Raw genomic sequence first — 72089 nt, forward strand, 5'->3', positions numbered from 1 at the left:
CCAAGCCCTTCCCCAGATGAATGGTACTGATAGCAAGAAGCACTGCCTCGTGATCACCTCCCTAACTGCAGCCACAGTAGCATACCTCTGTAAGGTGTCCATATTAGGACACCCCCTAATATGGACACCCTACCTGTGCTAAGCTATGATGGATAGGCCACGCACTGGATGTCAAAACATGAGAAAAGTGGTTGTTTTCTGTTGGATTGTAATAAACCAATAATGACTATGCTTCATGGTTTGTCAGCCTTCAGCAGAGCTTGCTCCTGTCAGACACGTCAAACAGACCAGTAATCCTACACTTATAACAGCACTCACGTGTGGTCTTCGTGCTGACGATAATGTCAAATAATAAATCCTCTTTCCGAGTATGGCCAAACAAGCATAAACGAGTCATGTAACACTTTCAATAAACATGCTATGGTTATTAACCCTGAATTGCAGTGTGTTTGCGTTCAACAAAGGCAATCAGGAAGACTTCTTGCAATAAAAACTGTTGCTCAGAAGTTCACGCGCTGTGTGCACTCTCTTCTGTTTGGTACCTGTGCTGTGTGTACTCTCTTCTGTTTGGGACCTTGCTTGTATGGACTGGTCCCTTGAATCTGCTTTAGGCGATCCACCCTTGGGGGGAAAAAATGCACAGAGAACATTTATTCCAAATCAGGCTTTGGCAGTGCAGACTGTTTTCCATCTGCTTGCTCTGAGACTTGCTCTGCTCTTCTTTATGGCGAGTGGCTTTCCCTGCCGTCTTTACACCACAAAGAGCAACGCTTGTTTGTGGAGACTAATGAACTAGCATTTTCAGCTGCTTACATTTTTGGTCACCAACTCTTTAAATATATGACTGGTGAAACAGTTCATGGTTTTTAATTCAGAGCATGTAGGTTCTATGCCCCAAGGTCAGACATCGGGCAGCAGTGTTTTCTGACATTTAAAAACACTGATTAAAATGCAAATGGAAGGTTTTTCTGCTATTTCATGGGACTGGGCTGGAAAAGGGTGTGCTATTGGATAATGAGTGCGTGCAACGATAAGTATTTGTTCAATGTAGGTCCAAGTGTGTCCTCGTGTAATTATTGCAGCATTTGAATGTTTGTTTTTGTATAAAGAGGTTTATACCACACCTGCCAGCTCATGCAACAGGATTAAACATCTCATTCTCAATCACCAACCTAATGTTAGGTACTTTAAGAGCCACTGAACATTTCGCTTGGCACGTGTTTTGTCTGTTACTCATTAGAAAAAATGAGATTTCAGTCTTGGAGTTGTGTTTCCTAACCGATTCTGTGGCTGGTTGATGGTGTCTGTCCCCCGTGGGACACCGTAGACATGGCAGCCTATTTCACTTCCTCAAAATCCCCGGAATGAATCGAAGATAACTCAAGAAATCTGTCATTCCTTTTGACGTTTTTGCAGAGGACGTTTTAGTTAACTAAGGTTATTTGGTGGAGTATTTCTCAAGTTAAAGAAAATGTCTTATGTAAACAAAGTCGGAGCTGCTGAGCAGGTCTGTCTCACTGTCTATGGTATTGGATGGAGAGCAATCACCGCAGCTGTTCACCCCATGTTACCGGGCAAATGGACCATCCTCCAATCAAAACCCAACTTTCATTTACCTGTTACGACCCACGGATGTTCCAAACTTATTTTTTAGGCGAGACTGACTTTCTGACCAAAATTATCCTAAATACACTTCGTTGTCAACTTTGACACTAGAATCACTGTTTCTGACTCATATACAGAAGACGCCACATCAAAGGAATTTGTTTATTTTTTTAAAGGCAGTCACTCTTTACGTTTAGAATAACTTTGGGACATACTCTCAAGATCAATAAGAGATACTATTCAAATGAACTAAAAGTCCAGACAGGGATGCATGCACCAGTGATGGCCAACAATTGATTGCTTTCTTTTTAAAGTATTCATCTGGGTGATTATACCTATTCATGATTCAAATGGAAATTCCTCCTTTTTTTGAAAGACAGAAGGAATTATCAAAGGGAAGCGCTTAAAAATCATCTTACGCAAGTACTGTTTGTTCATTTCTGGTACTGCCTGTTTATATAAGGCAAAAATGATCAACTCGCTGCAATTTGGCTGCTGATGAAGCTCACTGTCGGCTGACAGAAGGCCTGGGGACATCTCAGTGCGGATTGCAAACGCTACATGTCAACCTAGGGTTTGAGGCACGACATGTTCTCACAGTTCAAGCAGCTCTTACCAAGGCAAAAATGAGCCAAACTAATACTGGATGCCAAGCTACTATTATAAGACAGTAAAGAGGGAGAGCTTCTTTTTTTTCTCAGCTTGTGTGTTTAGATAAGAATAGGTCTGTATGACTTTTCCACATTAATAGTGCACATCTATTGACTTTGAAAGCATATCTCTCACATTCTTACACTTGACTTGGTCACTTCATCCTACACTAGGGAACTGAGAATGCATCACTAAGCCAGGATGCCCCGGTGCTGTTATCTGCAGCTGCACGCAAACAACAACATCTATGGGAAGGCAAAAGAGTCGGAATGATGTGCATCACCAGTAAAGTTGCTGACTCGTGACCAGATCCATTGTTGCACTTTATTTTTAAATATTTTTTAAACGTACTCTTCTCATTTGTCTTCACATTAAAGTCCCTTTAAAAAAAAAAAACTTTAGTTCTTTATTGTTTTACAAATATTAAGTCGTCCACAAAAATAAAATAACTTAGAAAATAACCAGGACCAACGAAGATGAAAAATAATACATTTATAACAAAATGAATATTGCTATATTATATCCCCAAAATACACATTCTCCAGAACAAAATTAATGTGCAAACTACTAAATCTGCATCAAAATAATCTAACATTTTACCAGTAACATATCATGTGGTTTTTTTAAAACACAGACCCAATGTATTTGCTATTAATAAATTACCCTAACTGACCGGTTCTTTGATAAAATGCATTTTGATATATTCTATGCAGAAATTCGATTTTCATAATAAAACACACATCCAGGCAAACAATGGACCTATTAGCAAACAATGGACCTATTAGCAAACAAGGATGCACTGTAAAAAACACCCACAAATCTAGTTGTTTCAACAACTTATTATTCAGTAACTGGTTCCAAAGACATTTTTCTGTTTACTCAACTTTTCATTCCAAGTGTTACCTGAACAAAAAATGTATATATAAGGCCCAAACTTAAGCTCCAACTTGAGGAAACTTTGACAAAAATGCTGTCCATTTTTAAAATGACGTGTTTGCTCAACTTGTCTCATATGTTCATACAACTAGACATTACTTAGGCATCTTAACTAAAAGAAAAGTCTGTGCAACTGACAGTGATTTGAACACACATATTTGACACACATAATTACATTGTGCATGTTTATTTACAGGTAGATTATATATTCACCTGGGATTTGAACTCACAAACTCTTGGTTGATGGCATTCCGATCCTCCTGCTTCACCACCATGTCTTGGTGGATTATCACTTAACCTGACTATTCTCTCATCGTTGATTTGATTGACTTAGTTAAGTGATTCTTGTTTTTTCTGTATAGTTGTCTAATGTTGGCGGAGCATATTACTCTGTTTTAATGTTACTCCTGAATCACTATGACGAACATAATAGCTTTTCTTGAGTGTACTTTTAACAGAGTTGAGATTTACTCTGAAGTGCAACGGGTAGCAGTACAGGTGAAATCAGTCGTTGACACAGACATGATGATGTAGCAGGAAGATTAACGTGCCGTAAACCAAGAGGTTGTGAGTTCAGAGGACAAGTTGAATATGACACACAAAGAAATGCTGTGGAACCAGTTACATAATAATATTTAGTTGAAACAACAATTATTATTATTTTTTACAGAATATAGACAACCATATATTTGCATTGAGTTTTAGGTTTGGAAGAACTTACATCGACCATTCATCTGTACAAAATGGTGGTTTACAGCTAACTTAATTGGGGACAGTTAGAAATGTACTGGGGGTGGGGGTCTGGTCCAACTTGAGGTGTCATAGAAAGAAAAGAATCGCCCACCTCCGCAACATTTGAAATATTTTCACCCAAACCTCGCCTTGTACTGTAAAATAAAATGCACTCCCCCGGCACAGAATTAACAAATAAATGATGTTTATGACCAAAATCACAATATCTGTGATTATAAACGTGGATATCGACTTTGCCACTTCTGCATGCTTTTGTGGCACAGTCGGTGCCACGCAGGGCTAAGGGCCAGAATGTTGAGGGTTTGACGAACACCTCGGACAGCTAACTCTCCCTGCCTGTTCCATTAGACCTGCACTACGATCAGAGCCGGCTGCAGACAATGATCAGCTAGGGGGAAATCCGATTTTCAAGATTTTGATGCTATATTTATAATTCTCTCTCTCTCTCTCTCTCTATATATATATTTTTCACAAACAGGTTTTTGTACCAATGCACCACAACCAATAAGCAAAGTAGACCAACTTCTTGGTTTGCAATTTTAACACCACAATCTGCAGTTTGGATGCTGGAATTATATTTTGGACGAATATGCGAAAGTAGCCTAAAGGAGGCTTTTTGAAGTAGCCTAACCGGATTAAAACATTGTGACCGGTTGTGTTTACGCCACACATAAAATTTTAACAGTGAAATGACAAATATTTTGGCTATATTGAAGCGTTAGGTTCTAGGAGCGCGAGGAATAGTCGTTCAGATCGGAGAGAAGGCAGAGCCGTGTTAAAGGGACACATTGGGATTTTGGCAATGAGGCCCATTATATACTTCACCAGAGTCAGAGGAACCACTTGTATGTCTCTGTGTCCAGTTTGAAGGAAGTTAAAGGTAGTTTTGCGACCCAAAGCTAACTAGCGTTAGCACAATGACTGGAAGTCTATCCCGAAGTATCCTTTTCAGCTTTCCTGAATAACTGGGCCTGTTGGGAGGATATGTGGCCCCAATATTATAAGACAACTTGGGAGAATGATGATATGCAACAGACAGCGCATTGAGAGTAAACCCACAAATGATCCAATGGAATTAATGGAATGAAATGTTCAAAGAACAAGGCTTTTTCAAGTTACATTTTCATTGCAGTTTAAAGCCTAGAGCATGAATTTTGTACTCACTTGAAATTGTGGTGTTGTAGGCTAGTTTAGGTAGGATAATAGTATTGTCCCTAAAAAAGATAAATGCGGGAGCTTTTAGAGTTGCGTGTCTCATGTCTTCACTGTTCTTTCATGCACTTGGCATCTCCGCTTATATTGAAAATTGGTGCCAATTTGAATGATTTTATGTGTGGTATGATTGCGACTTAGCATGTATCAGATCTGGATAAAATAGCCGCAGGTTAACATTTTCTGTCATGAATCTTGTTCTGGACTTAGCTCTGCACTAGCAGAGCCTAACCTAACCTAAACCTAACCTAAAACTAAACTTAACCCTAACCTTAACTACACTGCTATACCTAATACCTAACTCTAACCTAAAATGAAGACCAAAAAGCATTTTCTGTTCATACATTTTTACAATATAGCCAATTTTGAATTTGCCAGCTGGCCAATCTAAGGGGACATCACTCAGTTCTGCCTTCAGGACGAGACAATATACGTCAACATGCAAACGATCCACCTTCCACTATTGTCACTATGAATGGTGGATAGATAGCAGTATAGACAGTTAGACTGGTAGACTATATTGACCTGTGGTATAATTAAGGTGCGGAAAAGCGCAGTGCATCAGGGAAGTACCAAAACACCTTGATAGGGGAAGCACAAGAAGATGATGACATTTGGCTAGGATGGAAGAAATCACATATTAAAATCTGCAAAATGGCGAATGTAAACCAGAGAATAAACGCACTATACCCACCCCTGTGCCCAATAGAAAAACACCCCTCCCCTTTTTTGGACCACCACCACAACCCAGTCAATTTCTAACTGTCCATTGAGTCAAACCTATGAGATAACGGTAGTGCTTTATAACATTGACTACATGTCAACAGTTAGTCGTGTGAAGGCAGGGCTATAGATGACCCTATTTTGCATAGACCAACCAACGGGCCCAGTCTTTTCATCGTTTCAGCCTTCCAGACATGAATCAGCTCCACCATTTGCCCTCGGGCTGTTTCTCATGTCCGTTCTGTGTACTGTAACTACTCATGTCTCTATCGCTTGATCATCTGATCCTCTGTCTTCCCAACTCCATCCTTGCAAGAGAACACCCGCAACAGTCAACACTCTAGTCCACATTTCCTGTTATTTATTTTTTTTGCCAGTATGGACAAATGTACTGTTGTGAGGGACAAGGTAGCCATTTTGCAGAGTGACATCTAGAATTGCCACATTTTGTAACCTGAAACATTACAAAACTTTCGAAATGAGTTGACATGGTTAACCTGTCGCTCTGAGTATAGCAAGAGTAGATGTAACATTCTGGAACAATCTCTAGCTTTTACCCAACTGCTGCTTGTCTTCTTCTTCTTCTTCTTAAATTACAGGGATCCCATGCAGTTGTTTTAGTCTAGAGATAACAAAATCCGCCATTTGTCATTTTCGGGACACCTTGTTTAAATAAATGAGTGCTCAGTTATCAATACCATCCATAGTATCTCACTATCTTTAATCTAATGTATCCTAAAAACACTTTCCGAGATGAAAGGCAGTGCAGATCCAGAGTCTCGGAACTGTGGCGGTTGGACACATGCTGTGCACACATTTGTTGTGCACCTCTTTGAACTGGCTATATTCCAGTCTTGTTTTCGTGCGATCCATTCTATTAATGGAAATGGCAGTCCATTGCAAAGGGAAGGGGTGCATTGCAGTCTTTCTCTGTTAAAAAAAGGTAGATTATTACATTTCGGCATTTCTTCATTTGCAGACACTGACCCACTCTGTTATTCGACACTCTTCGCAGACCACGTAACAGCACCAGTGGAACTTGCAGTTGCATCGTTCACTGCGGGTCTGCTGTAAAATGTTACGGCCTCGCCCGCAGCAGAGGCTTTCACAGTTGTCCATTTCGTGACTCGTCTTGTTACAGATCCTCCCTTGCGTTCCGGCCGAGTCGGACCGCAGATCCCTCTCGCAGAAGTCCGGGGACTTCTCAAAGTAGACCAGCTCGTTGAGCCGTCTGTGTGTGGGGTGGTGTGCGTGCTCCAGCTGGCCCGTGTTCCTGTTGTGCGCTTTGATGAGGGTGGCCATGTGGAAACGCTCCTTGAGCAGCGAGCCTACCACCCTGAACTCCGGTGTGACTTGCCAGCAGGTCTTCAGCTGGCAGCTTCCTGATGTCCCATGGCATTTGCATTTTCGTCTCATGTGGTTCATCACCACCTGCACAGAGGGGAACAGGGAACTGCACGTTAACATCCTCCTTCATCCCATCCCTGCAGCAGGACACACATTCAGTCAATCAAATGAGGCAAATGAACTAGACTGTGATTAGATTCCTCTTTCACTCTACAACTGGCAACACTTTGGACGAATTATTGTCACTAAAATAATTGGCTTGACTTTTCTGCAATAATGTTCAACAGAAAACAAACTTTATGTACACCATTTCTCACTCTAAGGTGGTGGAACTCCCTTCCACTTGATCCTGGCCCCCTCTCCCAAAATGAGGTGTGTGTGTGTGCTTCACATTGCTGAGTAACCAATTAGGCATCAACAAAAAATGACAGGCATCACAAACATGTCGGTACAGTAGCACTAGCCTAATATTGAGTGGTTTTGCGTGGAATAACTGACTCGCCGGCGCTGAACTGTAGTAACGTTTTTCATGACAATGTCAAGTTCACATCCCGACTGAGGATGTCCCTCCGACACTCCCAGACCTCCCATTCTCTCAACAACGCACTCATCTGTCAGCCTGAGTTATAAACTTTTAGATCCAATTACCAACAGGAAAAGGGGCCACCCTCAGCACTGACAGATGCTCCTTACACCCACCCCTATCAACAGCACAAGCACAAACACACACCTTCAGCACTCACACATTCTACTCTCTCCTAGGCTTCTAACCAGCTGCCCTGGGACACACACACACATGAAGACGATTGGAAACAAGTTTAGTCTGCTGAAAGCCAAAGGATTTAGGTTTCTACTAGTACAGTATGTGAGTCACAGATGAAACGAGCTGGGGTGAAACTGGACTATTTCATGTGCTGGCTTCTCTTTCTTTGTTTTGAGATAGAATCCGCTGAAGACCGAGGAGATCCCGAAACGTGTTTTCCCTTTGGTTAGAAACGAGTTGAAACCCAACTTTATTATTCCGCTGTGTTCTGATCCATTAAACAGAGCGTTCTGACGGTTTGAGCCGAGGACATGGTCATAACCACTCTAAGACTAAAGGTCATTTTGAACAGTTGCCAAAAGCAGATTTACTTTGTGGAGAAGCAGGACAATCTTTTTTTGAAGACTTGGGTTTGTGTGCTGTGGGTTTCCATTTCAGGGCCTCTTGTAGGTGTTTCCATTGAATAGAGAGAAAGTGCTATTCTGTGTGAATGAGAGTTGGAGAGTGATAAATTGACCCACTTGAATCATCCATTAGGAATGATACGGAAAGAGAAACAACACCTGATCTCACTGGGGCCAAAGCTAACAACTATTGATCACAGCCCATTCAGACCAAATATCACAAACCTGGCTAAATACTTTTATGCTTCGTTTTTACATCATCGCATTGGGTCCCTGAACTGCATCCTTCTGGCTTTACATACACCCTGTAATTACACAACAGTTATCCACTTAACCCTTTAGATACACACTGAAGGGGCCGGTCTAATTGTATCCCTACTGTAGTTTTTTCCCCCAGGTATTCTCACAATCAACTGTCTATCTAGGAGATTTGTTAACTACAACAAACAAAAAAACATCTGGATGAAGTGATATCTTGGAACCTGTAAGCGAAGAACGCAAAAAAAGGCACACGAAAAAGAGAGACGACTGAAACCAAAACGGGTGTAAAACCTCAGCGCTGTTCACAGTTTAGGGAATGGGACCTGCCAGCTTGTTCCCTTTACTCCACGCCGTGTCCAACCGTGCACCTGGGAGCATGAGCTGAGTCCACGTGCCTGTGGCACCGGGAGGAAGCATGTGTGAGGTGCCTGCCGAGCTCTCCGACAGGTGACTGACTGACGAGAGACGCTGACAGTGATTTAAGGAGCCCTTTTGGATACGGAACTGACTGACTGGGTTTTAGAATCTCACTCATAGGACAAGCGGCTAGACAAGCCTGGAGAGGAGAACATAGATCAGAGTACAGGAACTGTCTGATGCTCATGCCTGTGTCTGCCATCCACTGATTAGCAACTCCTAATCTGAGTCCCAAATGGCACCCTACTCCCTATATGGTGCGCTACTTTTGACCAAAGCAGTATGGCCTATGGCAGGTATACTAAAGTACGATTTGAAAAAGTGAGGTCACAAATATTTCCTAGATGGCAAAGGTCTGGATGGATATTGTCATTTATCGGCGTTGTAACAAACCCCCTCCTTGCGACCCTGCGACGCATGCAATCCCAAACTGTTCCCACCCCCTCTTTTTGGCAGAAAGAACATTTTGCAGTTTTAAAGTACATTTTCTGCAATTCTCAAGAGGCTCAGAGACAGTTTCTATCTACAAGCCATCGCAGTGCTGAACACTTGAACTGGACTGACCACCTGCACTGACCCTCCACACTTTAGTACACATGCACTCAATCACGCACACACCCACACAGATATACACTCATCCACACACACACACACACACACATGCACCAGTAGAGGCTGCTGAAGGGAGGATGGTACAAAATAATGTCTGGAACGGAGCAAATGGAATGGCATCAAACACATGGAAACCATGTGTTTTATGTATTTGATACCACTCTACTAATTCTACTCCAGTCATTAACACAAGCCTGTCCTCCCTAATTAAGGTGCCACCAACCTCCTGTGACACACACACTCACACACATATATACTACACATCACAACTGTTCCTATCAGACTCCCCCTTCCCCAAAACAAGTGTAAATATTGGACTATAAATTGTGCATTCCTGTGGGGGTACCCGCGATCCGTATTGCACCCGGTCCGCGGTCCGCCAGTTGAGTATTGGTGGCCTACACTGTATAGGGATGCCATTTGGAATCCAACCTAGCCTAACTCTGGTCTTATTACTGACGCTCACTGCTAAAACTGCCTGTCTTGTACAGGTCTCACTCTATAGCAGGGTTCCCCAAGAGATGGTCCGCAGGTGATTTTATTTAATTAAAACATATTGGACATAAAAGACAGTAAAATAACTTTTTCCAAATGTTCTTGTGTTAGGCCCTGAATTAAAAATGGATTAAATGGAGATTTTCTGGGTCACTGGCCTACCCACAATACCCAAAAATATCAAAGTGGAATTGTTTTTTTGTTTTTTTGACAAATTAATAAAAAATGAAAAAACAAATTGGTTTAACAAGTCAAATAATAAGTTGCATGGACTCATGGATGTCTTCCAATGCCTCGCAAAGAAGTGCACCTATTGGTAGATGAGTAAAAAAAAACAGACATTGAAATTCCCTTTGAGTATGGTGAAGTTATTAATTAAACTTTGGATAGTGTATCAATACACCCAGTCCCTACAAAGCTACAGGTGTCCTTCCTAACTTAGTTGCCAGAGAGGAAGGAAACCGCTCAAGGATTTCATCATGAGGCCAATGGTGACTTTAACAGTTACAGAGTTTAATGGCTATGATGGAAAACTGGGAATGGATCGACAACATTGTAGTTACTCCACAATACTAGTTTAATTGACAGAATAAAAAGAAGGAATGCCTGTAAAGAATACAAATATTCCAAAACATGTTTGCAACAAGACACTCAAGTAGCACTGCAAAACATATGGTAATTTTAAAAATGTTTTTGTTGTCCTGAATACAAAAAAATATGTTTGGGGCAAATCCAATACAACACATTACCACTCTCCATATTTTCAAGCATGGTGGTGGCTGCATCATGTTATGGGTATGCTTGTAATTATTACGGACTTTGGAGTTTTTTCAGGATAAAAACATTTACGGAATGGAGCTACATGTAAGCAGAGGCAAAATCCTAGAGGAAAACCTAGTTTTTCACCACACATTGGGAGATGAAGTCACCATCCAGCAGGAAAATAACCTAAATGTCCAAATCTACACTAGAGTTGCTTGCCAAGAAGACAGTGAATGTTCCTGAGTGGCCGGGTTACAGTTTTGACTTAAATCTGCTTGACAATCAATGACAAGACCTGAAAAGATCTGCCGACAATGATTGACAATCAATTTGACAGAGCTTGAAGAATTTTGAAAATAATAATGTGCAAGTGTTGCACCATCCAGATATGGAAAGCTCTTAGCGACTTACCCAGAAAGACTCACAGCTGTAATCGCTGCCAAAGGTGATTCTAACATGTAAGGTATTGACTCAGGAGTTGAATACTTATCTATTCAATATATATTTGTGTTTTATTTTTCATAATTTCTTTTAATAAATGTCTGACGTTTTCTTCATCTTTGACATTATTTCATGAGTATTTTGTGTAGACCGTTGACAAAAAAAATGACAACGAAATCCATTTTAATTCAACTTTGTAACACAACAAAATGTGCAGAAAGTCAAGGGGTTACGAATATTTTGTGAAGGCACTGTATCTGTTTGGGATTCTTGCTGTCAATTTGCGGTGTACAAATGATTTATAACAATGTTCCGCCCCTCCAAACTCCGCTCAAGGAAAAATCGTCCCAAGGCTGAATTTAATTGGGGACCCCTGTTCTAAATTATATTCACACAATAATCCATCATGTTTACAACACATACTATATTATACATGGTAATCACTGTCAGATGATATAAACAAACAATACATACAGTATTTACAGTAATACCAAAGGCTGCTACCTCTGTATTACAACGGTATCATCTTATCATCTGTATCATCTTATAAAACGATTCTTTGGCTGTCCCCATAGGAGAACCCTTTGAAGAAACCATTTTGGATTCAAGGTAGAACCTCTTTTTCGTTTCATGTAGAATCCTTTCTTTCCACATTAGGTTCTACCTTGAACCCAAAAGGGTTCTTCAAAGGGTCTTTTTCCTAGTGTATTGCCTCGATTTGAATGCCCTCTTATATGAGGAAACATTAATGTCTAACTACACATGGTCATATCCTCCAAAGACCTCTATCTCAGGCCTTTGACTGTCAGTCTCACTGAAGATTGTGTGTTACATATGTAGGTCTTATAAACTGTAGTTATGCAAAGAATAAAAAAAAATAAAAAAAATGTACTTTGAAGTAATTGCCCCCAAATTCATTGGCAGACCACCGTTAGAAACACACATCTGGGCTGTTTTAATTGGGGAAGAGTGTGACAGACTCCTCTATAAACCAGCCTCAGATGGAGATCAAATAAGACATATTAGTAGCAGAGTAGGACCACAGGCAAAACGAGGTATTACATGGTCTGCAGAGGACTCAAACGCTTCACTATCTCTCTGTCCCAAATACAGCGCAGGGCCCTGGTCAAAAGTAGTGCACTTTACCGGGAAAAGGGTGCCATTTGTGACGCAAGCCTTGCTCCTTCCTTTATCAAATGCTGTGTCTGTTTAATATTGTCATCATTCTTAAGTCCCTCACTCCTGTCATCCTTATTGTGTCATTAAAAATGGGGTTTAATTGTCTATTAAAATGTTATGACCTAAATGACTTCTGTTGACTGTCTTACTTGTGAATTGTTACTGGTATGTTGTCTGTCTTCAATGGGATTAACAGTACGATAACAACTCAATGTTTAGCAAATATGACATGAAATTATGAAGCTCGCGACAACCACTAAGATATTTGTGCTAAATATATCTGCCCTGGAATTGTAAACCGCCATTTTTTACGAACAAAAGTTTGCACACTGCTTTATGTTGTTCCATTCAAAGACACGTAACAGCAAAACCATAAAGGGATGTGAAGCCACGATTCCAAAGAATATAAACAAACCCACGCCGTATTAAGTTTCCGCATCACTTAAGGAAATCAAACACAAGTCATCAAAGGACGGTTAAGATGGAGACATGCAACAATTGACACTAAACAATCATTTCACCTCAAAGCAATAAGGAGACCAAATGAGAACCGTTCACTACACGCCAATCATGTGCAGGATTACTCTCTCGTTAATTGTACACAACATTCACCGATCCAATTTGGCCTTTCTAGTAAAAAAAAATGATCCGTAACAGTTTCCACCTGCCATGCTTTAACAGTGGTGCACATTTGTTCTGGAGGCCAATGGAATGCTCCCTCTCCTCAGATGATGCTGCATGCCTCTAATGGAGATCTGACAGGCAACCATAAAGGATTTACAAAGGCCAGACCAAAAAGTCACAATGCACAGTCAAGGTGTAATAAGCTCTGCTACATAGTAGAGAGAGAGAGAGAGAGAGGAAAAAACAGCATCATTAATCTAAATATACAACATAAAAGCAGAAAGATGATTGTCACCCACAGCACCAGCCGCTCAAAGAAGCTATCCCGAAGGTATAAAGAAAAGCTCCGTTTGCGTTGTCATGAAATTACCTGCATTTACATGTAAATGTGTCCATCTACAATCTTAGCACATTGCTCGGGCTCGTAGCTGTAAATACAGACATGCTATGTGAAATGATGTCAGCATTTGTGGTGGGTGTGCAGTTCCAATTGAGTGATTCCAATGAACATATTGTTGAACGGAATGTACTACCATTGCAAATGTCTCCATGTTGTCGACAGCCACTGTAAACATTTAATCATGCAGCGGGAACCTCAAAACTATGTTCCGATCAATCGTGACATCATTATACACAAACATACTGCTGTGCAAGGGCGTAACTTTGTGTTGGATATTGGGGGGTAGGGGTCAGGTTCAAGGTCAATGGGTTCCCCGTTAGGGGGGTCTGGGGGCAATGCACCCCGGGAGATTATTTTACATATATATAGTTGTGAAATTATTGTTTGAATTTTGAAGGTAAAATACATCCAAAAATGTCCTGATAATTTGGTCAATATACCCAAATCACAACTGAAATACCAATATGTTTCTGTTTTACATTAAACTGTGTTGTTACTCTTAACCGTTCAGAAAATACCTACCACACACCTTCTTTTTTAACTACATTTAAATGTCAAAACCCATTATTATATTTGTGTACCCTTCACCACGGGTCAGATCTTCAGTCTCAATTCACTTAAATGTGCCAAATACCTGTTTTAGCCTGTCACTGACAGAAATTCAATTTTGGCATATTGTTTTCCTATCTTTGGAATCCAGCTTTTCCTGGTGGATATGACAGACGAGAACATGGTTCAGTCTGCTTTGTGTCATTGTTGAGCACAGCCACGTCTTCACAATCAAATGACAACCAAATGAAATCAGAATGCAGGCAACAGCATTTGTTATATCACTTGGGATACAGTCAGAATAGATGAGGAGTTGAACCGAAAGTTCCAATCTGTGTGCAATGTAAATTGCTGTGCAATGTGCTTTACCAGACTGTCTTATAACAAGAATTCCAAATTCTCACCTAATGACCTGTTCATCCTCACCCTGCCTCAACATGGGCAGTGCTCTCCTTCTCTCACTCTCTCTATTGACTGTCTTTGAACCCTGCAATAATCATATGACCAAATACCATTATCATATACACAAATAGCTAGCCTTAACAATGATGGGGTTAGCTTATTAACATTAATTATATTCTGCTTTTATTAGCTAAATTATGTATTTACTGTCAGGCAATAGGTATAGCTAGCTAGCTGACTACATAGTACCAGTCTATTATTAATGGTACAGTAGCTAGCTAGCTATGTAGCCATTCTTTAATTTACTTACAGTCCTCTGCACTGCCCCCCAAAATCGTATGTCCTGCACTTTTCTCTTCTTTGGCATTGGCACCTCTATTAAGGGCACCAGCAATTGTTTCACTAGACTGAACATTGACTCACTGAGTGCTGCTCATCTAAAACTATAGTTGAAAAGGGAAAGACCAGATACTGTGGTGCTAGCTTTGGTACTAGCTTAACTAGCTAGATAACGTTATCCTAGCTAAAAATAGCCAGCCTCACATTGCATCACTCGGTATGAAACCATTTTTACACAAAATTATGTAATTACCAATAGTTCGCTAGTTACACAACAACGGAGGAATACATTTATGAAATGTTCATGAACTTTTACTCAATTGAAACTTTCTAAACATTCATACATTGGAGCGCAAACACCACAAAGAGAAAGAGTGCGAGGGGAGCGTGCGGTGCTGAGCTGTTACTGCAGACCAAATAAATAAAATGCAGACGGATGAAAATGGAAATTAAGAGAAATTGCACATTTCTGTTTTTCTTACAAGCAGTACTCAACTCTTTTCCCTTTACCATGAACCGGCCAGCTGCCTATGGGGACCAACCAAAATGGTATTTGGCAGTGTGGGGGTGGGGGGTGGGGGGGGGGTCCAATCATAAAACGAGGAACTGAGTCACTGTTGTGCAAAGCCACATAAATCCAGTAGCTGCCTGGCGCTTTACAGTAGGGAAGTGTTTTCCAATCAATTAAACTCATCATGGTATATTATCGGGGGGGTTAAATTGACCTATTACTAATATTGGTGGGGGTCACGACCCCCCTTACCCCGAAAGTTACACACCTGCTGCTGCGAAGTAAATTTTGCTAAACGTTTGTTTAAAATAAAGAAAAAAGAAATTAGTCAGAATGAGAGGGATGTGCTTTTTTTTTAAATAAAAAAAACAACAAACTTTTTTTCCCCTGATTAACTCTGAAATCTGTATTTGTGGGGAAGGAAGGGCGAATCTCTTTACTTTCCGCCCTGTTTGATGTCTAAAATCTTTTGCTGGGTTTAAACATCTGTTTCCAAACAGCCAGCAGCCACTAATTAGAGCTTTTAACAAGACTGAACGTCGTGAGAGCCAGAGGGTGGGCATGAGGCGACATGTATACACCACTTTGTTTTAGGGGAGGTGTTGGGGGACGTGGTAGAGGGTATGAGGTATTATTTGAGACCTCACCTGTCAGTGTTTTCGTTTTGATTTGGGGGGCTTTCTGCTCTGTTTGAAGTAATCAAGGCACTGCCCTGGTTGCATTCATCTAACGATGCACCGCTCCCTGAGTCATACTGTACCTCTGCTGTCTCTGTACACTACTTCAGTATGTTACATTGACACCTTCAATTGTTTTCTTCTCCCAGTGTAGAACTCATTAAAGCATTGATACTTTGAGGTGTGCTAAGAGAACTGCACTCCACACGCCCAGAGAATTGTGCAACCTGATCTGAGAGACTACTAGCAGATGCACAGACTCTGCAGCAATGTAACGCTGGTCATATCTGTGTCAAAACACAGCTCAGGTACTCTACACTGAGTTCATTGACACTGCACACAATAAACTCAATTCCAAGTAGATGTAACAGAGCTTTACAGAAATACATTTGAAGACACAGCTCCTTTAAATTACACAGTGCAACTGCTGATTGACGTTCTCGTGAATCTACTTGTAATGGAAGTTTTTGTTTCAACTTATGTATGTTAATAGTGCCGGTTTTCTTGGCTCCCCGTGTGATCCAAGAAGCTGTCTCCAAAAAGCGGTTTTGACAGTTTCAAAGCATTTCCCAGTAGCAGCAGGTAACGTTTCTAACACAATCAGCTACTGTTGCCAAATAGGCCTCTTGGCAAAAACAGAGCTTCAATGTGCCCAAACTATGAGATCTTCCCTGCAACATTTCACCCTGAGTGTCGAATATATCAAAAGTCAGTAGCTAGCTATGCCTTTCTATCTTCCCTATATTGACAGAATTTTGTCATAACACTGCAACTTCCGAAAACCAAAGGGCGTAACATTGATCATATATCATTAATCTTGGGCTCCAACTAAGAACAGCAGCCTCGTAATACGCAAACATAGAAACTCTGAAAATCTTAAGAAGAGGATTAAATTGACTATTGATTTGGAAATGATTTATTCGTGTTTTCAATGTATGTCATCTGATTGTACAGTATATCACTGGCCTCTTGAAAAGCAAATGGTGTCATGGCCTATTGTGTCTATGCTATGGACAAACTCATGGGTCACTGTGTAGGGCCGAGCATGGCTTTATCATGCTGCACATGAGAAGCATGACTATCATCTGAGGCTCTCTATCTATCTCTCTCTCCCTGCTTCGCTAAGTAACTCCACAATTGTGTTTTGTCTGAATAATCAAGGAAACCAGAAGTAAACTGATGGAAAGATACAAGACCGAATTACTGAGGAGGAAGCGTAGAACAATGAGCAATTTACTACTCCTTTTGTTTATGGCTACAGTGCTGCCTGGGAGCATACAGAACTTATCGCTGTCATTTAAATATCAGCGTCCAGTGCATCAACAGAAACAATAGGTAGTAGAAGTAGCAGTATCACTAGTATTAGCAGTAGTAGTACTACTAGTAGCTACAGTAGTAGTAGTAGTAGTTGTTGTTGTTGTAATAGTGTAAAAGGAGTAGTAGTAGTAGTAGTAGTTGTAGTAGTGGTAGTAGTAATAGTAGTAGTAGTAGTTGTAGCAGCTGTAATAGTAGTAGTAATTGTTGTTGCAATAGTGTAGAAGGAGTAGGAGTAGTAGTAGTAGTTGTTGTTGTAATAGTGTAGAAGGAGTAGTAGTAGTAGTAGTAGTAGTAGTATGAGCAGTAGTAGTAGTAGAAGTAGTAATAGTTGCTATTGTTGTAATAGTGTAGAAGGAGTAGGAGTAGAAACAATATTAGTATTAGTAGTAGAGTTAGATGTAGTAGTAGTAATAGTATTAGTAGTAGCAGTAATTGTATTAGTATTAGTAGTAGTAGTAGTAGTAGTAGTAGTAGAAGCTGTAGTAGTAGTAAACGTTTTTATTGTTGTAATAGTGTGAAAGGAGTTGGAGTAGGAGTATTAGTAGTAGTATAAGTAGTTGTACTTGTAGTAGTATTAGTTGTCGTTGTTTTTGTAATAGTGTATAAGGAGTCGTAGTAGTAGTAGTAGTAGTAGTAGTAGTAGTAGTAGTAGTAGTAGTAGTATATGATCATTTCTATTATAAACTCTGTAATGCATGGGCACTTTCTCTTCTTTGTTTCTTTCATAAAACATACTGAACTAACCTATAACCCAATCCCCTGATACTGCTACTTCCTGTCATCTCTGTAGCAACACAAATCTGACACAAATCATCCACTTAGTCCAACACCAGAGCAATAATACCATTGTCAACACCAAGCATCTGTCCATGAATTCAACTACATTGTCTGGGAAAATCCCCATGGAACACCAAACTTATATTATTCGATTGATCACATATGGTATCATAACATCAATGAAGGAAACTGTTCGCATTCCAGACCAATGCTATATGGCCATCATAACCAAGCTTCGTCATTAGCCACATGCTACACAGGGAAAGCCCATAGTAGAACGTTGATTAAATAGAGCATTCATAAATTGCAAGATCCAAGTCACTTGAACAAGAGTTATGGCAAAGACATCCACAACAAGAATAAGGGGGCACCTTGCTTTGAAACGTAAGAATGACCGGAAAATGTATGTATGCATGAAGGTGAGGTGTGGTGACGACACTGAATTTGCCAATAAATGTCAGCTATGATATTTATTTCATATCAATCAACCTATATAGATATCTTCAAAACCATACTACGACGATGAGCACTTTCGAACACAATACGCAGCTGCATCCTTGGGTGTTATTGTAACAGCCAGATTACAAACATTACTAAGAATACAGTGGGATTGGAGGCCTGACTCAAAGAGACCACACTCGCAAGGCAATTGCATCATGTGAAGAAAATCAGTGAGTCATCTGTATTGATAGGTCAACTACTGACTTCTGGGCCAATAAAATGAGACACTGTGTCTCAAAATGACGTGACCGTTAGGATTCAAGTCATAATCATCTCATTCTTTACCTGCTTTCATGGTTAATGTGTCTTTGCAGGGTGGCCCAGTCCCTAAGGTGACTCTTATCAACAGTATGCAAGGTTTCCTCTGTGTTGTCTTAGGAAAGCTGCATTATCTCACCAACCCCCACTCTGTCACACCTCTGGGAAGCAGCGGTTCTGTTGTCCTGACATTCTGTAGGTCTGACGTCTGGTTGGACGTTAACTGAACAGTAATGCAATTAGTCAACAACTCAGATTTTGAAGTCAGACGCTTATAAAAGGGTCTTAGCTTTCCTTTCTTTCTTCTTCACCTGCGCCGGTGAGATACACTCTCTCTTTCTCTCTCGATCCTCTGGGACTCTTGGGGCATGACCTTTCAGGCTGACTTCTCTCTCTCTCTCCCTCTCTGATCATGCCTAGAATAATGTCTTGTAATGCTTGTTAATGCTTTGCAACTTAAGCTAATGCCATCATTCATCTCTACAATGTAATTACATCTATTTGCCTTTGATAGACAATTCTTATTATTTTCTTGTTGCTTTATTCCTGTAACTAAACTATAGTCTCTTGCATATTGCTGAATAGTCTTGATGGAGTCAGATTAACAATGGGCTTTGTTAACATACAAAGTGCATAGTCTTATCACGGGTCGCAAGTGAAGTACAGTTGAAGTTGGAAGTTTCCATACACTTAGCTTGGAGTCATTAAAACTTGTTTTTCAACCTCTCCAAAAATGTCTTGTTAACAATCTATAGTTTTGGCAAGTCTGTTAGGACATCTACTTCATGCATGACACAAGTAATTTTTCCAACAATTGTTTGCAGACAGATTATTTATCGTATAATTCACTGTATCACAATTCCAGTGGGTCAGAAGTTTACATACACTAAGTTGATTGTGGCTTTTAGCAGCTTGGAACATTCCAGAAAATGACATAATGATAGGCTAATTGAAACCATTTGAGTCAATTGGAGGTGTACCTGTTGATGTATTTCAAGGCATACCTTCAAACTCTGTGCCTCTTTGCTTGACATCATGGGAAAATCAAAAGAAATCAGCCAACATTTTAGACCTCCACAAGTCTGGTTCATCCTTGGGAGCCATTTCAAAATGCCTAAAGGTACCACGTTCATCTTTACAAACAATAGTACGCAAATATAAACACCACGGGACCACACAGCCTTCATACCACTCAGGAAGGAGACGCGTTCTGTCTCCCAGAGATGAAAGTTATTTGGTGTGAAAAGTACAAATCAATCCCAGAACAACAGCAAAGAACCTTGTGAAGATGCTGGAGGAAACAGGTACAAAAGTATCTATATCAACATAACCTGAAAGGCCGCTCAGCAAGGGAGAAGCCACTGCTCCAAAACCGCCATAAAGAAAGCCAAACTATGGGTTGCAACTGCACATGGGGACAAAGATCATACTTCTTTGAGAAATGTCTTCTGGTCTGATGAAACAAAAATAGAACTGTTTGGCCTTAATGACCATCATTATGTTTGGAGGGAAAAGGGGTATGCTTGCAAGCCAAAGCACAACATCCCAACCATGAAGCACGGTGGCAGCATCATGTTGTGGGGGTGCTTTGCTGCAGGAGGGACTGGCACACTTCACAAAATAGATGGCATCATGAAGCTGGAAAATTATGTGGATATATTGAAGCAACATATCAAGACATCAGTCAGGAAGTTAAAGCTTGGTCGCAAATGGGTTTTCCAAATGGACAATGACCTCAAGCATACTTCCAAAGTTGTGGCAAAATGGCTTAAGGACAACAAAGTCAAGGTATTGGAGTGGCCATCACGAAGCCCTGACCTCAACCCTGTAGACAATTTGTGGGTGGAACTGAAAAAGTGTGTGTAAGCAAGGAGGCCTACATGCCTGACTCAGTAACACCAGCTCTGTCAGGAGAAATAGGTCAAAAATTCACCCAACTTATTGTGGGAAGCTTGTGGAAGGCTACCCGAAACATTTTAAAGGCAATGCTACCAAATTCTAATTGATTGTATGTAAACTTCTGACCCACTGGGAATGTGATGAAAGAAATAAAATCTGACATAAATCATTCTCTCTATTATTATTCTGACATTTCACATTGTTAAAATAAAGTGGGGATCCTAACTGACCTGAGACAGGGAATTTTTACAAGGACTAAATGTCAGGAATTGTGAAAAACTGAGTTGAACTGTATTTGGCTAAGGTGTACATGTATGTAAACTTCCGACTTCAACTGTATATATAAAATGCATATACCGTAAGTTCTGGACTATTAAGCGCGCTTGAATATAAACCGCACCCACTGAATAAAAAAATAAAAAAATGTATTTTGTACATAAATAAGCCACACATGTCTATAAGCCGCAGGTGCCTACCGGTACATTGAAACAAATGAACTTTACACTTTAAACGAAAATAAATAGGCTTTTAAACGAAACACGGCTTCTAACAAAAATAAATAGGCTTTAACGAAACACGGCTTGGAACAAAAATTTAAAAAATAGCAGTAAACAGTAGCCTACCAAGAAAGTCATTGGTCACTATCTTTCTCCTCCTGTGCACTGAAACCACTGAAGTCATCTCCTTCGGTGTCGGAGTTGAATAGCCTCAGAATTGCTTCATCCGATGTTGGATCGCTACCCTCTTCAACACGCAGCAGTCCAGCCTTTCGAAACCCGTTGATGATAGTGGATTTTTTGACAATGCTCCACGCTGTCAGCAGCTCTATTTCCTTTTCCAACAGCCAGATCGATCGCCTTCAACTTGAAAGCTGCATCATATGCATTTCTCCGTGTCTTTGCCATGATGAGGGTGACAAAATGACTACCGTAATCAGAATGATGGGAAGTTTGAGCGCGCTCGATTTACGTCACATTATGTGACGGTGCTTAGTTTTTTGGCGGCATGAATCTTGTGAAAGCGGGAAAAATCCATAAATTAGCCGCGTCATTGTATAAACTGTGAGGTTCAAAGCGTGGGGGAAAAGTAGCGGCTTATAGCCCGGAAATTACGGTATATCAAATATTACCCCAATAATTATTTTCCATTCAAAAATCCTCAATGATTTAAGAATACGTCCCAAATTACAATCTATTTCCTATAAAGTGCACTACTTTTTACCATAGCAACCCTACCACCCACCACCCCCAAACAGCCCTCGTCAGTAGCTGAAACGCCTCCTCTCACCTGCCTGCCAACTCTGTTGTTGTGGAGCCTCATCCTGGCATGGATGTCCTTGTATGTCTCGCGCGAGTCCAGGAAGTCCCTGGAGAACTTCTCCCCAAAGTCCACGTCAGGGCTGCAGCCTCCCCACTCCCAGGAGTCCTGAGGCCCGGGCAGGTCTGCAGGGAAGTGCTCCATGACTCCGTGCACCATGCCCTTCCCTCGGTGGATGGCCTCCAGCTGCAACCGGTTCAGTTTGATGCGGAAAGCCTCCTCATCGCCTCTCCGCTTCTCGTCGCAGCCGCACGCCTTCAGCTTCCCCATGGAGCAGGCATTGGACACGGCGTGGACCACGCCCGCTGCCGCGATGGCGTATGCAAAGGCGCTCTCTCGGAAACCTACAAGAGATGAAGAGAAAGAAAAGATTAACAATAGAGATACTATCCTGTTATAGTCCTTTTGATTCCTACTGCACATACAGTACAGCGCAGTAGATGACTATCTGTGGAGCTATACAGAAGTCCAATGAGCCCTGATGGGTTTTTGAGATACACTGCAGTACCAGTATAAACCCCCACCCTACCTCACAGCACAACAGAGGCAGAAACATCTGGGACAACAGCAATTAAACCCAAACACTAGCATGTCTCCAGGCCCAGGGGCTGAGAGTGAACAAACCCCCACCATCCTTTCAACATAAGGATCTGACAGTGATCATTAACAGGGCTGGAAGTGGCCGGTGGTGGTGCAGCAGATGTGAGCTCCGTATTGTTAATCCCCTTTAAAGCTCTCCCTTTATTGAGCTCTCCAGCATGTTTACAATTAACCTGGCTACTGTCGGAAACCATTTGATCTGCCTGCCAAATCACACACAGCAGCCGAACGGCGTCTCAGCCCTAATCAGGCCAGTATGGGCTGCTCTGTCATGCCATGCATGTTATGGGTGACGCAGCAAGGCGGAACAAAAAGAAATAGCAGAAAGTTACCAGTACTAGGGTTTCAAAATTACATTTTTTTCCCCAGAAAGCCTAGGTTAGAGGATTTTGGATTTCCTGCTTATTGCTTTCTGATTCCGGGAATCTTCCAACGGGGATTTCTGGAAAACCTGGAAAGGTTGGGAAAGTTACCAGAATCTTGCAGCACTTGACAGCACATGCTGTAAGTAGGCCCACATAAATACATACAGTGCCTTGCGAAAGTATTCGGCCCCCTTGGACTTTGCGACCTTTTGCCACATTTCAGGCTTCAAACATAAAGATATAAAACTGTATTTTTTTGTGAAGAATCAACAACAAGTGGGACACAATCATGAAGTGGAACGACATTTATTGGATATTTCAAACTTTTTTAACAAATCAAAAACTGAAAAATTGGGCGTGCAAAAGTACGATTTGGGATTAGGGATTAGGGAGTACGATTTGGGATTGATTCAACTGCTTTCAGTTGAGGGGGAAATGATATTACTACAAACAGTCCAAATTTGTCACTGTTGTAGAGATGTCGAAGTTTGAAGTAGTCCTAAACTGGCCATGACCCCAGTTCAATGCATATTGGGGCTTGTAAAGAAAGCCTTAAAGAAAAGCATCCCAAGTGTATAGAGGATAGATAAGATACAGTCGATGATGTTCCACTGATCATCCCCTATTCACTCCCTCATACGTACGCACGTACACATGCACACAGTCGTTTTTTCCGCCTCTCCAACTCCCCATGATTCCATGGGGGACGGAGGACCGCACTTAGATGCAGCCCAGAGACACAGACATGAAAATGCTGTTTTAGATTTCCTCCCTTGCAGACTGAGGCGAGAGACCTGGAACAAATCAATCTAACAAATAATTTAAAGTGAGAGGCACGCCCGGCTGAACTGATGGCTGAGGAAGTGGGAAAATGAATGAAAGATTAAAGAAAACTGTCACTTTGAGTTACAGAAACCAACTAAACAGGTTTATGTATTACCACTGAGAGTTGGGAAAGTGCTGTGAGCCAATTCACAGCACTTGCACTGACAGAGAGTAAAAGCATTAGCCGGGCTCACTTTATGTGTCTCACTGGCTTTTTTGCCTAGTTTTAATTCAGACTAACATAGAAATATGGCCCCATAAAGTATGTCAGAGTAAATCAACAAGCAGATACATGTTTGAGGTAAAGAGGATATGTTTCCTGTAGTAAAATTAGATATCCAAACAAACAACTGGATAGAGCATGCATAATATGCTGCATTCGCAAAATCCACTCATAAAAGCTTCTAAACTAAAACTTTTATTAGCTTAATAGTGTCATATCTGTCGTTTCACTACTGTTTTTCCTACTGTATGACTTGTTGACGTAGTGCAAGAAAATATATTTCATATAATGCAACCATGTAACGAAATGTTCATTCAAAGTATGCATTGCTTAGCGGATGAATCAACTCATTTGAAAATGTTTGTTTTTGCCTCAGGCAAAACATACCCATCCATAACCAAACGCCAGAGATCTAACAACAAACGCTGTGTGTAAAGTGAATGAGTAAAAAGGGGACGTGTGGGATAGGTCCCAAATGGTATCCTATTCCCTTCATAGGGTAATACGTTTTACAAGTAAGGGCACTGTAGGGAATAGTGCACTATAGGGAATAGGGTGCCATTTGGGATGCAGGTGTGGGAATCAGAAGCACCATTTTTTTTAACTCAGGAGGGGTCCCTACCCCGTACTGTCTGTTAGGTGACTCACCTCGTTTGAAAACCACACTATCGTATGGAATCTTGTTCCTGGTCTCCAGGCTGGAACAGTTCCACCTGTGTCCTCTGAACTGGTGCTGGCACTCATGGATGGCGATCTGGATGCCTTGGATGGCCGAGGCGGTGACGTCGGGGTTTCTCATGCACACCTCCAGTTGTCTGTGGTTCAGTCCAGGCAGGGTCAAGCACACGGTGTTAGCATTGAGAATGGGGTCGATATTGGGGATCTTCAGCCCAAGAATCTTGTTGGAATCTACCCTGGAACACAGAAGGTTTGATGTTAAGGTGTGTCTGTACTGTAGCACATGATTGATACTTCTGTGTTATGTAAATCATTTGTAACAACTGTCATTTACATGACAGGAGTCGGGTGTTTTACAGTATTACACTTCTGAGAGTTTATGGTTGTAAATTGTTTCTGACAGTATTGACTCATGAAGTAGTCGAAGGTCGAAAAGTGTCACGTTGTACATTGAGGAAATGAAAAATTCAGTTTTAATGATTTTATTGTTATGCATTCTAAAATATATTGCCTGTTGCACACACACACACACACACACAAGCACACACGTGCACACACACACACACACACACATACGCACATGGGGGCGAGAGCACACACACCAGTCAATCTCAGGAAGTTCATTACATAAATATCCATTTGTGCAACCATTCATATTGGCAGAGTTGTTACTGTAATGCCAGGACTGATCAAAGAAACATGTTTCTGAAATGTCATTGATAAAATAACAGATTGCATTTCTACAACTCATTGTGCCATGTCTCAAAGCACTCTGTGACATCAACCCTTAAGTCCCGCAGTCTGGTATGGAATGAAGGGGCATGTCACCAGAGAGGATAGACACCATGTTAACAGGAATGGAAAATAGACACTCAGTTCAAACGTGGTGGGATAACTTTTTAGAGTCATTGAAAAATCCTAAGAGCAAATTCACATCACTTTGATTCTGAGTAGAAAAGTACTTGGGAACATTTATGTAAATCATGAAATAAATGTAGTCTGTCTGTGATACAGCATCCTCACCAGTAAAACAGTTACGCAGAAGTAAACATTTGATATCCCTTTAAATCAACTTTGGGTTATGACAATAGCCTAAGCAGGATACCTACACTGACCCAGTGTGGAACAAAGATCGTTTTTTGTTGTCGTTGCTGACATCTCCTAAAAATCTCCATGTGCATTACATTATCATGCAAAGAGTCTGATCTTTATGACAGTAAAGTTAGTCACCACGTCAATAATATGATACGTATTATTCAGTTATGACAAACTCATATGATGCTAAATTAACATGATCTGTGAAGTTAAAGTTATTCTAAGTTATTTATTGTACAGTACTTAATTGCACAATATAATTTGTGAACAAGAGCAATGCCTACAATGAACCTATAGTGATTGTGCCAACATAGACTAGAGTAGAGTGTAAACTGTAGCTAGGTGCTGCAAAATGTAAATAAAATCACAGCCGAAAATAATGTTGCAACTGTAGGTTGTATTGTGGTGCAAACTTTAGATAAACTCGGGAACATTCACTATTTCATTAACTTGTGAGTATATATCGAAGATGAATGACTACACCAGCAAAAGTAAAAGACGACTATTCAAAGAAATCTTCAGGTAAAAAATATTGAAGTAAGCAAATTAAACTTCTCAACTCACCTTTGATTGAACATACTGATGGCAATCACAAGACATATTAGGCGGCAGAACGAGAAATCCATTGTGTCGCTTGTTTTTTTTTTTACAAAAGATAAGAAATGACATAGAGCGGTGTATAACAAGTTATATGTCCCTCTAATATCTGTCCACTCCAGAGTTCCGGGGGACGCGCTTTGAGGATGACAGGTCTTGAGCTCAAGTATGGATCTGATTTGAGAACTGATACAAGACTGACAAAGTGCTGGACGTACCTAACGACTGCAGGACAAGTCATTCAAAGAACGACACTAGTTTGACTGCATCTGCATCTGTCAACTTATTGAATGAAGATAATACGTTGGAAGAGAGACGACTAAACACTCTTGCATGCTATCGCACATCTGCACAATTGTACGACAGCTCCGCCAAGATATTTGCATTGGAATACATCCGAAAGTCGTGGGTGTACTAACAGCGCGCTATCTGGAGTCTCGTTGACTTGTGATGATTTGATTATACTGATAGCATTTCTAAACTACACCACTTAGCACTTTGCCAGCCCACCTCTACGTCACTCAGAGTAACTAATAGCGGCAGAGGAGGACAACCCACCGACTGGGCACACACTGGTTGAATCAATGTTGTTTCCACATCATTTTAACACAATGATGTTGAACCAACGTGGAATAGATGTTGAATGTATGTCTGTGCCCAGTAGGCACTGGGCATAAACTGGTTGAATCAACGTTGTTTCAACTTTAATTTGTTAATGTATTGTGACATGGAAAATACATTGGATTTGCAAAACGTCATGCATTTAAAATGTTGTTTTGAGGGTGAAATTTCAACCACAGGGTTATGTCATCATGGTAACCAATTTTCAACATGTTGTTTTGAGGGTAAATTTGAAACAATGTCAGATCTGGAACATTATATCCACTATCAGAAAAAAAACTATAGGCTCGGCAGCACCTCCTACTGGAGAGTTGATCTAAGAACGTATAAGTCTTATATCAATTATTCTATTTAGGCCTATATTCATGGATTTTCACTGAGAAATGTGCTAGCTAATGACAGACAACATTGCCATTTGTCTGAAGTACATTTGACAACATGATGATAACAGCAAAGTTGTTTCCTGCTAAATATGTGCCTACTTCAGCAAGGTCATTGTAGTCCCCGAGGTCCTATAATGTAATTTAGAGAACACAGCCATTAGCCCACATTCTACTTTTGAGCATCATATGTGCTAGCGTAGTCTGCAGAATATTGATAACATTGGCAACTATGCGACCGAGTGATGGGGGTGCAACCCATGAATAGCATTTGCGAAGTCATCAACCGCTATTGCTTCAATTCAACTCAGGGTTCAACTAAAAATAGACAAAACATATAGGCCAAGGATTTCAAGCTTCAAGGTTGATTTCAAATGTAATCTTCAAGTTAACATTGAATGTGTTGGATTGGTCTCCATCGCAGCTAAAACAAATCTAAGTTAAAGAATAGGACTTATTCAAATCAAACTTGATTAAAAGTGCATTTAAAAGTTTGATTTTGTTCGATTTGGTCCTATTCTTTAATGTTTGGTCGAGATGGAGACGTGAATTGAACGTCTCGATTGTTCATTTGTAGACAAACTGGATATTAAATTGTGAATTGTGGTTGTTCAAAGCCATTGTGACATTACTCATCTTGGGCTTTTACAAGAGTGGAAATATATATATATATATATAATAACATTCAGCCACCAGTGTATTCTGGCAATTGAAGTCACAACATGAGTTCATATGGTCTGAACTAGGGGGGCTCTATAAGACTGGGGGTAGTTATACTCTATTGCAAAGGTATCCCACTATCTTCTTCATACTGCTGCAGTCAACCACCACAACTGAGTCACTATTCTGCTATATTACTCATATATATATTGCTTTCCTCAGGTCAGATTCATTACAGTGGACACATTTCCTCTCTGAGAATGAATAGCAAGATGTTGCAAGCTCAAGAAAAACAAAAAAATACTGCTTCCATCTGGTGAGCTGGGGTTTTCTGCCAAGCAGAACTGCTGTCAGGATTCTAACACACGGAGCCTAATTGTTTCCCATTGTTCACTGGGTAATACATTTCCTGTTCAATTAAATGTATCATAAGTGACATGGGGAGAAAAAAATGGTTTTGTCCTAATTCAGCCAAGTGTACTTAACTTTACAAAATGAGTTGCTTTACTCAAATGACTCAAGGCAATCGGTTTCCTGAAATCGTCGGTGTCCTGTCCTGACACTGTATTCATATTGCAGGATAGGCCCTATATATTCACTCATTTGAATACTCCCCAATATTGTTTATTGCCAGTTCTAATGACACGTCCCACCTCTTCTGTCCACCTATCAGTGTCTTGATGTTACAGTGACTTCAGAAAGTATTCACACCCCTTGACTTTCTCCACATTTTGTCGCGTTAAAGCCTGAATTTGAAATGGATTCAATTGAGATTCTGTGTCACTGATCGACACACTAGTAATGTCAAAGTGGGATTTAGTTTAAAACATTTTTTACAGATGAATTGGGAATGAAAAGCTCAAATGTCTTGAGTTAATAAGTATTCAACCCTTTGTTATGGCAAGCCTAAATGAGTACAGGAGTAAACATTTTCTTAACAAGTTACATAATAAGTAGCATGAACTCATAGTGGTTAACATGATTTTTGAATGACTATCCCATCTCTGTACCATGCACATACAATTATCTGTAAGGTCCCTCAGTCGAGAAGTGAATTTCAAACACAGATTCAACCACAAAGACCAGGAAGGTTTTCCAATGCCTCGTAAAGAAGGGCACCTATTGGTAGATGGGTAAAACTAAAAAAGTAGACAATAAATATCTCTTTGAAGATGGTGATAGGTAAACAGTGAGGATGGATCAACAACATTGTAGTTACTCCACAATACTAACCTAAATGACAGAGTGAAAGGAAGCATGCACAGAATATAAGGCACTAAAGTAATACTGCAACAAATGTGGCAAAGAAATTCACTTTTTGTCCTGAGTTTGGGGCAAATCCAACACAACACATCTCTAAGTATCACTTTTCATATTTTCAAGCATGGTAGTGGCTGCATCATGTTTTGGGTATGCTTGTCATCAGCAAGGACTACAGAGTTTTTTTTAGGATAAAAATAAATGTAATAGAGCTAAGTGCAGGCAAAATCCTAGAGGAAAACCTGTTTCAGTCTGCTTTCCAACAGACACAGGGAGACAAATTCACCTTTCAGCAGGACAATAACCTGCAAACAGAAGGCCAAATATACACTGGAAATACTTACCAAAGTTCCAGCTTTGACTTACAGTACCAGTCAAAAGTTTGGACTCACCTACTATTTTTTAACAATTCTCTACATTGTAGAATAATAGTGAAGACATCTAGACTATTAAATAACACAAATGGAATAATTTAGTAACCAAAAAAGTGTAAAACAAATTATTCAAAGTTGCCACACTTTGCCTTGATGACAGATTTGCACACTCTTGGCATTCTCTCAAACAGCTTCATGAGGTAGTCACCTGGAAATGCATTTCATTTAACAGGTGTGCCTTGTTAAAAGTTAATATGTGGAATTTCTTTCCTTCTTAATGGTTATTTTTATTAGTATTTTTGTTGTTGTTGTATTTCTCATTTAAATATATACACGCAACCGTTCAAACGTTTGGTGTCACTTAGAAATGTCCTTGTTTTTGAAAGAAAAGCTATTTTTTGTCTATTAAAATAACATAAAATTGATCAGAGATAGTGTTGACATTGTTAATGTTTTAAATGACTATTGCAGCTGGAAATGGCAGATTTTTTATGGAATATTTACATAGGCGTACGGAGGCCTATTTTCAGCAACCATCACTCCTGTGTTCCAATGGCATGTTGTGTTAGCTAATCCAAGTTAATCATTTTAAAAGGCTAGTTGATCATTAGAAAACCCTTTTCCAATTATGTTAGCACAGATGAAAACTGATGTTCTGATTAAAGATGCAATACAACGGTCCTTCCTTAGACTAATTGAGTATCTGGAGCATCAGTATTTCTGGGTTCGATTACAGGCTCAAAATGGCCAGAAACAAAGACCTTTCTTCTGAAACAGCGCAAACTGTCTCTAACCAGAATAGAAACTGAGCAAGAGAACAAGTACATTAGAGTGTCTAGTTTGGGGGGGGGGTCTCCCATGAACTTTGAGTGGAAGGTTGTACTGCAATGTTGCTTAGATAGCAGAAAGGATGCTATGGTAACTCTCACTATCGAATGTCTCTTTTCTCAAAATCATCTCCCTCCCCGTCTGGAAATTGGCAGATGTGAAAAAATAAACATATTTGAATAGGATAACTTGTTAGAATTGAATTGAATAGCATTAACCCCAAACCTAAGCCTTATTATGGTAATAGATTTACATTACGTTTGCACTACATGTACATTAACAATACTGTATTCACAGAATTAACAGTTTTAGTAGATATATACAGCACTATATTGCTGAGAAAACTGTCCGCCGACAGCTCAAAACCTCATGCCAAGTTCATGTTTCTTGGAGAGTTTTGTAAAGGAATGAGAAGAAGGTTAGCCAATTACAACAATTTCACAGACTAATAGGTAAATACTTGAGAGTACATCCAGAGAGGTGGAGAAACTACAAGACAAACTATGTCGAAATGAAAACAGAGAACACTCTCCACTTATAGGAGCATGCAGACAAATAATAGCTAAGAGTTGGAGGAATAATCAGTGTTTGGAATGGATCGGTATTATTACAATTGAATCAAAATAAGAGAAAGTCACGGTTCCTGAGATTGAAATTATGGGCTAATGCAGAACTATTAGATGATTGAGGAATACACTTCTACAATAGGAATACACTTCTACATCTCAGACAATTGCAGTGGGCTCTAGATCCAGACCAGTACTTTGGTCAATACTTCTGCCTGCCTGTTTTTATTTCCATAGTAACAACCACTATAGAAATGTAGTGATTGTTGTACAGAAAGATTGTGCTGAATTTTTATTTAAAAAAAAGAGACTTACAGTATACCAGGGTTCTGTAATGCCGGGAATGAACTTCTTTAAAGTCTTAAGCCAAGACCTTATAAAAAAATGTTGTAAACATGTTGATTATTGAAACTGCACTGTTAAACTGATGCAAGGTGCAACAGAAAGGTTAGGCCGACCTTGTTATTCCTTTTTATCTGTGTTGCAATCTTCTGGGTGGAAGAACAGTATGGTTTTAATCAATTAACGAGTCATTGCGGTACAACAAAAAATAGTTTGGGGATGAGTGAAACCTTATTTAGGACCGTCATTAACGACTCACAGAAGGTACACTAATCTGTCGCCTAGGGGAGACTTTAAATTTAGCAAAACTTTTCGTGGGCTGTTGAAAAATGGGCCGGGCTTCGTTTCGATGTTAGCGAGAGAGTCGGGAAGGGTGGTGAAATGAGCCAGAGAGAGTGTGGTGTCTATGCACTACTCTACATGTTTATTTATCTGGAAAGGACATACTGGAGGTCAGGCTGAAATAGGGTGTGTCGTAAATGGCAGCCTATTCCTATGTAGTGCGCTAAATGTGAGTCCTAAAAATCGAATCAAAATCAATCAAAGTTTACTGGTCACGTACACAGATTTGAAGTGCAGTAACAGCTAGCAATAAAAAACAAAACAATACACACATAATCCAGAAAAATATAAAAATAAGTTGAGGATGAGCCATGACTAGAATACCGTATCTACATGTAAAGTGGGTGAAACAGCATGTAAACGTTATTAAAGTGACCAGTGTTAAATGACTATGTACATAGGGCAGCAGTTTATAAGGTGCAGGGTAGAGTATCGGGTGGTAGCCGGCTAGAACAGTGACTAAGGTTCAGGGCAGGGTACTGGGCGTAGGCTGGCTAGTGGTGACTGTTTAACAGTCTGATGGCCTGGAGATAGAAGCTGTTTTTCAGTCTCTCGGTCCCAGCTTTGATGCACCTTCACTGTCTCCGCCTGAGGTCCTATGGGCTCTATATAAGGAATCGGGTGCCATTTGGATGAAACTTGCCACTCTCAGCCTCTCTCTGATATCTGACATGCATTGGAGTACGAGAGGAAACAAATCAGTAGCGTAGTGAGAAACGCGTTGGTGGTGGTGGTGGGGGGGGATGCAGAAACAGTTACATTTCTGTGCAATTCTACAGATTTTGCCATGGGGCAGAGATGAACATTTGCAGTTGTATAGTTAATCTTGCTATTCTACACATTTTGCCATGAGGCTGGGAGAAAATGTTGCCGTTTTAAAGCTATTGGTTTGTTGACTGTGATAAAGGCACTGGTGAGGCACTGGATTATGAGCTATCTTGTTTGTTAAATGAAAAAATTAAGTACAGTAGGCAGTGGCATGTTGCATATACATGTAGCTGTAGAAACATATGCCTCAATGCGGTCATATTCATAGCTTATTGGGGGTGTGGGTTTCAGTTCGTTATTTTTGGCCACCCATCCCATGAGAGTGAATGTCATTCCTGTTCATATGAATGTCATTCCAGTGCACTGCTTGCTATGAATTCTATCTGATGGTGTTTGCATGTTTAGGTAAAACAACAAATAATGTCCCGTTTGCAGAGGTAGGTGAGTACTGAAAATCTATACTTAAACCTCTTAAGTTACAAATGTAGGTACTTTGTTACACCTAATGATAAACTGTGATAGCAAACAAAAAGAAAGACAACTTAGTGTAATTGATTTGACGTTAATGTATTATTTAAGCCTGTCAGCATCATCTTGTGGACCCCAAGAATAGTAGAGGCTGCTTTAGCCGGCGCTAATGGGGATCCTCAAGGGTGTTGTTAAGGGGGGGCATTAATGATTCATGGGGCCCTAGCTTTGTATGGGCCCCTAAATGTTTAGAAAATGATTTGTTTATCACTTAAAAAATGTTAGACAAAGAAATCTGTGATGAAAATTAAAGTGAATAACCATAATCAGATCAGGCATCTCTACCCAAACATCTCAATAAAGCTAGCTTGATAACTTGCTAGCTATAGGTAGCTGCCTTCCTTGGACTCACTCGGCTCGGTCAGAGCAGTAATTATTAACATGATGATGATGAGCTACCACTACCAGCTATGGCTAGCTAATTAGCTATTATTTAGATATTATTATTATACAGTTGAAGTCAGATGTTTACATACACCTTAGCCAAATGCATTTAAAGTCAGTTTTTCACAATTCCTGACATTTAATCCTAGTAGCAATTCCCTGTCGTAGGTCAGTTGGGATCACCACTTTATTTTAAGAATGTGAAATGTCAGAATAATAGTAGAAAGAATGATTTATTTCAGCTTTTATTTCTTTCATCACAATCCCAGTGGGTCAGAAGTTTACATACACTCAATTAGAATTTGGTAGCGTTGCCTTTAAATTGTTTAACTGGGGTCAAACGTTTGGGGTAGCCTTCCACAAGCTTCCGACAATATGTTGGGTGAATTTTGGCTCATTCCTCCTGACTGAGTCAGGTTTGTAGGCCTCCTTGCTCGCACAAACTTTTTCAGTTCTGACCACAAATGTTCTATAGGATTGAGGTCAGGGCTTTGGGATGGCCACTCCAATACCTTGACTTTGTTGTCCTTAAGCCATTTTGCCACAACTTTGGAAGTATGCTTGGGGTCATTGTCCATTTGGAAGACCCATTTGTGACCAAGCTTTAACTTCCTGACTGATGGCTTGTGATGTGGCTTCAATATATCCACATAATTTTCCTGCCTCATGACTCCATCTATTTTGTGAAGTGCACCAGTTCCTCCTGCAGCAAAACACCCCCACAATTAATCTGTCTGTAAACAGTTTTTTTCAAAAATTACTTGTGTCATGTACAAATTAGATGTCCTAACCGACTTGCCAAAACTATAGTTTGTTAACAAGAAATTTGTGGAGTGGTTGAAAAACGAGTTTTAATGACTCCAACCTAAGTGTATGTAAAATAGTTTTAATGACTCCAACCTAAGTGTATGTAAACGAGTTTTAATGACTCCAACCTAAGTGTATGTAGTTTTAATGACTCCAACCTAAGTGTATGTAAACTAGTTTTAATGACTCCAACCTAAGTGTATGTAAACGAGTTTTAATGACTCCAACCTAAGTGTATGTAAACGAGTTTTAATGACTCCAACCTAAGTGTATGTAAACGAGTTTTAATGACTCCAACCTAAGTGTATGTAAACGAGTTTTAATGACTCCAACCTAAGTGTATGTAAACGAGTTTTAATGACTCCAACCTAAGTGTATGTAAACGACTTTTAATGACTCCAACCTAAGTGTATGTAAACGAGTTTTAATGACTCCAACCTAAGTGTATTAATGACTCCAACCTAAGTGTATGTAAACCCTAAGTGTATGTAAACGAGTTTTAATGACTCCAACCTAAGTGTATGTAAACTTCCGACTTCAACTGTAACTGTATTCCCCACTATTTGCGTGATATTTGATTGCTAGCTAGACTTGAATTAAAACCTAACATGTAGACTACCTATCCATACTGTAGATGCTACTACTACTACTGCTGTAGACAAAGATCCCAACATGTGTCTACTACATGAAGTTGAAACAGCGGACCTTGGAGGCGAGGCAGTTGTTTTGTAGCAGCAGTAGCATAACTAGACCATTTTTAAATTGTAAAGTTAGGCACATGATGACTTAGACAGACTTAAATACGTATTCTATTTGATATGTATACCATTAAAAAAAATGTATTTCTTCAGTAGTACATGTTTAGTATGGTAATATTTGTAGGAGCAAACATTAAACCTAAAATTCCCTTTGTTAACTCACTTCCTAGTGCCTAGAGAGCCCCAGGTAGGCAGAATCTCAGCAGAAAGCTGTCAGACAGACTCTGATGCAGAGGAGAGCAGGGAGGAGGAATAGGAGTTGAGAGAGTAGCAGCAGTGCTGGTGAAGGGGTGACAGAAGAGATTTGAACAAATAAGGGAAAGGAAGAGTATGGACAGATTCGAAGATTCAAAGCTATCGTTCGCAGTCTAGCCAACAGGTGTGGTGATGAGACAGAACTGTATAAAATCATGCCCCCAGACTCAGAAGGCAAGCCATTCCACAACTATTTACAGTACAGTAAGTCACCAAAACAGAAGAGAAAAGGTGCAGAGAGACTGGCTTATTTATAGTTAGAGTGTAAAGGCATTATATTGCATTCCATGTGTTATTTTTTCTCATGAGCAAAGTGAACCATCACCTAGTTCTCTGAATAGTAAGGATGGCTATAAGATATCATCACTGAAATGGCGGAGAATCCACCAGAGCACGGAGACGGTGTGTCTCACAAGAAACTGTTACTGGGAATGAACAACTCTGCAGCATACAGTAACAACAGCTACAGGTATAGACAGTCAGCTGCAGAAGCAAACCCAGTCAGAAATGTATAAAAACAGAGCACTTGTAAGAAAGGATTTGGGATGGGACACTGTACTTAGCATGAGCACGACTGACTCTTTACCTCAGCCCTGAGAGCCAAAACGTGTTCATAGGAATATGTGGTCAAAGGGTGTTGAAAACAATACTTTATGAAAGAGAAGATGCGATCTATTACTCGGTTATATGCAGTGGTGGGCCGTCAGGGCCAGCAAGGCCTTCTCTGCTGGCCTAAACATCATCAGAATATAATTTTTTTTAAATATATTTTCCCACAAATATGTATTAAATTATTCCCCAGAGTAAGAGTTACACTCTTCATTTCATAGCGTTCCTCTTGGTTGCACTGCTTCCAGCCCCAGGTTGAGATTTGGAGGGCTGGTCTTTATGTTAGATATTTTATCCAATCATATTCAGCCATCATGTGTTGCCAGGGGTCTAAAATCTGCCCTCAGGCCTTTAGAATCAACAGTGCGGGCGCTTGTAGCTTAAAGTGAATGGAAATTAAAATTTAGTGTCAACCAATCAGCTTTAGAGTTGGCTATTGTACGCCTGCTGGCTTGCTCCAGTGTTACACAGGAGCCAGCTAGCAGGTGTAGTGCCTGCACGTCTTTTGATTGGATTACCAATATTGAGAGGCAGGTCCTATATGGAACTAGGAAACTGAAATTGATCAACTAATTAATTTGCATACTACTAAACTGTTTTTTCAACCCACAATGGCGGAAGGAGAAGATATTGATTTGGTCGAGGATATAATTATAACGCCATTCTCAAGACAAACTTTTCAAGAAAAGTTAGACATTGTCAGGAGAGGTAGACGCCGACGCTACAAAGCCGACGCTACAAAGACAGGCTCCGAGAAGCACTGCAAACTGTACTGCTGGGAATGCCTATTATTTGCAAGTGATCGATTTGGTGTTTGGAGCCACACTGGCTTTGCAAACCTGAGTTGTCTAACCAAGGCAGCAACAAGACACCAAAGTACGACTGGGCACTTACAAACAATGGTGCTTTTGAAAACTTTTGGGGACACCCGAGTGGATCTACAGCTCAACGAACAAGCGCGCAGGGCAACGAAGCTGCACAATGAAAAGGTATTGTACTCTTCCCCTGCAATTCTCTGAATAAAAATGTCAATTTCAAGGTGACGCAACGCCTGGTTATACTGCGTTTCTGTCTAAATGTATAGTGTCTAGAGCCATGGCATCATAATGATGGTAATAAGAGGTGGATTAATTCGGGTGAGACTGTGTAGGACTTCACTGAAGGCCCAGGCCCCAGAACCACGGCACGCTACTGGTTATATGTGACGCAACTCCAGACATTTCCCATACTGAGGCAAATGTATTATTGGTGAGATACGTCCACAACGATAAAGTTCAGGGAACAGGTAAATGGAAAATAATTGAACGTTTTCTTGAATTTAAAGACTTTGCTAGGAAGACAGGCAGTGAAATTTCTGAAATGATTTTGAGTGCATTGGGAGGGCCTGGCATTGCAGAGCAGATTGCTGTGGTGAAGGCTTTGTTAATGGTGCAAGTATGTCAGGGAAAGGGAAGGGAGTTCAAGCACACATACTGGAAAAGAATCCACTGGCCACATTTTTTAAAACATTTTTTATTTCACCTTTATTTAACCAGGTAAGCTAGTTGAAAACAAGTTCTCATTTGCAACTGCGACCTGGCCAAGAATAAAGCAAAGCAGTGCAACAGAAACAACAACACAGAGTTACACGTGGAATAAACAAGAGTACAGTCAATAACACAATAGAAAACAAAGAAAGTCTATATACAGTGTGTGCAAATTGCATGAGGAGGTAAGGCAATAAATAGGCCATAGTAGCAAAGTAATTACAATTTAGCAGATTAACACTGGAGTGATAAATGAGCAGATGATGATGAGCAGATGATGGTGTGTAAGTAGTGATACTGGTGTGCAAAAGAGCAGCAAAGTAAATAAAAAACAATATGGGGATGAGGTAGTTAGATTGGGTGGGCTATTTACAGATGGACTATGTACAGCTGCAGCGATCGGTTAGCTGCTCAGATAGCTGATGTTAAAAGTTAGTGAGGGAAATGTAAGTCTCCAGCTTCAGTGATTTTTGCAATTTGTTCCAGTTACTGGCAGCAGAGAACTGGAAGGAAAGGCGTTGTCCAGATTGTCTAGCCCAGTTGATTTGTACGAGTCCAAATTTTGCAGCTCTCAACCTTTTTTCACTGTGTGAATTGTCTTTACAATCTGTTCAGTGCCAGCCCAGAGCGATGGGCCATCCTCAAGTAAAAAAAAATGTCTGCTGTCTTAATCGCCTTTAAGACACGTGATGGAGTGTGTGTATTGCTGCGGTCCGACCGGTGGCAACTCATTTACCGTCTATCATCAAGGCCCTAGACATGCTTCTTGCTACCTGCAGCCTGACAAACGAAGACAAATCTGAGACAAAGCGTCTGAAAAGCTACTTCAATCAATCAATCAATCAATCAATCAAATGTATTCATAAAGCCCTTCTTACATCAGCTGATGTCACAAAGTGTTGTACAAAAACCCAGCCTAAAACCCAAAACAGTGGCTAGGAAAAGCTCCCTAGAAAGGCCAGAACCTAGGAAGAAACCTAGAGAGGAACCAGGCTATGAATGGTGGCCAGTCCTCTTCTGGCTGTGCCGGTTGGAGATTATAACAGAACATGGCCAAGATGTTCAAATGTTCATAGATGACCAGCAGGGTCAAATAATAATAATCAACGTGGTTGTAGAGGGTGCAACAGGTCAGCACCTCAGGAGTAAATGTCAGTTGGCTTTTCATGGCCTATCATTCAGAGTATCTATACCATTCCTGCTGTCTCTATAGATTTGAAAACAGCAGGTCTGGGACAGGTAGCACGTCCGGTGAACAGGTCAGGGTTCAATAGCCGCAGGCAGAACAGTTGAAACTGGAGCAGCAGCACGACCAGGTGGACTGGGGACAGCAAGGAGTCATCAGGCCAGGTAGTCCTGAGGCATGGTCCTTGGGCTCAGGTCCTCGAGAGAGAGAGATAGAGAGAGAGAGAAAGAAAGAGAGAGAGAAAGAAAGAGAGAGAGAAAGAAAGAGAGAAAGAAAGAAAGAAAGAAAGAAAGAAAGAAAAAGAGAGAAAAAGAGACAATTAGAGAGAGCATACTTAAATTCACACAGTACACTGGATAAGACAGGAGAAATACTCCAGATGTAACAGACTAATCCTAGCCCACCGACACAAACTACTGCAGCATAAATACTGGAGGCTGAGACAGGAGGGGTCGGGAGACACTGTGGCCCCGTCCAACGCTACCCCCGGACAGGGCCAAACATAACCCCACCCACTTTGCCAAAGCACAGCCCCCACACCACTAGAGGGATATCTTCAACCACCAACTTACGATCCTGAGACAAGGCCGAGTATAGCCCACGAAGATCTCCCCCATGGCACAACCCAAGAGAGGGCGCCAACCCGGACAGGAAGATTACGTCAGTGACTCAACCCAGTCAAGTGACGCACCCCTCCCAGGGATGGCATGGAAGAGCACCAGTAAGCCAGTGACTCAGCCCCTGTAATAGGGTTAGAGGCAGAGAATCCCAGTGGAGAAAGGGGAACCGGCCAGGCAGAGACAGCAAGGGTGGTTCATTGCTCCAGTGCCTTTCCGTTCACCTTCACACTCCTGGGCCAGACTACACTCAATCACTTCACTATACTACTGAAGAGATGAGTCTTCAGAAAAGACTTAAAGGTCGAGACTGAGTCTGCGTCTCTCACATTGGTAGGCAGACCATTCCATAAAAATGTAGCTCTATAGGAGAAGGCCCTGCCTCCAGATGTTTGCTTAGAAATTCTAGGGACAGTAAGGAGGCCTGCGTCTTGTGACCGTAGCGTACGTGTAGGTATGTATGGCAGGACCAAATTAGAAAGGTAGGTAGGAGAAAGCCCATGTAATGCTTTGTAGATTAGCAGTAAAACCTTCAAATCAGCCCTTGCTTTAACAGGAAGCCAGTGTAGAGAGGGTAGCACTGGAGTAATATGATCACATTTTTTGGTTCTAGTCAAGATTCTAGCAGCTGTGTTTAGTAATTCTTCATGTCTTTCAAGGCTTCCTGCTCACTTTCTGGGTAAACGTTTTGCACCGTTTTGAGAATAGAAGCCTAATTCTTCAGTCAGGAAATATTTATCTGGACACAAAATAAGGCACGACAGGAAGAAATACAGGCTCTGCATAATCAATTTAACGCTCTTCTGGCAGAAGCCTCCACGGTGGCAAATAAAATGGGTGTAACTACTCAGTTTCACAGTGAACAGAGGAGCCGCCAGAAAAAAAAAGAAAACATTTCCCTGACGAGACCGAAGATGACAGAGCAAATTAACCGTCAGACACTGGATTTCGCAACACAGTGTTTTATGTGGCTCTGGATAGTATAATCAGTCATTTAGATGTGCGGTTCCACACGATTACAGCTACATGCGAGGAGCTTTCACCAATACTTACATTTAGGAAATTGACTGAAAACCACATTTGTGTATCTTGCCACAAATTGAGAAACAAGTACTCCAAAGATCTCACAGATGGATTTGAAAATGAAGTGCGGCGTCTAAAGACGATATATGGTGTCACTTTTTCAGATGGTCTTTCTCCTGTAGAGATCCTAAATGCCATCCACAAGATGCAGCGACAGAGCATTTTTGGAGAGGTGTGCGTTGCACCGCGAATCTTCTGTACAATGACCTGTAACAGTTGCTGGAGGTGAACGTGCCTTCAGTAAGCTGAAACTTACAATGAACTGTCTAAGATCTACGATGTGCCAAGACAGGTTGGACATCCTTGCTATCCTTTCAATTGAAAACCAGTTAGCTAGAAAATGTAACTTTAAAGACATTATGAATGAGTTTGCTCACAAGAAGGCTCGACGCTGGGCTCTTGGTGCAGTGTAAGCTCTGAGTTTTGTTTACAGGTAACAAACGTAAGGGCAAATGCCTTAACCTGTCCTACCCAAGCCTGCCCGGGGATGGGCAAAATACTGTTTCAGAGTATTATCTGCTATGGTTTATCTCCTGTTGAATTTACTCAGGAATGCCCACATCATGTCTTGACACTACAGTTGCAGTTACACAGATGCTTGTTCTCTGTAGATACCACATTTATGCCTGCAGTCCACATCGTTCAGGACATTTATATTTATTTGGGATATGTTATTTAGGCATATATTTAGGAATTATGCGTAGGGCAGAAGAGGGTTAGCGTTAATCTGAAACATGGATCATTGGTAATTTCTTCATTAAAACTGACTACAATACCATTTTTTTTTAAAGTCACCAATTGTGTAGTTATTTATAATAAAGCATCATAAAAATGGCATGACTCAGACTGCTTTTGTTAACATTAGGAATTATTTTAATCTGAAATGTTCTAATTTCTATGTTAGGGGCCCGGTAGTTTTTTTTTCTTCAATTCTGGCAACGCCCCTGGGGATCCTAATAAAAATAATAAATTGCTGATATCCTTCAGAACAGGTAGTCTTCAATAAAAGTCTGCTGGCTGAACAGTTTAAATTATTGCCTTATTCAAAGTTGACTTAATATCTATCAATGTGTTCTATTTCATAAAAAAGGTAAATAATACTCGAGACATTGGAATAATTTCCAAATTTCAATAGATTTAATGAAAATTAATTTCACAGTATAATTTCAATGTGATGGTGAAAGCGTAGTAAAAAGGTTCACACCAAGTGTGATGTTGATTTTTTTTATTCAGAATTAAATTATAAAGGAGGATCAGGTATCAGCCAAACAACAATCAGCTAGCTTGTCTAACTATCTTATCTGGCATACCTTCTGGCAAAGTTGGTAGACTTTAGAAAAGCAAGCAATTACTAAATGTACTGAATATGACTCACATTCCTTTCAATCTTTAACCCATATTTTTAGCAGAGATGAAGAGAAGCATATTTCATTTCTTTAAAAAAAATAACTACTAGTCAGGAGGGTACAGACAGTTTGAGGTATGCTTCGATACGCAGAAAAATAAACATAGAATTAAGCATAATGATTATGGCTCTAGATTGTAGAAAAAAAACTGTTTAATGTCTTTGAAACATTCAAAATTCTCCAACTTCCTGAAAGAGGGTGTAACGAGCGTCGTCGTAGGTGGAAGGTGGTGAGGACCAAGGTGCAGCGTGGTAAGTGTCCATATTCTTTAATAAAGTAATTGAACACTGAAACAATAAAAAAAGGACAAACGAACAGTCCTGAATGGTGCTGGAAAAACACTGAACAGAAAATAAACACCCACGAAACCCAGGTGGAAGAAGGCTACCTAAGTATGATTCTCAATCAGAGACAACTAACGACACCTGCCTCTGATTGAGAACCATACGAGGCCGAACACAAAAAACAACATAGAAAAACATACATAGACTGCCCACCCCAACTCATGCCCTGACCATACTAAAACAAAGACAAAAACAAAGGAACTAAGGTCAGAACGTGACAGAGGGACCACGGACCACCTCCAGCCATCCTCACGTACTGTGTGCCACTTCAGATATTTGCGTTGCATGACCCCCCCCCATGACGCTCCACTGTATCATGTCCTGTGTGGATTGGATTTTCATGCTGGTAAAGTCAAATTCTCTTAAAAACAAAAAAGCTCAAATGTCCACGATTCTATTCCATCATATTATATTCTACCGCATTCTATTATATTCCGTTCTATTTTCTACTGTCTGGGTATCCTCAGTTATTCCCAGATATTCCGTGACCAGGTAGTTTATGGTTTGAACGAAGCATTGGATGTGTTATTAATTCCTGGAGGGCAATAAGCAGGGAATCTTCTGTGCTGGTGTTTACCTATCAGCTGGCTCTGGCTCTCCAGAGCTCATTGAGGAAAATCAGAACGTCGCTTATTTTCATTACCGCTTGAATTACTCCTGAGTATCCCTAATTGGGCATAATTACATGTTTGTTTGATATTGTTATTGTGTAAGAACATATGTTTGTGCAATGCTGGAGATACGACCAGAGCAGTATGTAAGACAGAAAACATCTCAGCAAACATGACCCCATTGGCCCCATGTGGGTACTTGTTAGGCAAGGTGGCCACGGGCTAGCCCACACCAGGCCCACAGCAATCCTGCATCAGCCCAACACAGGCTAGCCCACACCAGGCCCACAGCAATCCTGCATCAGCTCAACAGGTCTATCCCACACCAGCCCAACACAGGCTAGCCACACCAGTCCAACACAGGCTAGCCCACACCAGTCCAACACAGGTCTAGCCCACACCAGCCCAACACAGGCTAGCCCACACCAGCCCAACACAGGCTAGCCCACAGAAAGAACACACCAGCCTAACACAGGCTAGCCCACACAAAGTCCAACACAGGCTAGCCCATACTAAGCCCAGCTAGAGAAGGGGGCTCATTCGATTATTGTGTGGTGTGCACACAATTACTTTTATGCGACCATTACTGAGAGTGTCGTTCCAGTTTTAGCGTTATGTTGTGAATTTTTGGGATCTTGTACACTGCCAATAATGAAGTCTTTAAAAAGACTTCAAAAAGTGCATGTGACATGGGAAACTTAAAAGTCGGTCCCTCTCCTTGTTCGGACGGCGTTCGGCGGTCGACGTCACCGGCCTTCAAGCCACCGCCGATCCACTTTTCATTTTCCTTTTGTTGTGTCTTTGTCTTTCACACCTGGCTTCACTCAACCAATTACTTGTTTATTATTTAATCCTCTGTTGCCCATGTTTTGTTTGTGAGTGATTGATCATTGTATATCGGTCCGTTTTTGTGGGCTCGCTATGTTGCTGTGTATTTTTGTATTTTGAGTAAAGTACGTTGATTATTCATATCTGCTCATATCTGCTGTTCTGCGCCTGACTCTCTACACCAGCTACACATAGGACTATTACAGATGTCTTTCTGATACAATAATATATCACATTCCATAAAAACCTTTAACACTTGGAAATTATGCAATTTATGCATTGAATTAAATTCTTAATAAATGGCAAAGATGCATTGGTCCAATGTGGGCAGCCTACACGAGGACAATATTTTAGCCTGCATTGGGCCAATTTGGGAATATTTGCTAGTATTTTTTTGTGTGCTTATTTCAGACAAAGTGAGGGCTGCCTTCATCAGATATGGGCTACTCACACAAGGCCACACGTGGCAAATGCCTTGGGGGCTAATGTCCAGCCAATGAGCAAAGGTGCATTGGCCCAATGTTGGCAGCCGATATGGGGCCAATATTTTTTCCTGCATTGGGCCCAAATCGTGCCAATGTGGTCATGTTTGCTGGGATAGAATACACATTTTGAAATATCTGCTGTTTGTTTGCTCTACTGTGGGAATATTGTAGTGGGATCTCTCTCTCACTCTCTCTCTCTCTCTCTCTCTCTCATAGGCAGTGCTGACCCAATCATCTGGACTGTCTCTCTCCATGGCCTCCTGTGAATCATTCACCAATGTCTTGTTTATCAAGACAAAGGATCGCAACAATTTACGGAGCGGAACTTTTACAACTTTTACGTAAACTGCACATAAACCCCAGAAAAGAGGAGAAAGAAGTGGCTTGAGGCATTATCGATGAGCAATCTGAGGGGAGAAACGGGGTGAAGATAGAGATCTGAAGATATGCTGGGCCCGGGCATCTTTCAAAACCTTTAAAGTGGAGTGATCTCAGGTGACAGAGATGAAGATAAGGATGAGAAAGCAGGGATTTCAGTCTGTTGAAGCACCTGGCCCACTAGGTCTGGTCAGCTCAGTACACGAGTGTCTCTATCCCGAATGGCACCCTATTCTTTGTATAGTGCACTACATCTGACCAGGGCCCATGGGGCTGCTCTGTTCAATGTAGTGCACTATGTAAGGCAATAGGGTGCCATTTGGGACGGAGACATTCGTGCACTGAGCTGACCAGGCTGACCAGGCGACAGATCACGTTGGCTGGCCAGTGGCCTTGAACAGAGAGTTATACTGAGTGGAGGATTTGAAAGCCACACAGTCAACAAAAAGCTCCAAACCCATAGGTATTGGTGTTGCAAGTCATCCATGCAATTAACCAGCCATTTCATGACGCAACATTTCGAGGAGTTGTCTTTGAAGCATGGCTCAGATGGGAGAGGGAAAAAAACATCCTGTTCAAACAGCGCCATCTTGTGTCAACAGATCATACTCTCCTCTAAATTGGCCCTGAATCTCAGTGCCGATTTTAGGTGTTTTGCCTTTTCGATCACAATGAATAAGATTGCATAGACAGGGGGACCTGATCCTAGATCAGCACTACTGCTCTGAGACGCATGACACATACGGCCCCAGGACACTAGAGAAACTGAGCCATATACTGTATCATAAATACTCAACAAGAGGGATGTACTCAAACAGTGAAATCAACATTCGATTCCAGACAGAGACAACTACATTAGGGAATTCCCGTATGGAGTGTTCGCAAACAACATTGTTTATTGACACAGTCCTGGAGTGACTGTCCTGAAGCCTGTTTTCTTTTGAACAGGCATTGCCAAGTCAACCTAAAACAGCAGGTTCCTCAATCACCCCCCAACCAAGCAGCAATGTTTTTACTGCAAAGGATAACAAGGAGGTCTACTTTTACTAAACAAAGAGTGCTCAATTGTATGTTCATCCAGCCAAAGTAATGATACACTGTAGGTAATTGTGTTACTCACATAGTATAATGCCGTGGACCATGGTGGGCCCCTCTCAGTCAGTCCACCACGCAGACAACAGCTGAACTTCCAGCTCCAGCGGGACGTCTCACTCGTGAGTATCATTGTTTCATCCAAACACAGCGCTCACACACTGCTAGAACGGAGGTTTACACTCTGTGGGTTATAATTAGATTGATTATGGATCGGATCAAATCTCACACAACGTTTGTGAGTAGATTTATAGTCGATAGCATCTCAGTGACGAGCAAGAGAAATTCACAAAAGTTCACAGAACATTACGGTGTTATGTTGTAACAGTTACTCTAGCTCTCACTCTCTCCTTTGTTCTTAGCAACGAGTCAAACTGCCTGACAACAGAGAAAGGTCTTCTTGATTAAAGGAGCGAACAAGAAGAGATTCACCTTTAAGTCAATTCAACTGGCTTTGAGAGGACTTCATATTGACACCTACTCTCTGTGACAAACATGTTTCCCAAATGACACCCTATTCCCTATTTAGTGCACTCACTACTTTTGACCAGAGTCCATATGGGTCTTGATCAAAAGTAGTACACTAGATAGGGAACAGGGTGCCATTTGGGACATAAGACAAAAGTTGTAGTATCTAAAGACCTACAGTATGCACCTTTAACGATAACCTCTAAGCTCAGTGACTAGACCACCGGGGGTTCATTCATTGCCCTTTACGATAACCAGACGCTACCCCAAGAGGACTCCTATTGGTCTGATTGATCCAAGGAAATGACTGTCTTGCCTCATGACATATATCCACTTACAGTGGCAGGCCTTCATTAATGTCTCTGTGTGTTTTACAATCAGCGGGCAAAGACAGACAGATCTCCGAATACACCGCATTCCTCGGGGCACTGTTTGGAGGGGGACATGTGGAAAAGTACAACCTCTTCATTGAAACACGGCAGGGAGAGCGAGAGAGGCAGCCACATTAATACCAGAGCTTCTATAAATCTATCCACTGTCTATGCAGTTTCTCTGACTTTACCATTGCTGAGCCGTGGCAGCTCGAGGAGAGAGAGCCTCAGGCGCTCTCCATGTCTGTGGCCTACCTCTGCCTTCAACACTGCTGGCTCCCCTGCAATGTGAATTCCTGGAAAATATGAACTTGTGTCGACTTGCAAGGCTCAAACTAATACAGCGGGAGTTCCCCCCCCCCCCCAACACCATAAATAACTAAAGACAACACCTTTGTTGCTGAGTGGCAAAAGGATATAGTTGAAGCAGAAGTGTCGAAAAGATCTTTTCGAGAATGGTCATTGGGAGTGAGGTGAAACCCTCAACCCTGACCCAGTATGAAGTCAACCAGTTAGAATAACGCTTACACGATGTGTTGAAGGTCAATGGAAGGAAAAAGTGACATAAGTTTCTATAAATCTACCAGTTTATACAAGGGTAATGAATCTAAAGCTCTGCTTTATCTTGGTATGAAAAAGTTAGTTGATGTAGTTCACATCAAATAAAACAAAAATATTTTAAAAATGAAATACCCCCAAAAATCAAGAGTAGAGAGAACAGTTGACTTTTTATTTGTATAGTAAATGCAGAAACTCACTTGTCAATTCATTCCAATTTCTACACATACCGTAACTGGAAAATAACAAAATGGATATGAAACTAACTTTGTAGAATACAAAAGTTTAATCAATGAACAAGCAATTATGGAAGTCTTAATTCTGTCTCTGAATCCAAACAAATGCTGACGAATTCTCTTTAGATCATTCAACATGCCCTGACAAAATGATGTTTTCAAAACCTGGAAATTGGGTCTTGCATGAATCAAACCGTCAAAGCAGCTGTCTTCCATTTTGACAAGAGCTGTTTAAACATACATGCAGTAACATCGAAAAACTCCTGGCAGCCCAACAAGTCCTAAAGTTGTTCTATGGGGAAAATATAATGGCCAGTTTTTTAGGTACACCCATCTAGTACTGGGTCAGCTGTTCTGCACACCACTGTTCTACTGCACCAGTATTTGTCTGTTTGTGGCCCCCCTGTTAGCTTGCACGATTCTTGTCATTCTCCTTCGACCTTTCTCACCAACAAGCTATTTTCCCCAACAGGGCTGACACTGACTGGATGTTTTTTTTTTTGTCACACCATTCTCAGTAAACTCTAGACACTGTTGTGGGTGAAAAACCCAGGAGGCCGGCAATTTCCGAGGTACTGGAACTGGTGTGCCAGGCACCAACGATCATGCCACACTCAAAGTCGCTTGGGTCACTCGTCTTGCCCATTCTAACATTCAATCGAACAGTAACTGAATGCCTCAATGCCCGTCTGCCTGCTTGATATAGCAAGCCATAGCCACGTGACTCACTCTCTGTAGGAGCGAACCATTTTCGTGAACGGGGCGTACCTAATAAACTGGCCACTGAGTGTGTCTCACATAGGAATTGCCACATTTGATCTGATTTTCTGATTTGGTTGACTGCAAACCAAACTTAACATGGTAAAGTGGCCAATTCTACTGCTTATGTAAAGAATGCCAGAGCTCAGTCAGGATAGTTCCACTATACCAAGTTTTTATCCCTTAGCGTGATATGCTTTTGTACAAAAACTACATTTAGGTAAATGAAAAATCGAATGGTGCTGACTCCACAGACAGGACTAGTAGCTCCGAGGACAGAGTAATCCTGTGCAGTGTGTATCCATTGTCATGGTAACAATATTAACGATGAACCCTCTGGCAAGGAATAATCTGGTCATAAACCATGGCATATTGGCAATAAATTGTAGCGATGTCATCCCTCATTGTACTCTCTCTCTCTCTCTCTTTTGCCCAACAAAAGATCTTACAGATCCCTGAAAGGTAAGTAGCAACAAAATCATACTCTAAAGGAGGGGTAAGACACAGTACACTTGAATACCTTCGACCTATACACGTAAAAAGTGAAAATGTACAGCGCGTTTGGGTACAACACGCTTCGTAAGTAATTGTTATTGCCCCCCCCCCCCCGTAGGCAGAGAGTCAAAAGAAATGGGCTTCCTGACGTCCAACTCACTTCAGCGAGTTGACTTATCAAAGAGACAAATGGATGGATTCATTGTCAGCATTGTATGTGATTGTGGAATGGCCATTCTGCACAACATGACTATATGTAACAAATCTATACGCAGCAAATGCTTTAATTAAAAGTGCATTACAAAAGCCCTGTATATTAAACAGATAAACAGAATATTATACTTTCTCGATACTGCACCTCATACGAAAAACAAAAAAAGTTGTAACACGTGTCTCCATTTGCAAACTACTCAAACAACAACCAATGTAACATATGGTTCACAAGAGATAGCTCCCATGTCCAAAGTGCTTTTCAGAGAGACGGTAGGCACGTTCCTCACCTTATCACTATGAGTAGTCTTGTCATAAAATGTCCATAAATAATAGTCTCGGGTGTCAGTTCAGCTCCTCACCGTGAAACGTGATGGGGTTCGTCCTCCAAACAAAAAAATCCCCAGATTTCCCTTTTTCATACATTTTGTGCTTGATACCTGTATTCCACGTTGTGCGTGTCCATTTTCCTTTCTTCCATAACATTCCAGTTACCGTGTGTAGAAACGTAGCATGCTGATGTGCTTGCTATCTTGTTACCAAGACCATAAGTCTTATTTTCTACACTCAAAAGTCATTATGCTTTTGTTACAATAGTCCTCACTTGTAGTTACATGGTTAACTGACTATGAAGAGTGTTTCCCTAATTGTGGGTTGTAGCATGTTCCTAGAGGGCGTTGGCATTGGGTTTGAGGCTAGAAACAGTTGTTATGCTATTTTCTGGTTCAATGGATAAAGGCTTGAGGTGGGTCACTGCGCAAACACGTTTGGGAACCACTGCTTTAGAGGCAACGTCCTCCGTACCGACGACTGAGAATGGTACCAAGCTGTCTGATGGTCTTCTATGAGATGGGACCAAACCGTTCAGTTCTAGAGCGTTCTCGGAGCTGAATTTGAACTTTTAACCTTAGATGTGACCTTCAATATTCCACTCTGGAGAGCTGGAACAGTTGTTGGGTAAGTTCCTCCAGTGTGTTTCTAGAAAAAGAGCCTAAAAGAGCCTCCGTTTCTGGGTCATAGAGCTCTATGTGGTGAGCACTGGAGTAGCGGCCATTCTGGACTGTTCTACAGCTTGAGAGAAGAGTTACTGCAGCTGTCTGTCCAAGATGATCCTAGATAAGATACTAATCTCTCAGCGTGCTCCTGAACTGAACTGTGGGAGCATGATCTCAGTGCATCTTTCGTGTGAGGCAGAAGAGGCCAGGCCTGAAACCAACCCAGCTTCACTATGGTAATGCTAGTGACAGAGACTGAGTTCTTTCCTCACCGAGCACTTCTTACACTGCACCACGCAGCACCAGTGGAAGCGGCAGAGGCAGTTCTCCTCGAACACCACCGTCTCGTCTCGGTAGCCACGCTCACAGCACAGCAGGTCACAGCCACTCACGTCCATGGCTGTGCTGTTGCACATGCGGCCCCGCGTGCCCAGCGAGCCCGTCTTCCTATTGGGCGAGCAGAAGTCGGGTGACTCGGCCGAGTAGATCAGGTCCTGTTTGTTCGGAGGCTTGATGTTCTGGCCTACGGGAACCAGGGTCTTGCCATCATTGCCTCCCATCACCTTGGAAGCGCCATTGAACCGCTCTAGTAGGCGATCACCCACCTCGCGAAAGTGAGGCATCTTTTTCCAGCAGGTCCGGAGTGTGCAAGACCCGGACAGGCCATGACATTTACATTCAGTCCTCATATAATTCCTCACCGCCTGTAGTAAAGACACAGAGACAGATAGGTGAGATTAAAGCAGACACTATTCAGAAGGAATGTATCCCTCCCCCCACCCCCAACCGGCCTCTGGCCTTCCCAGAGCTCGCAGGCCTTGACATCAGAACAGAGATCATTGAGTTACAATTGAGGTAATTAACCCATTTTGCATGCAGAGTTCTAACCTCCTAAGTCTTTAACCTCACTTTGTTGTTTTTCTACGTGTGCAACCTTTTCTTCTTGTTGTTTCATTCAAAACCTGTCTTCCTGAGACTATAATTGGCCCAACTGCATAGCCACACCTCCCCATTTACCTGTCTCTGACCCCTTGGGAAAGGTTTTGACTTGTGTGCCAATGTAACATACTGTGATGAAGCAATACTGACAGGGGTGAGCAAAGTCCCAGGAAATTCAAAGCAATAACCTGTAATTGGCTTCTCAAAAAGAGCAGACAACCTCCTAACTGAGTGCAATGCTCCTCTCTTCCTATCAACAAGGAGGCCATTGTGAATCCAATATTTTACATTTTTAACATACATGTACTGTATTGAGTCCTTAACAAAGACCTGAAAAAGTTAAAGTTTTACAAGGAGAAAAAGTAGCAGCTACTTGCCTTAAAGCCTTGAAAACAAACTGACACTCACTCTTGTTTTCTTTTATCCGAAATATGATTCTGGTTAAAATATCAGTTTACATTGTTACAGAACTACAGCTAGAGGCTGTCTTGGATGATGCATTGGATAAAAAGAGTAACATTCAGCTAAATAATGAATACTTTCAGCACTTAGGCCCTAATGTTCAACTTTGTTTCTAAAAAAAAGCCATACAAATAAATGAAAGAATTTCACTTGATGATAGTGAGCATAATAAAAAACATTTGACATGTATGCTTGCTTGTACTTTTGCTTAAATCGGCACAGGTAAAATAAAAGATAGGAGATGAGTGTGTTTGGAGGGAATTATAAAAATGTCATTCACAGCCTGGGATGGTCTAGTGTTCTAAGCTGCTGCCTCTGGAGCATGTGTACTGTACATTGTACCGCTGGCAGCAAGGGGCCCTTTTCAGCTTCATTTCCTTTCTATCTCTACCCTTTGTAATAAAGGATTAAAAAGCACAAAAGGAGTCCCACAATTCTTATTAAAAAAAGAAAAGTTCATTCACTACCAGTCGTCCTGCTTCGTTGTTGTGGAGATCGATCAACGTCCTGATGTCACTCTTGCCCTTTTTCCTCTTGGCATCCATGAACTGCTTGGACTTCTCGTAGCCAAACTCCACGTCGTCTCCGCAGCCACCCCACTCCCACTTGACTCCCTCGCCAGAGGTGGTGGTGGAGGAGGAGGCAGGCCGGGGGGGAGCCCTGCTCCTGGTCGCCTCACAGCCACACTGCAGCAGCTCCCCCATACTGCAGGCCTGAGTCACCGTGTGGGTCACCCCAGCCGCTGTGATGGCGTACACAAACGCTGTCTCCCGGATGTCTGAAAGGCGCGCGCACACACACACACACACACACACACACACACACACACACACACACACACACACACACACACACACACACACACACACACACACACACACACACACACACACACACACACACACACACACACACACACACAGGGGTATCATCAGAGGAGTGTCAGAACAGTGACCCAGGTCACATACCGTGCTGATACCACTGGTATCTGAGATAGGGGGGGGGCTAGGACACAGCTGCAGGACTATTTGTGTAGTAGGGGAGTTTACCACTCTAGCCCAGAGGGATGTATTGCTGCAACTGCAGATCGATCCTCTGTCTTTATCTTAGGGACCACAACATCATTCTAATTTGTATTGTCCTTTGTTGCTTTGGAAAATACAACATGTCTATGCAGTGTTCCTAGCTGCTATGGGGGAGAAGAGGAGGTAGGCAGTTAGCAGTCCATTGTGTCGAAGCTGAAATAAATGACATTTATTTTCTGGAGCTGGAAGACATGAGCGTGTCGTCACCGCTTAGCCCTGTGCCAATTCCATATCGCATGATTCAGTGAATGGGATTCATTAAATCTAGTGAAACGGAATCGGTGCCGTGCGAGGGCCCTTCAGACCAGCACCCGGTGATATTAATACCAGCTGTCCGTCTGCACACCCACTGATGGCTCCATACAGGCCGGTTCTGTGTGTGTGGCGTCTCCCTGCCAGCCCAGACCCAGCCTCAACCCCAGCCCAGCTTGGACCAGCACCTGAACACACAGTTCTCCTCACATACTGCTCCAATAAAGCCCTTCCCTGCCTGCCTGCCTGTCGTGTGCATTGTGAAGGCCATTCCCCATCCCACACCATCCCTGTTTCATCTCAGGTTTAGGCTGTAATAGATCTGGGGGGGGAGGAACAAATGTTCTCCTCCCAGGATAATTGAGCGTACAGAAGGGACATAACTTCTGTTGAGACTTCTCTTAGACAGGCCAGTCATGTCTGCTTTTGCAGGAAGTTTCATATAGGTTGCGTCCTAAATAGCACAATATTCCCTTTATAGTGCACTACTTTCGACCAGGGTCCACTGAGTGCACAAAACATTAAGAACACCTTCCTAATGTTGAGTTGCGTTCACCCTCTGAATGGCACACACACACAATCCACGTCTCAATTGCCTCAAGGCTTAAAAATTCCTTCTTTAACATGTCTCCTCCCCTTCATCTGAGACGTTTATTTAACTAGTGACATCAGTAAGGGATCATAGCTTTCACCTGGATTCACTGGGTCAGTATGTGTCATTAACAGAGCAAATGTTCTTAATGTGTTGTAATCTCAGTGAATATGGGCCATTCTACAGAAGTGATGCAAATTGGGGGGTTAAATGTTTTTTTCTTCTCACATTTGTATCCTATTTCTCCAAAACTTTAAGCACGTCTTACAACACACTGTATGTCAGATAGACATATCTACCAGTGGAGGCTGCTGAGGGGAGGACGGCTCATAACAATGGCTAAAACGGAGCCAATGGAATGGCATCAAACACACAAACCATGTGTTTGATGTATTTGATACCATTCCACTTATTCCGCTCCAGCCCTTGACACGAGCCCATCCTCCGCAATTAAGGTGCCACCAACCTCCTGTGATATCTACTACTCACACACTTTGTTTGTATTGCATATTTGAAATAATGTACCGAACTCCAAGCCACTAAATTTGTCACTACTGAAACATAGTGATAGTTGCAGCAAAGCGAGAACCATGCACAGTAGTGATCATTTTGATTAACCTTCTATTACAGATACATTTATTAAATGTTATTTGCAGACAACATTTACAAAATAGGAAAAACATGATTTTTAACCAGATTTTCCAAACCTTTCAATTTCATTTATAGAAATATAATCTCTATTATTCTCTATAAAAGGTTCAATGTTGATTTTATGAATCTGTAACGACTCTCGTGGGTTGAAGAAGGGGACCAAGGTACAGCGTGGTAAGCGTTCATGATTTTTAATAAAACTGAACACCGCAACAAAATAACAAAGTAGAAAAAACGAAAGCGCACAGTTCTGTGAGGCAACAAAACAGCTAAACAGAAAATAACTCCCCACAAAACCCAAACGGAAAATCACAACTTATATATGATCCCCAATCAGAGACAACGCTAGCTGCCTCTGACTGGGATCCACACTCGGCAAAAACAACAAAGATATAGAAAACATAGATTCTCCCACCCGAGTCACACCCTGACCTAACCAAACATAGAGAATAAATAAGGATCTCTAAGGTCAGGGCGTGACAGAATCTGAAACCTATTGATTCATTTAATTACTTATGCATCTAATTAGTTATGTTCGTTCGATGTTTCAATTGTCACTTTGTCTCTGTGGCAAAATATCAGGCGTTTCGGTAGTGACCAGGCGTCACATTAGGAACTTAATTAGGAACTTAATTGCTTACTTAATTGAAACCATATCAAATATGATACACATAAATATCACAATCAATAAATGTCTTTCTGTTTATTTCTGCCTTTTCACTGCTGCCCTGCACAGTAAAAAAATAAAAGTGTTAATTTAGCTCCAATAGAGTTGAATTCAACACTGTTTCAGATAACATTTGGTCCCAGTCTACATAGAGTTAAAGTTACTCTACAGGTAGTGTCACATTTTCAAAATGAATTTGACTCAAAATGGTGTTAAAATTCACACAAATGTGTAATAACACTGGTTTAACATATATAGGCTATTGCTCTATAATTAAGTAAATGTCAAAGTGAAAACCTTGCTATTAGTTGTTGACCTTACTTAGAATTGCGTTGACAAGTAAGTTGAAATAATGATCATCCACAACCACAGCAGAGGATTGGCACGTTTTTTCATTCCACTGAATTGAGTTGAATTACACTGAGTTGAATTACACTGTAATTTTACACTCCGACACTATAGGTAATTGACTCCTCATAATGTTGAAAAAACTCATCCCGGGTTAAAATAAGTCAACACTAATTCTTACACCCACTTTTTTACAGTGTAAGAATGTTGTTCATCGACTACAGCTCAGCCTTCAACACCATAATGCCCTCCAAGCTCATCACTAAGCTCGGGACCCTGGGTCTGAACCCCTCCCTGTGCAAAAGGGTCCTTGACTTCCTGGCGGGCCGACCCCAATTGGTGAAGGTTGGCAACAACACCTCCGCAACACTGATCTTCAAACACGGAAGCCCCACATGGGTGCGTGATCAGACCCCTCCTGTACTCCCTGTTCACCTATGACTGTGTGGCCACGCACGTCTCCAACTCAAATCATCAAGTTTGCTGACGACAACAGTGGTAGGCCTGATTACCAACAACAATGAAACAGCCTACAGGGAGGAGGTGAAAGCCCTGGCGGAGTGAAAATAATCTCTCCCTCAACGTCAACTAAATGAAGGAGCTAATCGTGGACTACAGGAGGCAGCAGAGGGCATGTTGGGCATGTTGTCCGGTCCTCTGGCAGTCACTATGGGGGTGCCACAGGGTTCAATTCTCGGGCCGACTCTTTTCTCTGTATATATCAATGATGTTGCTCTTGCTGCGGGCGATTCCCTGAATCCACCTCTACGCAGATGACACCATTCTGTATACTTCTGGCCCTTCCTTGGACACTATGCTATCTAACCTCCAAACGAGCTTCAATGCCATACAACACTCCTTCCTTCCACCACCCTGGATGGTTCCAACCTAGAATATGTGGACATCTATAAGTACCTAGGTGTCTGGCTAGACTGTAAACTCTCCTTCCAGACTCATATCAAACATCTCCAATCTAAAATCAAATCTAGAGTCGGCTTTCTATTCAGCAACAAAGCCTTGTTCACTCCTACCGCCAAACTTACCCTTACCAGTAAAACTGACTATCCTACCGATCCTCGACTTCGGCAATGTCATCTACAAAATAGCTTCCAATACTCTACTCAGAAAACTGGATGCAGTTTATCACAGTGCCATCCGTTTTGTTACTAAAGCACCCACCACTGTGACCTGTATGCTGGCCCTCGCTACATATTCGTTGCCAGACCCACTGGCTACAGGTCATCTACAAGTCCATGCTAGGTAAAGCTCCGCCTTATCTCAGTTCACTGGTCACGATGGCAACACCCATAGCACGCACTCCAGCAGGTATACAGTGCCTTGCGAAAGTATTCGGCCCCCTTGAACTTTGCGACCTTTTGCCACATTTCAGGCTTCAAACATAAAGATATAAAACTGTATTCTTTTGTGAAGAATCAACAACAAGTGGGACACAATCATGAAGTGGACCGACATTTATTGGATATTTCAAACTTTTTTAACAAATCAAAAACTGAAAAATTGGGCGTGCAAAATTATTCAGCCCCCTTAAGTTAATACTTTGTAGCGCCACCTTTTGCTGCGATTACAGCTGTAAGTCGCTTGGGGTATGTCTCTATCAGTTTTGCACATCGAGAGACTGAATTTTTTTCCCATTCCTCCTTGCAAAACAGCTCGAGCTCAGTGAGGTTGGATGGAGAGCATTTGTGAACAGCAGTTTTCAGTTCTTTTTATCTCCCTCACCAACTTTAAACATCTGCTATGTGAGCAGCTAACCGATCGCTGCAGCTGTACATAGTCCATCGGTAAATAGCCCACCAATTTACCTACCTCATCCCCATACTTTTTAAAATTTATTTACATTTCTGCTCTTTTGCACACCAGTATCTCTACCTGCACATGACCATCTGATCATTTATCACTCCAGTGTTAATCTGAAAAATTGTAATTATTCGCCTACCTCCTCATGCCTTTTGCACACAATATATATAGACTCTTTTCTTTTTTCTACTGTGTTATTGACTTGTTTATTGTTTACTCCATGTGTAACTCTGTGTTGTTGTCTGTTCACACTGCTATGCTTTATCTTGGCCAGGTCGCAGTTGTAAATGAGAACTTGTTCTCAACTAGCCTACCTGGTTAAATAAAGGTTAAATAAAAAAAATACAAAATTTAAAAGAGAGGATCCAGATTGTCTAACACAGCAGCGCTTTCAGAACATATCTGGATTTGGTTGAAGGTGAAATGGGGGAGGCTTGGGCAATTTGCTGTGGGGGGTGCAGGGCTGCTGACCAGGGTAGGGGTAGCCAGGTGGAAAGCATGGCCAGCCATGCTTATTGAAATTCTCAATTATCGTGGATTTATCGGTAGTGACAGTGTTTCCTATCCTCAGTGCAGTGGGCAGCTGGGTGGTGGTGCTCTTATTCTCCATGGAATTTACAGTATCACATAACTTTTTGGAGTTTGTGCTACAGGATGCACATTTCTGTTTGAAAATGCTAGTCTTAGCTTTCCTAACTGCCTGTGTATATTGGTTCCTAACTTCCCTGAAAAGTTGCATATCGCAGGGGCTATCCGATGCTAATGCGGAACGACACAGGATGTTATTGTGCTGGTCAAGGGCAGTCAGGTCTGGAGTGAACCAAGGGCTATATCTGTTCCTGGTTCAAAGTTTTTTGAACGTGGCATGCTTATTTAATGGTGAGGAAAGTACTTTTAAAGAATAGCTAGGCATCCTCTACTTACAGAATGAGATCAATATCCTTCCAGGATACCCGGGCCAGATCGATTAGAAAGGCCTGCTCGCAGAAGTGTTTTAGGGAGCGTTTGACAGTGATGAGGGGTGGTCGTTTGACCGCAGACCCATTACGGACTAACAATCAAGTGTCAATCATAGAGATAAATAGAGGACTCTTGATGGATATGACCCATTTAAGTATGGACATTGAAATTCAGGGCTTCCACCATTTTAAAGAATTTCAAAGTTAGTTAAATACTGTGACTTACTAAAACATTTCGTAGAAAGAAATCCCATCTTCAACTAGGAATCAACTCTTAAGATTCAGTATTTTTTTTAAAAGGAGGAGACTGATCAGTTGCTGTACTTCTGAGAACTCACGCATCTTTCATAGCAAGCTAGCGAGGGACGGAGAGAGAGAGGAGGGGCACAGTATAGGCAGGCATTTTTCTTCACGTTAAGGATCCCAATTTCATTTAACGTTTTAACATTTAAACGTTCACACTCCTACCCAAAACCATACTTATTGAAATATTAGATGTTCGCTAGTGACATTTCTTAAAAATACATGAAGATTTACCAATTTTTCTCACTAATTTTCTCTAAAATGTTTGCACATAGACTACTCACTATGTGGCCATGCTGGAGAGAGGTGCGATCCCATCACCTGGTGATATTTGTAGGGGTGTGGCTTAAGGCACATTATACAACTGTTGGGTCTAATCCTGAATGCTGATTGGTTAAAACAACATTCCAGCCGGTGTCTATTCCACAAGTTACCACCGGCTAAATCTATGACGTTAAAATGCCTATTTACTCTGTTCTATCTGACTGCGCAATTCACTGTCTCATCAGCCCAGCCAAGCAATTTATAAACTTGATCTCGACATTATCTCACATTTCTTTTAGACTAACATTTCGTTTTCAACAGCAGAGATTTGTATAAACCTTGCTGTCTGTCTCTCCGACATTTGTAACATTGTTTCAATATTCAAATTCGATCTCCAGCTGTCCTATAGTAATGAAAGTGGTTGGGACGATTGTGTTAGCTGTGTTGTTGGCTAGCTCCTCTGAACAACAGTGTCCTGACTAAAGAGCAAATGTTCTATGCCAGGTGAAATCGTGCCTCATTAGCTCATTGTTATGGATGTATCCAATTAAATGTCAATAGAAAACAGCTTAAACAAATGCAAATGCAGCTAATTGCCTGTTAATCTGGCTGCACTTTTTGACGTGGCTGTAAATTAGCCGTCGTTGGCTAGATAGCAAGCAAGAGATAAGAACGTTACCAGCCAGTATGGCAATGGAACATTTAGAATGAACGACTGGGTCGCGTCCATAGATACAGAACAAAAAGACTGAATGACTGGGTTGTGTCTCTGGCAACCGAACCGATAGAACGAATGACCAGCTGGCTTGGGAAGCAACCCTAGATTTGTGTTGGGACTATATATTGTGGAAGGATGAAATAGTATGAAGAAATTAATCAAAAAATTGTTTTTAATGAAAATATGTCAATCATTATTTGAATATGTTGATAACCCGTTGTATAACAGCGATAATGCCCCTCGAAGCCAGTGTTTGGAGGATATATTAGCACTTTGTCTCGGGCCTAACAACACCCATGCCAATATCCTCCAAACACCGGCTTCTTGGGCATCATCACTTAATTAATTCTGCAGTCTTTTCATGTGTGTGTTTCGGTAGTGTCATCAAAAGGTGGGACAGCATTTTTTTTTTTTTTTGGGGGGGGGTCTTTAAAAACGAACAAAACTACTGATTAGAACAGTGTCTTTCAATGTAATTATAGAACAACTCAACATGTTCTATTGAAATAATAGGGGTAAAAAGAAAATATCCTAAATCAAGATGTGCTTTATTTTCAAACATGAAGTTTCAATAGAAATAGGTGTATAAACAATGATTTTGTACTATATTAATGCAGCAATATGTTTGTTATGGCCTCGGAATGAATTAAAGCATTCCAAGGCATAATTTTTTTATTTTTTAATAGTTGTTTTTGGGGTGGGACAGCAATGTACCCCTTCTGTTGAATCACCCATATATGGGATAGGTTGCCATTTGCGACGCATCCATAGAGGGATTATGGGTAAATGTCAAACAGTCACGCCTGTTTACTGTTTCAGTTGGAGAGGCGGAGATTAAAACGATGCAAATAGAAATCGAACCGTAGACAACTAATCAGCCTCCACAGAATCTCTGAGGAGATGTCTAGACAAGCTACAGTCATAGGTGTTTCAGTAATGTCCCTCAGGGCTCGCTCGTCTTTATCCTGAGCAATGCAATCATCGTGTCTATATTGGAAAGAAGACATTTCATTCATAGAAGTGAAATGAAACGTTATAACACAATCCAAATGTACGTCTGTTCAGTTGTATCATGTGGCCCAGCCCCTTGACTAAGATAATAAAAACACGCTTACATGACAAAGAGAGATGAGGTTATGAAAAAATATTTTTTTAAATATCTTGATTTGATTGAACACCATTTTTCTATTTTCCCCAGAGACAAATATTCCCCCAAAATTCTCCAGCAGCCTACGCCTAGGCCTGCCTGGGAGATAACTTGGTGCCAGAATGGGCTTCGCAAGGAATTAGACAATATAATACTCAATCTTTGAGTCAATGATGCATGCGTTCAGGTTAAAAGGAATCGAGGAAACCCAGGGCCCCTCTATGCAGCAGTACATGTAACACAGCCTGATGAGTGTGAATCATTTTGGTTGATTGATTTTGCTGCCCTGTGCCACAGTCCAGGGGAAGTTCAAGTCTTGTACAGCACATATCTCATTGCATCTCTGAAATCCATTCTGTTACCTTGAGACTTACAGAACAGTGAGTACACCAAGCAATCCCTAAACATGCATCAAGCAGACAAACGCACGTACTCAAAACGACACGCATTCCACCTTAAAAATGATGCGTAGCGTTATATCGCACAGATTTGACTGTAATCCGAAAATTGACGAAATGCAGCTGCTCTGTTGATCTCTCAATCAACACATACAGTATTTCTTTCATCATGCATTATAATATAGATCGATAGACTATGACTTTTCAGATCACCCAGTCGTGCTTTCTGCGGAGTAAGCTTCAGGTAAATATTGCAAATTCTTCCGCCATTCCTGGACCCTGGATTTCTAGTCCAAGGCCATATGACCCACTCAAGCCCTCAACTTACAACCAGAGGAATGTTTAAGATTGTGTGGCTGAACACGGGTGTTCAACGGACGCACACTACTGTGAATAAAAAGATTACATTGTGGAAACACGAGAGACGATTAGCTACAGTAGCTGAACTCCAGTGGACCCGTGAGAGTGTAATCTAAAGTGGCACGGTGTTACCTGATACAACAAAGCCATTACACCCTCTTTTATCTGAGTTTAGAACGGAGAGAAGAGGCAACATCTCCACTTTGATCGTATCAGTGTCAGGGCCTGACACAGGATCAGGACAAGCCCTGTGTAATTAACACTTCAGGGCTAATCGGTTCTAACACAACAGAGATTAAGGCAATTACGGTGGTAGATCATTACCGAGAACAGTAATTGCCTAAAAAACAAGTGGATAGTACATGACTTTAATGTTCGCAGTGGTACGTAACGTTTTGTTTGTTCATTCATATTTGTCCACACCGTAAAAAAAATATTTAAAAATCTAGATGTTTCAACTAATTATTATTAAGTAACTGGTTCCACAGCCGTTATTTAATTTACTCAACTTTTCGGTCCAAGTGTTACCTGAACTAAAACATTTATTTGGCCCAAACTTAGCTCCAACTTGAGAAAACTTTGGCAAAAAATGGTGTTTGTTAAACTTGTTTTTGGAGGGCAGCTTAACTAAAAAAAAAGGGTGTTCAACTGTTTACACACACACACTGCTTTTAACATACAATGTTTCCAATGTACATAGTTGACACACGTTGACATACATTTCGCATGTTCATTCATACACTAATTACGATTTGAACTCACAACCTTTTGGTTCATGGCATTCCAAGCTTCCTGCTACGCGACCATGTCTGGGACAATTTTCACTTAACCTGACTATTCTGTCATCGTTGATTTTGATTGACTTATTTAAGTGATTCTTGTTTTTTCTGTATAGTTTTCTAATGTTGGCGGAGCATATTACTCTGTTTTAATGTTACTCCTGAATCACTATGACGAACATAATAGCTTTTCTTGAGTGTACTTTTAACAGAGCTGAGATTTACAGTGAAGTGCAAAGTGTAGCAATACAGGTGAAATCAGTAAATGACACAGACATGATGATGTAGCAGGAATATTGTAATGCTGTGAACCAAGAGGTTCTGAGTTCAAATACCAGGTTGAGGACATGTTGAATACTAATTATTGTGTACATGCACAATGTAATCAAGTATGTAAATGTGTGTCAAATCTGTACGTTGAAAACATTGTATGTTAAAAGCACTGTGTGTAACTCGTTCCACAGCCTAAGACGTCCAAATAATAGTTTCTAGTTCAAATCAAATGTTATTTGTCACATGCGCCGAATATAACGGTGGTAGACCTTACAGTGAAATGCTTACTTACAAGCCCTTAACCAACAACGCAGTTTTAAGAAAAATCCCCCCCCCAAAAAAAAAATTAAACAAATATCAGTAACAAATAATTAAAGAGCAGCAGTAAAATAGCAATAGTGAGGCTATATACAGGGGTACCGGTACAGAGTCAATGGGCGGGGGCACCGGTTAGTCGAGGTAATTGAGGTAATATGTACATGTAGGTAGATTTATTAAAGTGACTATGCAGAGTTAATAACAGACAGTAGCCACAGCGTAAAAGAGGGGGGCATTGCAAATAGTCTGGGTAGGCATTTGATTAGATGTTCAAGAGCCTTATGGCTTGGGGGTAGAAGCTGTTAAAAAGTATCTTGGACCTAGACTTGAAGCTCCGGTACTGCTTGCCGTGCGGTAGCAGAGAGAACAGTCTATGACTAGAATTGGAGCTCTGGTACTGCTTGCCGTGCGGTAGCAGAGAGAACAGTCTATGACTAGACTTGGAGCTCCGGTACTGCTTGCCGTGCGGTAGCAGAGAGAACAGTCTATGACTAGACTTGAAGCTCCGGTACTGCTTGCCGTGCGGTAGCAGAGAGAACAGTCTATGACTATAAACATGAGAGTCAGGACTCTCCTTCAACAAAAGAAGAATTACATTCGTTAGCAGAGAGAACAGTCTATGACTTGGAGCTCTGGTACTGCTTGCCGTGCGGTAGCAGAGAGAACTGTCTATGACTAGACTTGGAGCTCTGGTACTGCTTGCCGTGCGGTAGCAGAGAGAACAGTCTATGACTAGACTTGGAGCTCTGGTACTGCTTGCCGTGCGGTAGCAGAGAGAACAGTCTATGACTAGACTTGAAGCTCCGGTACTGCTTGCCGTAGAGAGAACAGTCTATGACTAGACTTGAAGCTCCGGCTGGCTGGAGACTATTTTAGGACCTTCCTCTGAAAAAATTGTCAAAGACTCCAGCTACCCTAGTTGAATGAACATATGAGATCATTTCAGCAAACCCATCACTTGAAGTTGACTGAATTCTTGCCTATGTTTTCTTATTGTTGGAGCCAAATTTGTTAAGTTCAGGTAACACTTTGACCAAAAAGTTGAGTAAACAAAAAGAAAGGCAGCGGAAAGTGTTACTTAATCACATTTAATTGAAACATTTTTTTTTACAGTGCAATGTATCCCATGTCTAACTGGGATCATTTCATTGACATTATGACATTATGCCACAGTGTCTCAACTCATCCAGAGAGTTTGGCCAGAGTCCTATGGGTCCTGATCAAATGAGGTACACCATATAGGGCATTTTATTTTTTTTATTTTTTATTTCACCTTTATTTAACCAGGTAGGCTAGTTGAGAACAAGTTCTCATTTGCAACTGTGACCTGGCCAAGATAAAGCGTAGCAATTCGAAACATACAACGACACAGAGTTAAACATGGAATAAACAAAACATAGTCAATAATACAGTAGAACAAAAGAAAACAAAAAGTCTATATACAGTGAGTGCAAATGAGGTAAGATAAGGGAGTTAAGACAATAAATAGTCCCTGGTGGCGAAGTAATTACAATATAGCAATTAAACACTGGAATGGTAGATGTGCAGGAGATGAATGTGCAAGTAGAGATACTGGGGTGCAAAGGAGCAAGATAAATAAATAAATAAATACTGTATGGGGATGAAGTAGGTAGATAGATGGGCTATGTACAGGTGCAGTGATCTGTGAGCTGCTCTGACAGCTGGTGCTTAAAGCTAGTGAGGGAGATATGAGTCTCCAGCTTCAGAGATGTTTGCAGTTCGTTCCAGTCATTGGTAGTCTGAGAACTGGAAGGAAAGACAACCAAAGGAGGAATTTGCTTTGGGGGTGACCAGTGAGATATACCTGCTGGAGCGTGTGCTACGAGTGGGTGCTGCTATGGTGACCAGTGAGCTGAGATAAGGCGGGGCTTTACCTAGCAGAGACTTGTAGATAACCTGTAGCCAGTGGGTTTGGCGACACGTATGAAGCGAGGGCCAACCAACAAGAGCATACAGGTCGCAATGGTGGGTAGTGTAAGGGGCTTTGGTGACAAAACGGATGGCACTGTGATAGACTACATCCAGTTTGTTGAGTAGAGTGTTGGAGGCTATTTTATAGATGACATCACTGAAGTCAAGGATCGGTAGGATGGTCAGTTTTACGAGGGTATGTTTGGCAGCATTAGTGAAAGATGCTTTGTTGAGATACAGGAAGCCAATTCTATATTTAATTTTGGATTGGAGATGCTTAAAGTAAGTCTGGAGGGAGAGTTTACAGTCTAACCAGACACCAAGGTATTTGTAGTTGTCCACGTATTCTAAGTCAGAGCCATCCAGAGTAGTGATGCTGAACAGGCGAGCAGGTGAGGGCAGTGATCGGTTGAATAGCATGCATTTATTTTTCCTTGCGTTTAAGAGCAGTTGGAGGCCACGGAAGGAGAGTTGTGTGGCATTAAAGCTCGTCTGGAGGTTACTTGACACAGTGTCCAAAGAGGGGCCAGAAGTATACAGAATGGTGTCGTCTGCGTAGAGGTGCACCAGAGAATCACCAGCAGCAAGAGCAACATCATTGATGTATACAAAGAAGAGAGTCGGCACGAGGGTTGAACCCTGTGGCACCCCCATAGAGACAGCCAGAGGTCCGGACAACAGACCCTCCGATATGACACACTGAACTCTATCAGAGAAGTAGTTGGTAAACCAGGCGAGGCAATCATTTGAGAAACCATGGCTGTCGAGTCTGCCAATAAGAATGTGGTGATTGACAGAGTCGAAAGCCTTGGCCAGGTCGATGAATACGGCTGCACAGTAATGTCTCTTATCGATGGCGGTTATGATGTCATTTAGGACCTTGAGCGTGGCTGAGGTGCACCCATGACCGCCTCTGAAACCAGATTGCATAGCAGAGAAGATACGGTGGGATTCGAAATGGTCGGTAATCTGTTTGTTAACTTGGCTTTCGAAGATCTTAGAAAGACAAGGTAGGATAGATATACTGTAGGTCTGTAGCAGTTTGGGTCTAGAGTGTCACCCCCTTTGAAGAGGGGGATGACCGCGGCAGCTTTCCAATCTTTGGGAATCTCAGACGATACAAAAGAGAGGTTGAACAAGCTAGTAATAAGAGTTGCAACAATTTCGGCAGATCATTTTAGAAAGAAAGGGTCCAGATTCTCTAGCCCAGCTGATTTGTTGGGGTCCAGATTTTGCAGCTCTTTCAGAACATCAGCTATCTGGATTTGGGTAAAGGAGAAATGGTGGGGGCTTTGGCGGGTTGCTGTGGAGGGTGCTGGACAGTTGACTGGGGTAGGGGTAGCCAGGTGGAAAGCATGGCCAGCCGTAGAGAAATGCTTATTGAAATTTTAAATTATAGTGGATTTATCAGTGGTGACAGTGTTTCCTAGCCTCAGAGCAGTGGGCAGCTGGGAGGAGGTGCTCTTATTCTCCATGGACTTTATAGTGTCACAGAACTTTTTGGAGTTAGTACTACAGGATGCAAATTTGAAAAAGCTAGCCTTAGCTTTCCTAACTGCCTGTGTATATTTGTTCCTAACTTCCCTGAAAAGTTGCATATCACGGGGGCTATTCGATGCTAATGCAGAACATCAGCATGTTTTTGTGCTGGTCAAGGGCAGACAGGTCTGGAGTTAACCAAGGACTACATGGTTCCTAGTTCTACATTTTTTGAACGGGGCATGCTTATTTAAGACGGTGAGGAAGGCACTTTTAAAGAATAGCCAGGCATCGTCTACTGATGGGATGAGGTCAATGTCATTCCAGGATTCCCCGGCCAGGTCAATTAGAAAGGCCTGCTCACAGAAGTGTTTTAAGGAGCGCTTGACAGTGATGAGTGGAGGCCGTTTGACCGCTGAATAAGGTGCTATTTGGGACATAGACTAAGTGTGTCACATTCATTAGAAAGGACAGATACTGAAAGACCTCAAATGTGTGGTGTTTGTTTTCTCTCCAGTCTGGAGTCTGGAGAATCCCCCCCCCCCCGGCCAGATGATGCAAAGCTCCCAAATGATGATTGACAGAGAAGCAGACAGAAGCAGGAACATTTTAACAGAGCTAATAATGAGCTGCATTCCTGAGGTGGAAGAAGAATTATGATTATTCTATCTTGTCACAACTGTATATTGTCTCTGAGCACGTTTAAATTACTTCATTACAACCATGAGACAACATGTCGAAGCAGCCAGCATAGCTCACAGCAAACCCCTGGCAACCCCTGGCATAGATAAGTCAACACAACAACATCTCTGGTTTATATGTTTGAATATAGGAAGAAAAAGCCTCCAGTTATTTTTGCAAAGGGAGAAAGATGTAAGCTACTTGGCGCAGCACCCCCAGCCCGCCGCGTGCATGTGAGGAACTGAACCTGTCCTTGCAGATCTTCCTGCACTGACAAATGGTCATTAGAGCTACATCTTGGTAATTGTTCGGAATGCTTCAAAACATAGGAGCACTTAAGCCATACCTATAGACATGGAGGAATTTTTGATTAATTGCCATTTTGGCAAGGAGTTTCACTGAGTTCTCCAGTTCTCAGTGAAAGGAGTAGCTAATGTTGTAATCCTTATACTGACAGCAAAAACTCTTCACTAAATTTACACTCAATGAAAGCTACAAAGATGCTATTTAGATCCGTCTGTCTGGGAACAAATCAGGGCCTGGGTTCCCAAAAGCATCTTAAAACCTCTTAGATGTAAAGTTCCCTGTTTTAGGGGTCTGCGTTGTTCTGGTACTGGTTCCGAGCAAATTTTTGGATTGCGAATTGATCTGTGGACACAGTCGATCAACATGGCTTGCATTGAGCCCTGGTTCCTACAGACACAATAGTATATTTGGTCTGCCTGTGTGACGTAGGGCGTATGTGAAATATGAAACCACTTGAAGCTGGGATGTCCCTCCTACCATTTAATTCGCTCTTCCGACTGTCCATCAACTCCTGGCTGAACCCTACGTCACAGCCACTGACAAAGCACATGTCTGCAATCCTTATTTAATAGTGCAGCAGGAGAGAGTGATTTCATCACAACTGCACATTAAGAGATAAAAAAACAAAAAACACATTCTGTTTTGTCTTAGATGAGATGAACTCCTAAGGAGTTCAGGAAGCCAAGCTCGAGCTCGGTGAGACATTCACAGCGGTGGAGGCAGATGTTTTGATCTCGAACACTAAACATACAAATATGTATTTTACAGTTATTAGAAGGGTGAAATCTTATAGTTAGTTATTTTATAATTTCATTATACTATATTTAGAAAGCATAGAGTGCCTTGCGAAAGTATTCGGCCCCCTTGAACTTTGCGACCTTTTGCCACATTTCAGGCTTCAAACATAAAGATATAAAACTGTATTTTTTTGTGAAGAATCAACAACAAGTGGGACACAATCATGAAGTGGAACGACATTTATTGGATATTTCAAACTTTTTTAACAAATCAAAAACTGAAAAATTGGGCGTGCAAAATTATTCATCCCCTTTACTTTCAGTGCAGCAAACTCTCTCCAGAAGTTCAGTGAGGATCTCTGAATGATCCAATGTTGACCTAAATGACTAATGATGATAAATACAATCCACCTGTGTGTAATCAAGTCTCCGTATAAATGCACCTGCACTGTGATAGTCTCAAAGGTCCGTTAAAAGCACAGAGAGCATCATGAAGAACAAGGAACACACCAGGCAGGTCCGAGATACTGTTGTGAAGAAGTTTAAAGCCGGATTTGGATACAAAAAGATTTCCCAAGCTTTAAACATCCCAAGGAGCACTGTGCAAGCGATAATATTGAAATGGAAGGAGTATCAGACCACTGCAAATCTACCAAGACCTGGCCGTCCCTCTAAACTTTCAGGTCATACAAGGAGAAGACTGATCAGAGATGCAGCCAAGAGGCCCATGATCACTCTGGATGAACTGCAGAGATCTACAGCTGAGGTGGGAGACTCTGTCCATAGGACAACAATCAGTCGTATATTGCACAAATCTGGCCTTTATGGAAGAGTGGCAAGAAGGAAGCCATTTCTTAAAGATATCCATAAAAGTGTTGTTTAAAGTTTGCCACAAGCCACCTGGGAGACACACCAAACATGTGGAAGAAGGTGCTCTGGTCAGATGAAACCAAAATTGAACTTTTTGGCAACAATGCAAAATGTTATGTTTGGCGTAAAAGCAACACAGCTCATCACCCTGAACACACAATCCCCACTGTCAAACATGGTGGTGGCAGCATCATGGTTTGGGCCTGCTTTTCTTCAGCAGGGACAGGGAAGATGGTTAAAATTGATGGGAAGATGGATGGAGCCAAATACAGGACCATTCTGGAAGAAAACCTGATGGAGTCTGCAAAAGACCTGAGACTGGGACGGAGACTTGTCTTCCAACAAGACAATGATCCAAAACATAAAGCAAAATCTACAATGGAATGGTTCAAAAATAAAAATATCCAGGTGTTAGAATGGCCAAGTCAAAGTCCAGACCTGAATCCAATCGAGAATCTGTGGAAAGAACTGAAAACTGCTGTTCACAAATGCTCTCCATCCAACCTCACTGAGCTCGAGCTGTTTTGCAAGGAGGAATGGGAAAGAATTTCAGTCTCTCGATGTGCAAAACTGATAGAGACATACCCCAAGCGACTTACAGCTGTAATCGCAGCAAAAGGTGGCGCTACAAAGTATTAACTTAAGGGGGCTGAATAATTTTGCACGCCCAATTTTTCAGTTTTTGATTTGTTAAAAAAGTTTGAAATATCCAATAAATGTCGTTCCACTTCATGATTGTGTCCCACTTGTTGTTGATTCTTCACAAAAAAATACAGTTTTATATCTTTATGTTTGAAGCCTGAAATGTGGCAAAAGGTCGCAAAGTTCAAGGGGGCCGAATACTTTCGCAAGGCACTGTATAAGTCATTTTGAGCCTTATTCATACAGTTTCGTTGAATACAAAATACATAGGTATTTTTTTATCGTATTTGTACTGTGCTTGAGCTTGTGTCCTCAAAATTGGGTACACCTCAGCAATTTATAACATTTTGTTTAGAGTATGCAGCATTACTAGTTATTGTTTATGGCTCTCTCGCGATAAACAATTACTTTTGGAGAAATTACCTTTTTGATTACATATAGTAACATCTAGTTACACTGGTTTTTGTTAGAACCTTCGTAGGAGCATCATTAAATATCCGAGTTGTTTCCCAAAACCATCATAAGTAAAGTTGCACTTGAAAACACTTGTTATCTACTGACCGTCTCAGACCACTAATATAGAACAGCTAAGGTAGTTGTTAGATTATTTTTTGTCGTTCCGCGTCGCTTTACACACAGAAGATCTCTGCTAAACATAGAATCAATTCTGAGATGACTGCATTAAAACAAAACACAGTACAATACAATACACATATATATGTATTGTTCAGTCAATTGAGTTCTATTTGTAGGCTACACTGTCTGTAACGCCTCAGTATATTTCATGATGTGTAACAACGTGTGCAATGAAGTGCCAAATTAATCTGTGATTTAGTGCATTATTATGGAGTAAGCGTTAGAATGAGCCACCTCAGTACTTGCAGCCACATGGTGATAGCTCTCTAGGAGCAGGTCTGTCATCAGTATTGTGGAATAATTATAAAGCTACGGTAAGATTTGAATGGAGAAAGCTGATCAGGGAGCTGCGCTGCCTTTCTTTCATTCCTCTCAGTATCGACAAAATGGTCCAACGATGCACTTCGCCAACGTTCTTTCTGCGTGGTGTTTCGGGAAACTCATGTTACATCTTCGGCCGTTGTAGGAAAGATGCATCGTTAAAACACTTTTGTAAGCATCATTTCCATCGCTATCGGGAAACCGGGCCCAGTCCAATAAGAGCGGTCACATAAAACCAGGTCAGATCAATGTTCTAGATGTTCCTTGGATCAACATCTGACGGTTGGATTCACATCTGACCAGAGGAGACTAACCGCACCACAGGCACTCTGCCCTCTGCTGACTCTCAGCAGCAAAACAGGAATGTTGCAAGCCACAGTTTAAAGGAAGATGATGTATGTAATCTAGCACTATAGAAGGTATCATCCTAATACCCACATATTCCTCACCGAGCGAACAAAATCACTTTGAAGCGCCTGCAGAATACTTAGCTTTGCCTCAAGAGATTAAAGGCTTCATCTGTAATGACTTAAATGGCTACAGCATGAGATATTTTTTTTTGCCTCCAAATTTCGTCTTCAGAACTGAGCGGCGGTTCTTCGAGACAAAATCTTGAAGGGAAAGTTATAATGGACACTTCTTGTGTCAGATTAATGACGGTAAAGAACAGGAATTCTGTCAACGCCAGCAGGATGCTTGCAACGGTACTCTAATTGTTTTGAATATGAAAGACCTGCTCAAAAGATTCTTCCAACAACTGAAGGCATGCATTAGCTAGATAGTAGAAGATAAAACCAATAATGGATACACTATACTGGAGCTAAACGATGGTTTGTTGACAAAACACTTCCTTGTTGGTACACACAGAATGGTCTCTATTAAGCAAGCATAGAAAAGTGCAACGGGAGGAGACAACGTACAAAAAGCAAGACAATAATTACATAGTAGCAGGGCCTACATTTGTTTTATTACTCAGTTCAAAGAGCACCGACAATGGTAGAGATCAGTGGTTATATGAGAAGCAATTTAGGAGGTAATTTGGAGTTTGCAATTTGATGCAAAAGAGGAGCAGTCAAGTGTAAATCAGTCTTGTTAACATACAACAGCTGGCCTTGTTCTCCACTGCACTTTGGATCAGAGTAAAGTTAAAGTGAGGCCATTGGCTGTGCACTCAAAGGTCAAGGGGTCACGTCTTAAGTGAGACACTGTTAAACCATTTGAAAGGCACTTAGATTATTATTTTCTATGTCAGGCAGGCCGTGTGTATGTGGAGTTATTGGAAAGATTAGGGGGAAATTATCATAGGGTCCTATTTTCCTTAATGACAAGTACTCACTCACCTTGTTGGAGTATTTTGCCAAAGTACTTGTTTTGACTGGTGCAGTTCCAGCGGCGAAAACGAAACTGGTACTGGCACTCCCGCACACCCAGCTTGGCACCCTTGGCGACCTCGTGGACGATCTCTGGCTGGTTCTGGCACAGCTCAGCCTGCTTGCCCGCTAGTCGCTTGGTCTTCCGACAGATACTATTGGGGTCCATGACCAGAGGGCTCCCCACTGCCCTACAGGGAAGCATACAACAGATAGACTGTGACTACAACTCACACTACAGCGGCATAGCATTATGATGTGTCCGTGTCTTACTCTTACTCCATATAAGTATCACTAAAGCTAAATGTATGTGTTCTTCTATTAGGCCGTTTGATTACTTGACATCGGGTGTGGAGAGAAATAGTAAAGCTGCAGTGATGTGGAAACATAAAAAGGAGCTAGAGAGCTGCGTCTTAATTGCCGGGTTTCTTACCTAGCGTTGACAGATGTATGTTTACCCTTAGGAAAATTGTTTATTTCAATTCCTAACGGGAGTACGGGCCTCGGGTTCAACACTGTGAACTCTCGCCAGTCCTTCTCGTGACAGTTGCTATGACATAATGTGAGAACAGCCCTATCCCCCTGTTCCCTCGATTCAATAACTCTGCATCTGACTCCAGTTCAGCTGATGTGATCCGTAAAGCTCGGGTCCGTTTTTATCATTATGTGGGAGTAGGAGTGTGTGAGAATACCTCATTGCTTTTCACTCACCCGTGTCACAGCTAATCTTCCTGACTAATAACATTCATCTGCCTTGTGAGTTTGTTTTAAGAAGTCAAACAAGCACTCTTGCCAATCCCGAGCATTTGTGGTCTGATAAGAAGCATGAGACACAGGACCGTTGCTCTTAAAATGCAATGCATCCCATCTCCAGTAAGTCAATTACATTATTAAGTCGAAACCATTTATATATCAATGTCTGAAACGTCACTGTATATCTGTGATTCAATCAAAATACCAATTATTTGTAGTTAGATGCACCTTTTTTAGCCATAGCGTCATGGAAAACAAAAATGTAACTGCCAACATACTGTACACAAAATAGCATAATGGCTGCACAGATTAAGTATAGAAAAATGATTGATAGCCTAATAATTCACACTGCCCTAAAAGAGGGGAGTGAACAGTAGCTTAATG

General features: G+C 41.4%; 2 protein-coding genes across 2 annotated transcripts in view; both read right to left on the minus strand.

Moving 5' to 3' along the window:
• Positions 1–6237: 6237 nt before the first annotated feature.
• On the minus strand, positions 6238–26964 carry LOC135519697 (protein Wnt-10a-like). The gene is made up of 4 exons (XM_064944928.1): positions 26483–26964; positions 24794–25059; positions 22103–22476; positions 6238–7311 (listed from the first exon to the last, which is right to left on the minus strand). The coding sequence occupies exons 1-4, from the start codon at positions 26542–26544 to the stop codon at positions 6850–6852; spliced, it is 1164 nt and encodes a 387-aa protein (XP_064801000.1). The 5' UTR covers positions 26545–26964; the 3' UTR covers positions 6238–6849.
• A 21600-nt stretch (positions 26965–48564) lies between these two features.
• The window catches only part of LOC135519698 (protein Wnt-6-like), a 28726-nt gene continuing 5201 nt past the window's right edge, over positions 48565–72089 (minus strand). The window contains exons 2-4 of the mRNA XM_064944930.1: positions 70923–71143; positions 51514–51824; positions 48565–50349 (exon numbers count right to left, since the gene is read on the minus strand). Of these exons, the coding sequence (XP_064801002.1) occupies positions 49888–50349; positions 51514–51824; positions 70923–71143 (994 nt within the window). The 3' untranslated portion in view covers positions 48565–49887. The remainder of the gene's footprint in view (positions 50350–51513; positions 51825–70922; positions 71144–72089) is intronic.

Source organism: Oncorhynchus masou, chromosome 29 (genome assembly GCF_036934945.1).
Source record: "Oncorhynchus masou masou isolate Uvic2021 chromosome 29, UVic_Omas_1.1, whole genome shotgun sequence".
Classification (NCBI taxonomy): Eukaryota; Metazoa; Chordata; class Actinopteri; order Salmoniformes; family Salmonidae; genus Oncorhynchus; species Oncorhynchus masou.

What these genes read in the sequence shown, in the direction of transcription:
- LOC135519697 (XM_064944928.1), bottom strand. Translation starts at nt 26,544, where the DNA reads ATGGATTTCTCGTTCTGCCGCCTAATATGTCTTGTGATTGCCATCAGT. An exon ending in ATCAGTATGTTCAATCAAAG is followed by an intron (nt 25,060 to 26,482) that starts GTGAGTTGAGAA and finishes TCTGTGTTCCAG; the next exon opens with GGTAGATTCCAACAAGATTC. An exon ending in ACAACAGAGTTGGCAGGCAG is followed by an intron (nt 7,312 to 22,102) that starts GTGAGAGGAGGC and finishes CCCTCTGTGCAG; the next exon opens with GTGGTGATGAACCACATGAG.